Source organism: Chanos chanos, chromosome 5 (genome assembly GCF_902362185.1).
Source record: "Chanos chanos chromosome 5, fChaCha1.1, whole genome shotgun sequence".
In the NCBI taxonomy this organism is placed as follows: Eukaryota; Metazoa; Chordata; class Actinopteri; order Gonorynchiformes; family Chanidae; genus Chanos; species Chanos chanos.
Genome location: NC_044499.1, coordinates 52,518,319 through 52,587,075, shown reverse-complemented (window position 1 = coordinate 52,587,075; position 68,757 = coordinate 52,518,319). Strand labels below are relative to the sequence as shown.

The following is a 68,757-nucleotide window of genomic DNA, read 5'->3' as shown; positions in this document are numbered from 1 at the left end:
CGAAGAGAAAATTCCAGGCCACCACCGCCGGCCTGTTGAAGTATTCGTTGTAACAGTCTCGCGTGCAGACTTCGCTCGTGGCGTTGCAGCTGAAGTCGGAGTCGAGTTTAAACCAGGGCAGCTCGGCCACAAACAGGGTGACCAGGCGAATACACAGAAAGCCAAACCATAGCGTGCGCGCTTTGTAGGTGGTGGTGGAGTCCACTGCGGTGCGGAGGATTGGGATGAGACCGGTCACTATGGCAGCCATGGCTGTGTAGAGTGAACACCTGTGCCCTTTTGATGGTGAAATGTGTTAAGTTTGTTCGGATGGGTGTCCTGGAAGAACAGCAGCCATCAACCACAAGCACTATCATTAAAACAAACAGACTAATATGCTTGACGTTTCAGAACCAGAATCATAAACAGTCTTTTTTCGCCTTTCAGAGAGTGAATGTACAACTGTTGTGATGTAAAAGATTGGCTTAAACATCACAGTTCTTCCACACTGTGCCAGTAAACAAAGACATTCAGTACCGAATTGATATATTTCGTTGTGAATATTAAATTTCTTTACAGTAAGATGGAGGTGGGGAGAGTTACCTTGGAGGTTTCAGAGGTAATGACCAGTCCTGTGTGTTTCTGCTCTTAAGACTGAGCAGCTATTTCTGCTTCTCTGTCTCTTATACCGTTAAACTGCAAATGTCATCAGAAATCATACTGACAGTTAGACCAGCCTGCCGCGTTCTTCTTTTTCTTTTTTAACAAAGATTAAAACACAAGCCCTCTCCAAATCTACCATTTCAAAATTCACTGTCCATAACATTTCCCATTTAACTGTTTTCAACCACATTCTTAGTTTGACTACATGTCTCCATTCCTCTCCAATACGGTCAGAGAAAGATATTCAGGTGACGTATTCAGTCATACTGAAGCTTACTGAATGTATTTCATGTAATATTCTTTTTATCTGTTCCTGTTCTATGGCATCCAATGACAAACACAGTACATTCACAACAGACAGCCATAAATGAATGAACAGGTTCTCACTGAGCATGTGTGACTTTATTAACTGAAAAACTGTCAAACAACATTCTCACTTCCAACCTCTCAGCACTGTGAGAGCTGTCAGGACAGGCTCTGGGCATTTTCTGTATGATGAACGCGGCACATACGGTTTCACTGCAACGTGGCAGCAAGTCATGTACTTCACAGGGGATGTCACTGCTTTTGCGCTTTTTTTTCCCCGGGGGGTTGGGGAGGGGGGGTTGGCTTCCTCACAGTTAATGTCAAACTGTGGATTGAGAAATCATACTGGCTAAAAATTATGCCACACATAAGGGAATTTAGTCCAGTTTGAATTTAACCTTTTGCCACAAACAAGACAAAAAATGAAAAGAAAAGGAGATTCTGAATCATAGTTTTTCTGCAGTAGAAATTGTGTAAATTTGTTTCTCACAAACTGGCAAAAAAATGACAATAATCAGAGGCCATAACACAAAGCAAAATTAAATTACATTAAATATGTTTTCTTAAATATTCAAATATTTCTTGTGTCACAGTTTAAAAAACTAAAATGGTTGAACTGCTTCGTGATCATACAAGATATTGTAGTAAAAAGGTGAGGCGAACTGAACGTGAAGATACAAAAACGTGACAGCTGAAAGGTTTCGTTGGTTTGACATTTGACATATGGGCAGCCGTGTCCTCCTCTGCCAGGACTAGACTCACTCACATGCAGGGTCAGGCAGACACAGGTCAGAGGGGACTTCCACTGCTGTACACTACACGGTTACACTGCCAGTCCAAACACTCAAGGCCACTGTTTTAAAGCAGGAGGAGTTCAGAGTCCCTCCTCCTTGACGTCGTAACCATGGCTCTGCATGGCGGGAAACGCAGACACGGCCACAGGAACCATCAGAGAGATGCCGCTGTTCTCGTCCGTCGAGAGAGAAACCTCGTTGGGCGGGGAGGGGAGGGGCTCCGTGTGCGCTATGTCAGTCTCGGGAAGGGAAGGGGCGGGCTCGGCGTCGCGGTGAGTGCGTAAGTGCTTGCGAAGGTAGGCGGGAAACAGAAAAGACTTGCCACATATCCGGCAGCTGTGTGGCCAGCTGGTGGAGTGCGTGCGCTGATGTTTGCGAAGTCCCGTCTTGTTCTGAAAGCCCTTGCCGCAGCTGTCACAGATGTGGGGGCGCGGCTTAGGATGAATCTTCTCATGGGCCTTGAGGTCGGAGAGCTGGACGAACTCGGCGCGGCAGGTCACGCAGATGTGGAAGCCGATGGGCAGGGCTGTTACCGTGGACGCAGGCTGCGACGAGAAAGCGTGAAAGCTTTCGTGCGCCTGCACCTCCTCCCACGTAGCAAACGTGCAGTTGCAGTGGGCGCAGGAAAAGTCTGGGAGGGCAGCGCTGGGGAAGGTTTGGCCAGGCGCCGGGCGCTGCTCCAAAGGCCTTTCGGTCAAGTGCGTTTTCTCGTGTTTGCGCAAACTGGAGGCCACGACAAACGACTTTAAACACAGCTGGCATTTGAACGGACGCTCCCCCGAGTGCACCCTCCTGTGTTTGTTGAGACTGGAGCGCTCGGCGAACGACTTCCCGCACTCGGTGCAGGAGAAAGGTCGCACGCCGGTGTGCACAAGCATGTGCCTGCGCAGGTCCCAGGACGCCACAAACGCTTTGTCACAGTTCTGACATTTGTACGGCCTCTGCCCGGAGTGGACCCGCTGGTGCACCGCCAGATCCGCCGGCTGCCGGAACCTCTTGGTGCACTTGTCGCAGGGGTAGGGCTTAAAACCCAAATGTGCCCTCTGGTGTCGGCGGAAACTGGAGGGGTCCGAGAACATTTTGCCACACTGTGGGCAGAGGAAGGGCTTTTCGCCCGAGTGCGTGCGCAGGTGAGACTGATAGGAGGAGAGCTGAGTGAAGCCCTTGCCACACTGTTCACACTGATAGGGCTTGCTCTGGGAATGGATGCGCAGGTGACAGGCTAAGGAGGACGACCGGGAGAAGGCCTTACCGCAGTCGGAGCACAGGTAGGGCTTTTCTCCCGTGTGGGAACGCTCGTGGTTTTTCAGGTCTTTCAGCTCGGTGTACGTCTTCCCGCACTCCCCGCAGGAGTACGGCCGGTGGCCCTGGTGGTTACGCCGGTGCTTGCGGTACACGGACGGGTCGGCGAAGCTCTTTCCGCACTCCACGCAGAAGTAGGGCTTCTCCCCCGTGTGCGAGCGCTGGTGAACTTTGAGCTTGGACAACGTGGGGTAACTCTTTGAGCAGTGGGGGCAGGAGTGCGGCCTCTCCCCGCTGTGCTGGGTCATGTGTATCCGCAGACAGATAGCCTGCATGAAGGCTTTCCCACACTCGGAGCACACAAAGGGCTTCTCCCCTGTGTGGGAACGGCTGTGGTTCCGCAGCTCTGTCGGGGTCTTGTAGGCTTTATGACACTGGGAGCACTGGAAAGGGCGCTGTGCCATGTGGGAGCGCTGGTGCTTGGACAGCTGGGCACGGCTGGGGAAAGTCTTACTGCACTGAGCGCAGGTAAACTGCTGCTGTCTCTCTTTGCCGTGTGCCGACAGTTTGTGGCTGCGGAGAGAGGACGGGCTGCCAAAAGTCTCCTGACAGGCTGAACATTTAAAACAGTGCTGAGATTTGGCTGGTCGCCCTTTGCCTCTCCTCCTTGTTGGCTGTTCTGTAACCTGTTCTCCCTCTTTACTGGACTCGGTCTCAGCAGGTGGAGAAGTGCTGGGTTCTGCAGTGGGGGGACTGGCTGGCTGAGGTGAGGCCATCCTTACTCTAATGTTTCCACAAAACAAAACAAACAAACAAACAAAAAATAAATATACTGGTATCTTTTCTTTCTTAAGCTAAAAATGTTTATATCAGCAAAATTATGACACTCTTATGTTACTCGTACCTAAGTGTACAGAATAATAAAAATTCGTTAAACATTCTAACACTTGAAACTACAGTTAAACGCTGCGTGGAAGATAGCACAAAATGGCCGGCATTAGGACCTTAGGGACAATTACGCTAAACGCTCTTGTTGCCAAAGTAAGTTGGCATGTAAACAAATATCTAAACTAAACTGCGATTTGTATAATAGCTTATTGCTGTGCCACGAAACATGCTCAAGTTAAACGGGGAATAAAACGACAACTTATCAGACAAACAACGGGTGGTATAGCCTCACGCCACAGCTTTTTGCAAGCCAGAGCAACTCAAAATGGCTGGCTTTAGGACCGCTGAACAAGCTTGTGCAGTTGCACACTTGTGTGTCATTGTACGGTGTGCGAACAAGGTCTAGTGTACCGCCGGTAATGCAAATATTTACACGATCATAAAGAAGATTTCTTACCACGGGCGGAGAATTTGTGATGAAGGAAAAGTGTCTTACGCCTGAGCAATATACTCGAGCGGTAATCTCAAGCAACCCCCATCAGAGCTTCCTACAATGAAGACGGCGTTAGGACCATGACGAAATTGTCGATGCACGCCCGCATCTCTTTGAAAGTAGCGCAAACTATGTCAGTCATTAAACACAGAAATATGTTTTTTAAGTATGAACTTCCCAGTTCACACTGTTAATGGCAGAAGAACTCGAAATGAGAGAAAAGGGAGTGGAGGGAGGGATGGTGGGAGGAGAAATGATGACTGTCGGTTCCGTTGGAATTACTGCAGAGAATGGAGAGAATTTCTCCATTTGCATTCGAGTCCAAATATTAATGTCCCGGAATGTTGCACTATGGTATGGAACAAAGCGGTGCAGTGGTGTTTAGAGTTTTGCGATTTGACAAGTCTTAAAAGCCTCAAATATCTATAAAAGAGACATTTTCACATAAGTTTCAAAACAGGTGCGCAAAATTTGATGGGAAACAGGGACGAATTTCACCGGCGCACATTTCCTGTTTCCTAGCAACAAGAGCAGGAAGTGTGTGGAATGGGATGGAAAAGCGGGGACGCCCTGAGACAACAATAAAGACATCAAGTGGAATAGATATCCAAGTTGGATAAAATAAGTCTTAACTTAAAGTGTGCTATCGTAAGTACTACTTTATTTTGTCACCTAAACTGTACTGCATGCTGTTCATTTTATCTTTAGCATAAGGGCGTTAGCTACGAAGCTAGTAGTTGTTTCGAGCCGACATGCTAGTGTTAGCTGCTGTTGCTAACTACACCGCTCCCTTATCTAGCTATTGTACAAAATCGGCATGTTAAAACTGACACCGTTTTGTTTTATGACATGAAGATATATTCTAGACCAGACGATTTATATCAGTCAGGAATATCAACATCCAGTCACATTTATCTTAGCGTGTACGGTTATATATATAACCTATGTACTGCCTCACTAGCATGTTAGCTAGCTAATTGTTTGCTGTGTAAACAGTCCTCCATTGTGTTAGCCGTAGGCTAACCATCAGATCACGGAGAAACTTAGCCAAAGCGTCGAAAATGAGCCGGCCGGGTGTAGTTCTTCCCGGACCCAAATATTGCTTTAAATTGAGTTACTATTTCCTTGCAGCGAAGTGTCAGACGAATACTTATCGACGCCTTTTGTCTTAATGTACCGTTTCGCACAGTAGTTAGCTTGATTTTTTTTCTGCATACGAAGTGCTTTTGACTCCAAATGGAGTTGCTCAAACAGTCGGTTAAAAGTTTCGCGATTGAGCGAGTTCCTACATTTAACAGGAGTGTTCTTCGATGAGTCTGTTAGCCTGTATAAGGAGGTAATGAAAATAATCATTTATCTAATAGATCGACGTCTGACCATTAACATTCTTAATTATTCGCCCATATTTGATCAGTTAGTTGTACTCTATTCTTTGGATCCCCTGTAACGCATTTCACCGTTAGTCAATTTGCTAGCCTCCTTTATTGTCTTGGATATCGAGACGGTCGCGTGCTGATGTATTTGTAGTTGTTTATACGCTTTAGTGAATGAACAAAGGACAGTAAACTGAGATTTAATACTATTGTTATCTCTCCTGTTTTTCTCTCACAGCTTTCATTTAGTGCCTGTATGTGCATCACCCTGCCTCTCTGATTTCTTCTCAATGGAATTCAGCAGACTGTCAGATTGAATCGTCTCGTAAATGCTGCCTTCGCATTTGGACCTCAGAGACAAAGCCACTTTGTTGAAAGGAGCTCACCTTGGCACATAGGTGTTTTTCTCCTCCCCCATTCAAACTGGCTCGTAGTAGCATTGTTCAGCATACTGCTGTACCGTCATAGCGATGCAGGAGCCAGGACGGACTAAGGGTTTCTTATGCAAGCATTGTGGTATAGCGTGTGTAAGCATGCCCAGTCTTCTGGAGCACGTGGATAGCTATCATAAGTCTGAGGAAGATCGGAAGTTCAAATGTGGCGAGTGTGGACGGGGCTATAGGCACGCCGGCAGTCTGGCTAACCACAAGAAGACACACGAGGTTGGTTCATTTCAGTGTCAGATCTGTGCGAGGAACCTTTCCAACCTGCTCGCTTTGAAAAGTCATCTGCGTATCCACACGTCACAGAAAAAGTATTCCTGCGCGGAGTGCGGCAAGGCCTTTAGACTGGCCACCCAGCTGGCCACTCACCAGAAGGTTCACCGCAACAGGGAGTCACGAGGGAGGACCAATCAGAAAAGTGAAATAGAATATGAAATTAGTGATGATTACGTTGATGATGAGCTGCAGCATGTAGGTGAGCAGGATTTTGACGAGGTTCCAGATCTGCAGTCAGACATCGGATTGGACATTCCTCCAGAGAACAGCCTTAGCAATAGCACGATGCCCGAACATGTCTCCAGCCCCACCCCCGAGAGTGATGCGGCGGCCAGCGGTGAAGGTGGGGATCGCCCTTTTAAATGTGATCAGTGTGACAAGACATACAGGCACCACGGAAGCCTGATTAACCACAAAAAATCTCACCAGGTCGGCCTCTTTGAGTGTCCTCTCTGCTTCAAACACTTCAGCAACCTCGCTGCCCTCAACAGCCACCAACGAATCCACACCAAGCCCAGAGGTCGCTCGGGCACCGCCGCGCCAGAGACTGGCCACAATGATTGTAACCCAGAACATATGCCAGAGAATGGAGATATAAACACGTATTTCTGTCACCTTTGTCAGGTAGCATTTTCTAACGAGGACGACTTTCAGAATCACATCCTGTTGCATAACTCGTCCTCAGTGTCCTTTGAGCTCCCTGACAGCATACCAGAGGACCATAACTTCTCATATGACCACAGTGTTACTCAATCTCCAGAGTCCAATCCTTATCCCCCATCCAGTGACACTCCACCAATGCCTCCGTTATTGGACGAAGCTGAGCAATATGACCAAACAGAGAGGCCCACTGAAAATGGTCAGATATACATACCCCAGCCTATAGACGATCCCCCATGTGTACTGGATACTCAGGGAATGCCCAAGGCCCTGACCTCAGAGAATTTCAGTTCTGATTCCCAACCCTCAGAGCAGGTGAATGATGAAGTAAAGCAAGAGGAAACCTCAGATTCTTCAGACAGGCGTTTCAAATGTCACATTTGTGGTAAGAGTTACAGGCATGCAGGAAGCCTCATTAACCACAAGCGCTCTCATCAGACAGGCATCTTCCAGTGTTCGATCTGCCGCAAGAACTACCCACACCTGGCTGCCCTGCGCAGTCACCTGCGCATCCACAGGGGTCGACCTTCCACCTTAGCCCAGAGTGCAGAGGGCGACTGGCTTTCCCCAGAGCCTCTGACGCTCGAGAACCAGCAGGGTTGCTTCTCCTCTCAAGAGGACGATGAAAACAGCATGCTGGCCCATCCTCAGGACTTCGGAGGTCATGCACATTTGAATTCTGATGATAAACATGACAGTAGTCTGGAGGCCTCAGAGTTCGATGAGCAGTTTGACGTAACCTTCCCCCAGGACAGGGCCATGCACCTACCTCAGGATGAACCTTTTGTGGAGAGGCACATGTGTGCAGACTGTGGAAAAACGTTTAGCAACATTGCAGGAATCCGGTTGCATGTCTGTTCCCACAGGAATCCGCCCTATCAGGGTTTGACCAACGGTGCAGCCGGTGACTTGGACTTTCAGAATGTGAATCATCAGGACTTCTCGGGAGATTCAGGGGAGTGTATCGGTTTTGAGGGTCACAACGGTGGTGCCGCTGAGGCTTACTTAACGCAGAATGCCTTCCACGACAGTATACACAGTGAGGTGATGAGGGACGATGAAGGCAAAGTCCACGGTGAGGAGGAAGAGGAGGATGATGGAGAGATGTATCAGTGCTCTGTGTGTGGAAACCACTACACCAGTATGCGTGCTCTGAGGAGCCACCTCCGCGGTCACACTCAAACCCACAGCACACCCTCAACCTCCGGCCCTTCCTCTCTGTCCTCCCTCGAGGTTGACGGAGATGACAAACCAGGGGAGAGTTACCAAGGCGAAGGCAGTCTGGTCATCTGCAGCACATGTGGAGAGAGCTTCATAAAGAAACAGGACCTTCTGGCCCATCAGCTCCTGCACACTGACCCAGAGTTAGATCAGTCAGAACCGTATCCAGTGGACCACCAGAATGAACTCAAACCGAAAGAGGAGCTGGAGGAGGAGAGCATCATCTGTGGGAAATGTGGTGTAACCTGTACCAGCTTCCAACATCTCAACTCTCATTCGTGCCCAGGACAAAAAGGAGACGACCCAGTAAAGTCTGAAGACAAACCAGGGCTTGGATATTCGCTCAGGCAGGATTTTGAGTGTCGTAAAGAGACCCCTCGTGCCGGGGAGCGCCAGTATAAATGTGATCAGTGTGGGCGTTCATACAGGCATGCGGGCTCTCTGCTTAACCACAAGAAGTCCCATAAAACCGGCGTGTTTCGCTGCCTAGTTTGCCAGAAGAGGTTTTACAACTTGCTTGCCCTCAAGAACCACCAGAGGACACACTTTGATGTTAAGAAGTAAGCACCCACAAACTGTTTTCTGTCAGCAAAGTGTCGTCATGGTTACACAGTACAGTTACGAGTAATTCAGTCAAAAGGAGAGAGAGCATCGTAATTCTGGGGGTGTTGTGATTGGTTTTGAAGATGTTGCATAGAATTTGTTCCTTTACGTATTGTAAGGCCTTATTTAATAGATTCTACTTTTGAACAGGATGTTGAATTAAAATGATTTTAACAAATGATTTTTTTTTCATCAGAAAGTCCTAATCAGTTTCTCTTTTCTCCACTCCAGACACAGATGCACAGAATGTGGGAAAGCCTTCAAAATCCGTAAACAACTGTTGAACCACCAGAGGGTTCACCAAGAAAACCAGGCCAAGATCCAAGAACTGAACAATCAGATTCAGACCCTCATGCAGATGAATGGGAACGTCTCAGGAGGCGGAGTGCAGTCGTTCAGCGGGAACAGGAGGAAAACATTACGCCGCCGTAAGCAAAGGGAGACCCCTGCTAGCCACGAATCCAGCACAAAGACAGAAGGCAAGACTAGCGATCCAAATAACCCTCGCCCTTACGTCTGTGACCAGTGTGGGCGGAGCTACAGGCACGCAGGAAGCCTGGTCAACCACAAAAACTCACATAAGACAGGCGAGTACTACTGCGCTGTGTGCAATAATACCTATTCCAACCAGCTGGCGATGAAGAACCACCTCCGAATTCATTTTGCGGTGAAGAAGCATTGCTGTCAAGACTGTGGGAAGGCTTTCAGAGGAAAGCGACAGTTACTAAACCACAGCTGCTCCCGGCACAGGAAGAACGCTGTAACTGGAACGAGAGGCAGGGGGCGCAGGCGAGCAAAGGACCTGACATGCAAAGGTTGCAGGTTGGCGTTTCCCTCTGCTGACCTTCTAGCTGCACACAGTTGCGAGAAAGGAAACGTCTCTTTGCCAGAGTGTGACGACAACGGAGCGACAGACAGACCCTCACAGAAAGAGGAGCGACCGTTTAAGTGCAACATCTGTGGTCGCAGCTACCGTCACGCAGGGAGTCTGCTGAACCACAAGAACACACACAAGACCGGCCATTACAAATGCACCTTCTGTGCCAAACCCTTCTCCAATCCCATGGCATTACGAAACCACACCCGCATTCACACGCAAGAGAAAAAATACGTCTGCCCCACGTGTGGCAAAGCCTTCCGGCTCTCCAGCATTCTCCACAACCACCTGAAGATCCATGCCAGGGGTGTCTCCCACTTCAGCTGTCAGTCGTGTGGGAAAAGTTTCCAGGGCAGGTCAGGACTGAAGAGGCACCGCTGCTTCAGAAACAGCTCATCAGACTCAGCTGTCAGTCATGGAGAGGGAGGAGACAAGTGTTACACGTGAGTGCCTGGTTTAGGCCACATTGTTTACATAGCGTTTGTACCAGAATAACTGACATACTTATCTTTCTGACGATTTATTAGTTTCAAAACATGTCTTAAAACTAGAATCAGTGTTTGATTCTAATAAATGTTGGGTTTTTTCTTTTTTTTTACTCGCTATGGAAAGTCAGTATTCAGAAAGATTTTTGTTATTTATTTAATGTTTCTTGTCTCCCCACTCTGCAGGTGTGATCAGTGTGGTCGTTCCTATAGACACGCTGGCTCCCTTCTCAACCATAAGAAGACTCACTCTGCAGATCTTCTCCACTGCACTCTGTGCCTGAAAACCTTCTCCGACCCTGCGGCGCTGCAGGCCCACACTCAGATGGTGCGTCACTGCTGCCCGGACTGTGGCAAGACCTTCTGTGAGTTTGCACACATGCAGAGCCACATGGAGGTGCACAGTAAAGGACATCCCTACTTCTGTAACCTCTGTCAGCAGAGCTTTCCAAACATGGTCAGCTTCCAGCAGCACCAGGAGCTCCACCGTAACGTCCAGGCACAGCCCCATCACCACCAGATGGAAGAAGACCTGGGCTGGGGCTCGGAAATGGACCAGCACACGGACCTCCAGGGCCTGCCCAAGATGGCTCCAGCCTTCAGCCGGGTCCACAGCGGTTTCCCTGAGCCCCAGGAGCCTCAGGTGGGAAGCGATGTGTTTGAGAAAGAGGAGAAGAGCCACGTCTGTGAGCACTGCGGACGCACCTACAGGCACGCCGGCTCCCTGCTCAACCACAAAAACAGCCACAAGACGGGATCTTTCTTCTGCTCTGTCTGTCAGAAGGAGTTCACCAACCTGATGGCGCTGAAGAACCACCGGCGGATCCACACGGAGCCTAAACGTTACCAGTGCCTGGAGTGCGGCAAGGCTTTCCGTGTCTCGACACAGCTCATCTGCCACAGACGCATTCACACCAAAGAGAAGCCCTTCTCCTGCCTCCTGTGTGACAAGAGTTTCTCCAGCAAGTCCAACCTTAGGCACCACCAGAAGATGCACCAGAACTCACAGCAGACCTTTGAGTCGTCCTTCAGCATGGACGACAGCGCGTTTATGGACCTGAACGTGGACTCATTCCTCTGAGCGTGGACCTGAGGAAGCCTTAGTGAAATCTCGATGTTCTTAGAGAAGCTATCAGTGAGACTTTTTCCCCCACCCAAGGCCCAGTGCCAGCAATCATCAAACAATCAGGTTTTTCTGCCCTACTTGCCAAGGAGCTGTTCTGACCGCTGAACGATCTTGGCAGGTGTGGCCTCTTATACTGTTCTATTGTTCAGATGGTTTTCATTGGCGGACGTTTGAGTCTGGCATTGTCGAGATTCTACCTCTGGTAGGGACAGTGATACTGTAAACATTTGTAGAAGTGATGGTGCCTGTCAGAGACTGTTTTAGGTTTGATATTTTTTTTCTCTCTCTCTTTCTCTCAGAGTGCACAAAACTAAAGAATTGTATGGTACTATTCTAGCTCTCTGAGCGAGGGCTTGTCCTGCTGCCTCAGATTAGAGTCCGACCGATTTAGTGGTTGATTCCAGGCCTAAGTGAGCATCAGCAAACAGAGAACAAACAGGAGTGTTTGACTGTTTAGGACTGTGTGCTAGGTTAGTAATTCAGATGATGAGCAAACTCACATCATGCATCCTCACCCTCACACTCGTATGAAGTGCTTCCGTATTTTCAGGTCAGTGTAATGCTCGTTTTAGGTGGTTTGGTAGATATTTGCCACGTTACTGTCCCATCCAGTCAGGCTTCAGCTTTCATTGAGTTTCCTCTTCTTCATCGTAGATGAAGGTGGTGATGCTGTTAATGGGACGTGAGAGAATTCCCTCTGAGGCCTATTTACTAGAAAATATCAAAGATATTTATTTATTTAAAGACTATTTATAACCCAACATGAATATTTTAAACTGTATGTGTCATGGTAATCACTCTTTAAAATGTGGTTAGCAGTATGCATGTTTAAAGATGTACTGTTAATGCTAGGTATTCTAGATCATGGTTAAAATAATTTAACGCCTCTCTCTTTCTCTCTCTCTCTCTCTCGTTTTCAAAATGCTAGGCTATATTTAAAGTAAGACGTAGAATGATGGTAAGGTTATTTAATTATTTAATTTACTCAATACATATTTTAATGTACAGCACTGTTTTATTTTTTAGAAAAATAATTGTGCTAGTATGTTCAACAGAAAATAGGATTGCCAAGCACAAGGAAATACCAAGTTAAGACATAATGTAAAGGCAGGTGTAAATCCACGGGAATATCTGTTTTGGGAATGGACCTAACATCCATTGATCGGTCGGGCTCTATCACGTGGACACTTAGAGTTTCTCACATTTGCTCAGGTTTCACACCTCATAACAAGATAAAAAAAAAAAAAACTCATCCGACGCACAAAGAGTCGCGGAAAATCTCCCGTGCCTGTGAAGGATAAGGCGGCCGGCTGCTTTTCCATGTGCCATTTCATACCAGTCTTTCCCTGACTGGACCTCTCATAGCAACCGTCTCCATGTCACACCTGGATTCCACTGCGTAAAAAAAAAAGATTATTATTTAAGAATAGGAGTTGAAAATCCTTCATGTATTAATGGCTTAAGTACATTTCACGTAAAACTCCCCTTAAACTGACTTTTGAAACTTTAATTGAGAATCGCTCTCAGTATAATCAGTTGCATATATCGTGAACAAATACAAGATATTTATTTTTTTTTTTTCTTATGATCGATGTTTCTCTTTCTCAAGTAGGGGACCTAATAATAAGCAAATACTGTTTATTTGTAGTTGTCAATGCCCTCACTTCCTCGAATGAATAAACACGATGTAAAGATGCCTATGAGCCTGGCCTGTGTGTGTTTGAGTTACGAGCGCGTGTCTGCATCTGAGAGAAGCAGATAAGGGCACATTTTAAAAGATGCAAATTAGTAACTGGCAGAAATTTATTCTAGGTTTCACGGTCATTTTATCATGCAATGTTACTATCTCCTGTAGTGATGGGACATTTGTTTATGATAACATGTCCGCTAGGGACAACAGTGTACCCAAATGGAAAGCTGCTTCTGCTTCCAAAATACTCAGCTCACAGGTTATTTGTTCTAACTTCAGTTTTGAATTCCCCGGTTTGAAACGGACCAAATATTTTTGCTAAGATTTATTCATTGATTCATTCGTACGATGACACCATTAAATGCTTATAGAAGGCAGACAGGTATAGGCTTATAGGTTCAGGGTTAAGGGGTCTGACCAGCCAGTGTCTTCTTAAGAGTAATGGCTTAATCATAAGAAGAATTTCGTAAGAAATTTTCTTATTCTGGCTTCTTTAAACCTTACAGCAATATTTTATATCTGAAGCAAATATGCAAAGAATGTTCAATGACCTAAAATTAGTGAGATCAAATTAAAAGAAGGGTGGCACAGAGGGTCAGTGAGCAGCGCTGTCGCCTCACAGCAAGAAGGTCCCGGGTCCGATTCCCAGCATGGCAGCCAGGGTCCTTTCTGTGTGGAGTTTGCATGTTCTTCCCGTGTCTGCATGAGTTTCCTCCGGGAGCTCCAGTTTCCTCCCAAAGACACGTAAGTCAAGCGAATTGGAGATACTAAACTGTGAATATTTGTGTGTCTGCCCTGCAGCGGACTGGCTACCTGTCTCGGGTGTTTCCCCGCCTTTCACCCAATGAGCACTAAGAGAGGCTCATTAGCACCCCCCACGGCCCTTGTTAGGATAAGCAGCTTAGAAGATGAATGAATGAAATTAAAAGAACTCAAGTTACTGATATTTACAAGATTATCTGACTAGGATTAAAATACAGAAGAAGGTTACAGAATAAGGCATTTTCGGTTTACTCAAACCCAAAGTCTAAGGGTCGAATCTGCTTACTGATAAACAAACGAGTAATGAAGTATAATTACGGTAGGTGTTAGTGTAATGTCCCCAAATCGTCTAAGGCCAGGTGTTCTAACGATTTGTCCTATCTACCGAGCGGGCCTACTAATGGTTACGCAATTACATAATGTTCCTCGGGTTTAGCGGGCAACCCATCGATTCATCCGACTTGGCAGAAGGCTACTTGTCAGACGGTTAGTATTTAAGGTTTGTGTATCACCCTCCCTCTTGTGTATTAAGGGTCTCACAGTATGTTCCCACAGCTGCGAATTTCACACCGCTCTCATTGAGATTGAATGGGTGCGAAATTCGCACTGATGTTGCAAAATCGGTGCGAATTCGCAGAAACGTGAAATTGAGAGGGCAAATTTTCAACATTATGCAAATGAGAGCCACGCAAGAACCAATCAGTTCGGCGTGTGATGTGTTTGGTACATGACATCCTCTAGAGAGGCGGGAGTTACAAAAAAGTCTGACCAAGATGGCGGAGGCTAAATGCTACATGTAGTATGAAAACATGTATATGACTAAAAGAGGCATGAGCAACCACTTATGTCTGCATCAACAAGGGTTGTTGTTTACATGTTACATGAACTTAGTCGGGGTACAAAAAAACTTTCTCAACGGCTTTGGTCGGGGCAGACAGACAACTGTAGAGCTTCATTTAAGCACTCCAACATTTGTGCTAGGTGACTTGTTTGCTGTTTTCGCGACCACGCCCCCGTGCGAAATTCGCAAGGTGTGTCGGCGTGTGGAAACCTCGTGTAAGGCGCTATGGGTGAAGAGTGCTTATGTGCATTGGTTGCTGTCCTTCAAAGGACGAAAGAGAGGAGTGTGGAAGCTAAAAGAAAGTTTGATGTATTTAAGCCATATTGGGATATTTTGTTTCTTTGTTAGGCATATTTTCATATACTCATCTGGCCTTGTGAGGCCTAGACTGTGTTCTCTGCTGACCTAGGTTATACTGATTACTGAATTAAAACATCTTGTGTCTCTGATAAGGTATTTCAGCCTGTCGAAACACGCCACTTGTAGGTTTATGCTGGTAGAACTTTCTGATATGGTAATGCAGACTATCAGAACATTGTATAGTTATAACCTGGTAATTTTTTCTGATAAGGTTTAGACTGTCAAAATATGTTACTTAACGTTTACGTTGGCATTGATTACAGTGTGTTGACTGTCAAACTGGACTACAAATTTAAATGTCAGCATGTAAACTAGACTGTCGAAATACATAGAGTTTATGTGATGGATAAATTGTAAGTAGACAATGCCTAATATTAAATTTACTTGACTGTTTTCTGATAAGGTAAACAAGAATTACCGAACACAACCTTCTTGTGATAGTATCTCCCGACAGGGTAGCAAAGAACAATAGATATGACTATCAATCTATGCTACGGTAGCACATTTCGATAAGGTAGGACAAATCGTTACAACACTGGTAAGCGTTATCTCTCAGCGCCGGACAGCTGCTCTGGGCAGCAGGGTGTAACATGTATGTCGATGGTGACTATTTTATGTAAGATAAATTCCTGCTTGCCGACTGAAAGTGAATCGTATTTTAAAATGCTTATTTGAACGGCTACAAAAACTTCAACCTTGCTAACGGAATACCGCTCATGGAAGCGGTTGTTGCCGATACTCCAAGCCGGCTAATTTTCTTCGGGCTACTTAATATGCAGTTGTATCTGTCGATAGTTCAGGTTTTAAAATGACCCTGGCACCCTTCTCTGTGTACAATACTGTACACCTACTGCAAGCCGTCAAAGTTGGCTCTTGGCTTATAATACGAAATCAACGACATTAATCCAACGAAAGAAATGAGAAGTTGAGAAGTCAGACCCAGTGGACTGTTGAACTGAAAACTAGAGAGAAACGGCCAAGCTGTTGAAAACAGATGGGGGCATAGTTTGTACTATAGACACAGGATGTGATAAAACTGAAACTACAGATATAGTACGAGAGGATGAAAAGGCAGGTAACCAAGCAGTGCTTCATAAGTTTATTTATTCGTCTGTATTTTGCATTTACTGACAATCATACTTCGGGTAGTGAAATGCATGGGTAGAACATAGTCTACTGATATCAGATTTTCTCGTGTAAGGAACTAAACTGTTAACGGTTGGTCCGTGTTTACAGATATCAGTTTAACAACTTTGCAGAAATGAGGGTTTGTGAATTTCTTCTCAGCAGTGCGGGTATACATCAATATTTACAAGTTCAATTTGCTGCAGTACACTTAATTGTTCAGATAGTGAGGATAGATAGACCACACAGTACACGAAAAATAATGAGGCGTGTTTTTTAAATTGCTCTCCCGCATTCGTGACTAGAGTGGTAATAAGAGCCGCAGTTATAGGTGATCCATATAGTGGAGTCCTTCGTTTTAATTGTGATTGTGTGGCGCCGACGGCGTGTTTCTGTCAGTGAGGCGCCCCTCAAATTTGTGAAAGCAGTTTTTTTCAGCCAAAAAGGCTTGTTTTGGATGAGAAAATATTTCAGTTGTTTTTATATAGGCTTTAGACAGCGATGGGAAAGGTATGTGGGAATATACGGTTTACAGTAACAAACTACAAACGTGTGAGACAGATTATTGTTCTGTAATAATTTTTTATTACTTTAGTATGCACTGGCTGATCCATGGTCTTATGTCGAGTTAACAGAAGCGGTGGATCATTTAGATAACAGTCACAATCAAGGCATATGACTGGCCATATGACCTACATATTGCTTTAATACATATTGCTGAAGAGTGTGAACGAGTCTAGTCAGTCATTTTTCAATGTCAGCATACTCTCACAAATGAAATTAGAAACCAAACAAATAAACAAACAAACAAAAACTCATACATACGACATATACAGGACATCTAGAGGGAGGGTGAAATGTGATGTGTCTTTGTGGTCACCATCGTATCTTTTCATGATCATCTGTTCACAAACACAGTGTGAGTGTTAGACTGTGGTTAGGACAATGTGATAACTGCATTACTACTGCCCTCTCACTGGGCCTTAGCATTGCCTGACCATTAAAACAGCCAACCACACCGTTCACAGAAATTCTCCAGCTATTAGTTTAGATATTCAGTGTCTGCCACAAACTGTACTTTAACACTGTATAGGAAAAGTTTGTTTGTGCATGTGCATTCGCATTTGGACACATGTGTGTATGTTATTCCATAGTTTGTTGCAGAGGTTAAAGTTCATTCTCAGGCAATCCTGAACTCCTGCTGAATTTGCCTTGCCTTTTGCCTTTGCTTCTGATGAAGTGCGGCTGTCTGACTGGGCAAGAGGTGTATTCCTCACACAGCAAGGCTTCAGGATCTGAGTCAACCCTGTGTTTATAAGCAAACTGTAAGAACTTCCCATTAGGTGTAGGATGTTAAACAGATGTCAATAGCTGACTTATTAAGTGGGAATACCATTGTCCTGTGACGCTTCGTGTGTGTCTGTGTGTGTGTGTGCTGAACAGGTGGGAGGCACAGAGACTTGACATGGGGGGAGAAACACAGATGCCATGTGAAAATATGATGAAATGTAAGAGTCACAGTTCTTGACCTTTGTGGGCCTCTGACGAACAGGTCAAGTTCTGGCCCACAGAGATAAAACGAGGGACATTTTTAGTCTGATTTGGGTTTTCTTTGTTTGTTTGTTTGTTTGTTTGTTTGTTTTCAGGGTTTAGAGATGATCACTTGGCCACATTTTGTCCTCTCGGGCCATCAGCTTCCTCAGCAGCGTCAAGGGCCAAACCATCCTGGCCTAGTTTACATCTGTAAAAAACTTCATGTCTCTATGTACGACATAGACACACGTCTGGGCCAGTCAGCATCAAACATTCTTGTACAAAACACATTAAAACAGTGCATAGTATCCAGACTTATAAGAACTGATCAGCCACCTATACAATGAATACAAAGTACATTCAAATAGAACATGAGCTGGACCAGGACCAACCTAGAGGTACGTCAGTGTAAAACTAAATATTGTGTTAAATGGCGGTGCTCTGCCCAGTGACACTGTCCAGAGCAGATAAGTGTGCAGGTGTGAAGTTAAGACAGTGGGTTTTACTCACATTGTTAACCATGCACAAAATGCCCTGCAGCTGCTCTGGCACATGTTAAAGAGGTGCATACTGCTCCTACCAATGCTCTGTGCAAGGGTTCACAATTTGTTCTTTTTTCTTAAATATTACAAAATGAATTAGCGAAAGGCAAATATATCACTACACTAAAATATGCATATTTTATAAAAGCCTGTAGAGTAAAAAGGGCTACAGCTAATAAATATGTGAAATAAGACACTAATGCTCGGCTGTACAGAAGAGCATCACAAGTAGCACCTCAGGTTGTTCTGTGCCTCCTGCAGCGCCGATGAGAACATGCCTGGTCGAACGTGTCCCGTGTGCTGTATCATACATACACCCATCTACCTGTGTCATAAATTAAAAAAGTCCAATGCTACTCAGAGAATACTCTGTGGTGTGGAGTCCCTGCCAGCGGCCCAGGGACCAAACCAGCAGTGGAGTAACAGTTCACTCTGCCATGGCGTCTTCCTCCATGTCATAGGTCTTTCCTAAGAAACGAAACGAAGAACAGGTCACGTGCCTCTTCATCTCCACAACAAGTCATACCAAAGCTGCCACCACTATCACTGTTATAACTGTTATTAATGTTATCACTATTATTAGGCATTACCTGCCTCGGTGTTTACACGGGATAACGTGGTCCTGTCGTCTCCTCTATTGGCTCTGAGAAAAGAGTCAAATGAATCAGTTTGGTCAGAAAACCAACTCTAAAATTTGAATGGGAATGAAATCAAAGGCAGTTTCTATGCATACCAACTCATTAAGGCAAAAAATCCAACAGACGACTTGGCCTGATGTTTAAGTAACTAATTGATTCTTCCTGAGTCAAACTGATATCAAGGAATGCTTCTCACTGAGTCAGACTGATATAAAGGAATGCTTCTTACAGAGTCAAACTGATGTGAAGGATTGATTCGTACTGAGTCAGACTGATGTGAAGGACTGATTCCTACTGAGTCAAACTGATATAAAGGATTGATTCATAGAAGAGAGAATGCCCCTGTCTCAACTAACACATCTTTATTTGGGTCTTATGCTTTACTCTCAGGTTGGATCTACACTTGATTGGTTCTTATGCTTGTATCTGGGATATGATTTATATTTCTTTGGCTCTCACCACGTAAAGGCCTTCTCTTGGACCGACACTGATGCACCAACACTCCCACCAGCAGTGCCCCAAACACAACCACCGCTGCCAGGATGGAGAAACTCGTGATGGCCGCCACCCTCCAGGGTTCCTGTGGCTCGAGGGGTGGGCCTGATAAACACAGCACGGAGTTACATGAGGGACTCAAAGCAATCACTGAAAATCCTAAAAACCAATCAGGCCCTGATGAATGTATGAATAAGGACCATACATACTCATCTGCATGTCCATTAACATATTCATTTGCATATGATCCTTAAAGTGCATTACCAGAGACAGGAAGCTGTGAGGCATCAGCACAATAGTCTAACAGCCCATTGCTCTGGACATGTCAAACCACACAGAAGATGATTCCTTACTACTGATCATGGGCTCTTCCTGTAACTAAATTCATGCACCATGCCAGTCTGTGTCTATCAGTGAGAGGCAAGCTGAACGGTAAGGCTGGGTGTGTGCTGCTGGAGCAGTTAAAGGCATTGTCCCGTGTCTGCTCTGTCCTGTGAGGTGATTGGAACCTGATGCAATTATTAAAATATGCTAAGTATGTGCTAATCTGGTGTACAGTTGGACAGAGTCATGTGTGGTTAACAGCTGGTTGATTAGGCAATGCCACGGTTCAGGTGGTGTGGATGTAGTGGAGAGGGCAGTGGTTATTTTAATCAAATAATGTCATGACTCACATTTTTCACATGATGGAGTTTTTGGATACTGTTGGCATGTCGAGCAGGGCACACACGCTTCCAAGTCACCATTCCAAAATTCTGAGTTAGTGCATTCTGTGTTAAACGCAAGGAAAAAAGCCAATCAGTTCAAGCCATGTCAAACTCAACACAAACAACACCAGCTGTCATCAACCACAGTGAAGTCACTCAGGAACAAGGCTCCTTTTGGGGTTTTGTCAAATTGAAGAGCATTAAGATGTATGGAAGAATGTGTGTGTGTGTGTGTGTGTGTGTGTGTGTGTGTGTGTGTGACTGCACAGAACGGTGGGGGGAAATTCCACTGAGGTGCAATTGTGGTCCTTTAGTGGGTAAATAACATCACTCACAGCCTAAGTGCGCAAGCAGGCTCTCTGTGAACAGATAAACAAACGTAACTAGACAGTGAGGCAATCGCTATATGCGCTTATGGGAACTGTGCACTAGCAGAGGTGACTTCTGAAGAATCCTCTGGTTTTGCTTCAGACAAAGACCTTCCTGTGCAGCTCAGAGCTGGGTCTCTTCTCTCACAGACATGAGTGATGTGGAAGCTACATATGAGAGTGTGCGGTAACACCATGATCCCACACAGATTTGCAATATACCTTTGAAACAAAAGAGTGTGTGTGTGTGTGTGTCTGTGTCTGTGTCTGTGTGTGTGTGCAGACTGGGAGACACTATCTCTTCTACAACACGTTTAGTGTATGACATATGACATTTCTCAAAGGCACTGAAGACAGTTGAAGAGTGTAAGTCCTGATTCATGATCTCTGATAGAGAATAACAGAGATGAGGGGATTACTATATGGCTCCTTCATTTGACACACCAACATGCAGCTATTTGGCAGCTTAATAACTGTGTAACCTGAAGCAAACATCCAGATGACTCAACAGCAGAATATCACTGTGATGTTCACGTAGGACCAGCTCAACTTTTGGTTCACAGTGTTCAGCTGGCTGAGAGGAGCTACCAGGAGGAACCAGCTGAGATGTCGCTGAGAAAAAGCGAGACGTTGAAGTCACATCCTGCTGGCTGTCTTGACGTCATGCAGTCGCTAACACTGTGGTTGGTTAGGTGTGAATCAGGGCGAAGTTCAACGAAAACAACAGAACATCATTCCAGCGTATGTTTTCGAAGAAATGAGCTTCCTCAGTACCACACAACTCCAATTCGTGCTGTTTTCCCCTTTTCAGTGTTGTGAGAACAGCAGTTGCACCTGTTTTCCCCTTAACAGTGTGGCCCCTTTAGCCTTTAGTTAAGGAGTATATGAGGTGGTACAAGGGCTTGAGTGAGCTGGTGTCGGTGGCAGGGCTCCCATAATGCAGTATCCCAGGAGAAGGTTGCTGAGACGCGCTCAGTGTGCTCTACAGCAGGACCCTGAACCTGCCATCCTACGTAGATCAAAGCCCTCACTCCATGGTTCCTCCGGTAGCCCGAAAACTCACTTTCCGCAACCCAGAGCTGTTTGCGCTGTCCGAGTGGCAGGTTAATATGAGCGTAAATCATCGTTCTCTCTCTGTCACACACAGAGGAGCCATGTCCGTAACACCGGCCTTTCCGAAAATGAAGAAAAGACACATCCACATGCCAACACTGTCCTCTACAGGCGTGCTGAACTCACCAAGCAGAGGGTCGCACTGAAGTGACTCTCCACATACCTTAGTGCCTTTGCTTGTCATGCCATGTAGCCGTATAAGTGACATGTTTTTAGACCACACTGTGGGTAACCATTGCCGCCTCACCCTGTCATACATTAAAATATTACTAATCTATATTGTACTGTTAAATATTTTAACAAAGGAATTTCTGAGAGCCACACAGCTGTGGTTTATGACCAGTTCCATAGTGTTATCTGCTGGACACTCAGAGGTATATTTAATTAAATGAAAATGCCTCTTCTGGAACTGGAATCAGGAGGCTAAATGGGTCAGTGCAAACTGCTCTGTTAGAGTTTAACTTTGGTTTAGGACAATAAGGGTGACTTCTATTCACTGAACCATTTACTGCCTGGGGAGATGGAGAGGGTGGGCTCTGTGTCCCGGTTCGTTACTCTCAGGCCAGAATGCAATGCCAAAAACATTACAGACGCTAATACTCCACTGGCAATGCCAAACCCATTATAGTCGCTAATACTCCAATGGCTGTTTTTTAATCGGAACAAGTCAGCCTAGTGCTCTAGATAAGACCCTGTCTGATATTGGGCGACCCGGGTGGCAGGAGTGAATTCACACGATCGGAATGCGGAACCGGTGGGAACTGTGGCTGCAGGAGGAAGTGATTCCGTATGAAGCCCATCATCGCATTCAACCCATTGAAATTTCCATGCGTGTCCCCGCTCCTCCGTCGCGTCCCGATGTCAAAGTCAACTAAAATTCTCTACCCCAATTCTATGAATGGCCCCTTTACCGTCTGAGGACATTTACACGCCCATTTGCACGGACATCAGTATGTTATGAATCGCTGTGTCAAAAAATTAGAGGAATAAACTTAAGATAAACAGTATAGAACAAATACACAAAGTCTTACTTCTTTGCGCGTTTACTCCATTCAGATGCAATCCAGCCACGAATACAATCCAACACAGACCACGGAATATATGATCCATCGTGTTAAGGTAAAAATTCCTAGTTTCAAGGATGGGAAACTCGCGCTTGGCCTCTACTACAGCACGACTTGCATGTGAATGACTCACCCGAAGTTTCAGCCTTGATTTAATAGGCCCACACCCACGCACCGATTCAACTTCAATGAGTCATTTCCTATGTACTGTACTGAGATTCCCTGTAAGCTGCTCACGAAGTAGAAGGCTGTGTGTCGCGGCTATCAGGAAAACCTCTCAATGATCGTAAAAAAAAAAAGTGAAGTCAGTGCTAGCGGTTTCGTTTTTGACGCCGTTGTGTGACAAAACTTTTAGACACAAAAGCCCTCAGAACTGCCCCATTCGTTTGTACATGTAGTTTGCTTAGTGTAATATTAAACTTTTGGTGAGGAGTTTGACTGTAGTTATAACTAAGCAGGTATAAAGCTAATTTTAACCAACATCATTTTAAAAACCGTTGAATTACTGCAGTTTGAGCAAATGGAGATAGATCCAAACGTTCCACTAACTTCAACAATTCACACACTCAAGTCACCACACCCGACTGCGTAATTTTTGTACGTCTTCCAAGAGAGCAAACAAAAGTCCGGTGTTTGGCTGGGGGAAGGATATGGTAGAATGATTATAAGTGAGTCCAGAACGATTCGACTGTATGCAGACATGGGGAGGGAGCATTTATGACGTAGATTGCGTAATATTGTGGAAAACATTTACAAGAAAATTCCATGAGAAGAGGCAAGGGGCAGTTCCTCAGAAAGATGAACGTGTTTCAGCTGTGCTCGTCTTCACTATAAAGCCTTACCTCGCCTCCCCATCCCTCCCTCGCCTCTGGAGGTTTGATTTCAAGCCTTTCTGCCTCGTATTTGCATTTAGTTTTATCAGCACCTAACCAAACAGTATAGAAGTGAAGGTCTTTTGATTTCTGAAGAGGAAGAACGTTTGTGTTGGCTGACAAACTGGCCTGTCACACGTTAGTAAAATATTTCTGACCTTTCACTAAAAACAAGTAGGTGGAGTTTTTTTTTAAATTTCCCGTTTAACTGTGTGTACACCGTTAACGTGTGAAACTATGACCAAGATCAAAATGACATAGAAACACCTGAGACAAGAGTGCTCGTCTGTCGCGTTATATGTATACACAGCACGAAGCACATACCGTTTGGAAATCTCTGGTCCGGTCCATGTTCGAGGAGAAGGACAGTGATCGAACATGGGCTAGGTAAGCTGTCTGAAAGACGTGCCCCCGTTAGCAAACATAAAGATGTCCTTTGTCCACTGACTACACAGACCTCCACAAAATATTTTGCTAATTCTTTCCAAATTATTTGCATTATTCATTTTACACATTTTTATGGCCCAAATAATTAGCACGACTGTTGAACATCTTTTTCTGGCACATTCTACTCAAATCCGAAGGTGAAGCACCATGGACAAGGGCTGTAATGGGTTTTGGTGTTTAGGGTTGTAATGGTAAAGAGTTTTGGTGTTTATGTCTGTAATGGTAAAGGGTTTTGGTGTTTAGGGTTGTAATGGTAAAGGGTTTTGGTGTTTAGGGTTGTAATGGTAAAGAGTTTTGGTGTTTAGGGTTGTAATGGTAAAGGGTTTTGGTGTTTAGGCTTGTAATGGTAAAGAGTTTTGGTGTTTATGTCTGTAATGGTAAAGGGTTTTGGTGTTTATGTCTGTAATGGTAAAGGGTTTTGGTATTTAGGGTTGTAATGGTAAAGAGTTTTGGTGTTTATGTCTGTAATGGTAAAGGGTTTTGGTATTTAGGGTTGTAATGGTAAAGGGTTTTGGTGTTTAGGCTTGTAATGGTAAAGAGTTTTGGTGTTTATGTCTGTAATGGTAAAGAGTTTTTGTGTTTAGGCTTGTAATGGTAAAGAGTTTTGGTGTTTATGTCTGTAATGGTAAAGGGTTTTGGTGTTTAGGGTTGTAATGGTAAAGGGTTTTGGTGTTTATGGCTGTAATGGTAAAGAGTTTTGGTGTTTATGTCTGTAATGGTAAAGGTTTTTGGTGTTTATGTCTGTAATGGTAAAGGGTTTTGGTGTTTAGGGCTGTAATGGTAAAGGGTTTTGGTGTTTATGGCTGTAATGGTAAAGGGTTTTGGTGTTTATGGCTGTAATGGTAAAGGGTTTTGGTGTTTAGGGTTGTAATGGTAAAGAGTTTTGGTGTTTAGGGTTGTAATGGTAAAGAGTTTTGGTGTTTAGGGTTGTCTGTAATGGTAAAGGGTTTTGGTGTTTAGGGTTGTAATGGTAAAGAGTTTTGGTGTTTATGTCTGTAATGGTAAAGGGTTTTGGTGTTTATGGCTGTAATGGTAAAGGGTTTTGGTGTTTATGTCTGTAATGATAAAGGGTTTTGGTGTTTATGTCTGTAATGGTAAAGGGTTTTGGTGTTTATGTCTGTAATGGTAAAGAGTTTTGGTGTTTATGTCTGTAATGGTAAAGGGTTTTGGTGTTTAGGCTTGTAATGGTAAAGAGTTTTGGTGTTTATGTCTGTAATGGTAAAGGGTTTTGGTGTTTATGTCTGTAATGGTAAAGGGTTTTGGTATTTAGGGTTGTAATGGTAAAGAGTTTTGGTGTTTATGTCTGTAATGGTAAAGGGTTTTGGTATTTAGGGTTGTAATGGTAAAAAGTTTTGGTGTTTAGGCTTGTAATGGTAAAGAGTTTTGGTGTTTATGTCTGTAATGGTAAAGGGTTTTGGTGTTTAGGGTTGTAATGGTAAAGGGTTTTGGTGTTTATGGCTGTAATGGTAAAGAGTTTTGGTGTTTATGTCTGTAATGGTAAAGGTTTTTGGTGTTTATGTCTGTAATGGTAAAGGGTTTTGGTGTTTAGGGCTGTAATGGTAAAGGGTTTTGGTGTTTATGGCTGTAATGGTAAAGGGTTTTGGTGTTTATGGCTGTAATGGTAAAGGGTTTTGGTGTTTAGGGTTGTAATGGTAAAGAGTTTTGGTGTTTAGGGTTGTAATGGTAAAGAGTTTTGGTGTTTAGGGTTGTCTGTAATGGTAAAGGGTTTTGGTGTTTAGGGTTGTAATGGTAAAGAGTTTTGGTGTTTATGTCTGTAATGGTAAAGGGTTTTGGTGTTTATGGCTGTAATGGTAAAGGGTTTTGGTGTTTATGTCTGTAATGATAAAGGGTTTTGGTGTTTATGTCTGTAATGGTAAAGGGTTTTGGTGTTTATGTCTGTAATGGTAAAGAGTTTTGGTGTTTATGTCTGTAATGGTAAAGGGTTTTGGTGTTTAGGCTTGTAATGGTAAAGAGTTTTGGTGTTTATGTCTGTAATGGTAAAGGGTTTTGGTGTTTATGTCTGTAATGGTAAAGGGTTTTGGTATTTAGGGTTGTAATGATAAAGGGTTTTGGTGTTTATGTCTGTAATGGTAAAGGGTTTTGGTGTTTATGTCTGTAATGGTAAAGGGTTTTGGTGTTTAGGGTTGTAATGGTAAAGGGTTTTGGTGTTTAGGGTTGTAATGGTAAAGGGTTTTGGTGTTTAGGCTTGTAATGGTAAAGAGTTTTGGTGTTTATGGCTGTAATGGTAAAGGGTTTTGGTGTTTATGTCTGTAATGGTAAAGAGTTTTGGTATTTAGGGTTGTAATGGTAAAGGGTTTTGGTGTTTAGGGTTGTAATGGTAAAGAGTTTTGGTGTTTAGGGTTGTAATGGTAAAGAGTTTTGGTGTTTAGGGTTGTCTGTAATGGTAAAGAGTTTTGGTGTTTAGGCTTGTAATGGTAAAGAGTTTTGGTGTTTAGGCTCGTAATGGTAAAGGGTTTTGGTGTTTAGGGTTGTAATGGTAAAGAGTTTTGGTGTTTATGGCTGTAATGGTAAAGGGTTTTGGTGTTTATGGCTGTAATGATAAAGGGTTTTGGTGTTTAGGGTTGTAATGGTAAAGAGTTTTGGTGTTTATGTCTGTAATGGTAAAGGGTTTTGGTGTTTATGGCTGTAATGGTAAAGGGTTTTGGTGTTTATGTCTGTAATGATAAAGGGTTTTGGTGTTTATGTCTGTAATGGTAAAGGGTTTTGGTGTTTATGTCTGTAATGGTAAAGGGTTTTGGTGTTTAGGGTTGTAATGGTAAAGGGTTTTGGTGTTTAGGGTTGTAATGGTAAAGGGTTTTGGTGTTTATGTCTGTAATGATAAAGGGTTTTGGTGTTTATGTCTGTAATGGTAAAGGGTTTTGGTGTTTAGGGTTGTAATGGTAAAGAGTTTTGGTGTTTATGTAAAAGGTATAGAATTCACAGTGAGGCAAGCTGTGGTGTAACTGACCACTCTCCTGTCTTTCCACAGTCAGAACTGACAACAATCAGTGCTAATGTTTAAATGAAGACAGTAGACGATGAAATTAAATCAGGCATCTCTCTTTCTGTTTTTTTCCCCCGCTAATAAAGAGCTGTTAACAGTTCAGTTCGTGTTCCAGCACCCAGTCTCCACAGTGAAACTGCACTGAAGGGAAATCTGTTGATCACACTGTCGTCGGAGTTTGAAGGAGATAAATCTTACACTTTATCAAACCAACCATTCTTATCAGTCAGCACACAACAGATGTGTCTGTAAAAATCACTAGGCTTCTAGCTTCTCTAACAGATTTTCATCATCACTGCCGAGCGGCCAGGTGATCTGGATCTGCTTCATAATTACAACGTCTGTGCTTCTCAAATGGACATCATCCTCTCTGGATTTCAGCAGCCATGAAGCTGCGGTGGGGACCAGTACTGGGAAACCCAACAGTGACAGCCAACTGAACAAAATCCAAGACATGAAGAGAATGCAGAAAACAACTTAAAAATTAACTTAGGGATATTTAACAAAGAGAAGATTGGAAACTTAAAAAAAAAAACATAGAATGCAAGTACACTTCAGCTCTAAACAAGTACTGTTTGTGTGTGTGTGTGTGGGTGTGGGTGTGGGTGTGTGTGCATGTGTGTGTGGGCATGTGCGTGTATTGGCTAGAGCTACAATCACATCACTCCAGTCTGCATACTCTTTCCTGTCTGTTTGGTCTTTAGCATAACTGTCACAAACTGACAGAAAATCCAGCCTCTTCCTGGACTCAACAGCGGGACACGTAATGCCTCCTGTCCCACAGTTCTGTTCTCCACTTCTACACCCTGCTTCTCCTCTTTTTTCATTCTTGCGTTCAGATTCTGTCCATCCTGCTGGCCGTGCTTGGCCAGTGCTTTAGGTAATATAGATGCGGTGAAAGTCATTGGCACCGAAAGCGGCGTTGCACTTGGGACATTTTCTCTGACGCGTGTCGTAACGAGTCTTCAGACACTCGTAGCAGAACACATGGAAACACTTGGTGAGTACAGTCTCCTTGTCACGCATGTTACAGCAGGGGCAGCGCAGTTTGGCCTGAGACACACACACACACACACATATTAGTCCACTGATTTACACACTAACATTCCCACTCAGATAGTCACTACACATTCTATAGTTCATACCAGAGCAGCCACATCTGCTAATCTCATCCACAATCTGTTAATCTCATCCATAATCTTTTTTTTTATCTGATCATATTTTCCACCCTTAAGTATAACTCCAAAAGAACAAAAAAAAAAGGTGTGGATGGAACAGATTAAAATCACTAAGTTCATTTATTTACACGCATACACACTCAGTGTGTGACAGGATCATTCTCTCATTTTACCTTGTACTGGTTAATCTCCTCCTGCAGAATCTCATCAGCGTCTGTGTACATTTCAACTTTCTTCTGTTTCTCCAGCTTTCGGCGCAGTCTGGACAGATCCTCCTGCAACACAGTCACTCAGTTCAATAAACACTATATAAACATAGTGTGACTATAAATAAACCTATGCAACAGACTCTCACTGTCCATGTTTTATTCAATTGTCTAAAATATTATTTTTCTGAAATGTCATAAATGGTAATCATTTAATATTCATAAAGAGGTGGTTTTGGATGTGTGTGTGTGTGTACCTGGGCTCGTTTGAGGTTTCCACTCTCTCTCTCACGGGCGGTGCGGTTATCCAGGACAGAGGCCTGGATCTCCCTCAGCTTGGCCTGCGAGTGCTCCAACTGCACCTTCAGGTCCTCAGCCAGCTGTGCTGCCTCCACAGCCTGGCACACAGACAGACAGAGACACAGAGAGAGAGAGAGAGGGAGAGAGACAGAGAGAGAGACAGAGACACAGAGAGAGAGACAGAGACACAGAGAGAGAGAGAGAGAGACAGAGACAGAGAGAGAGTCAGAGACACAGAGAGAGAGAGAGAGAGAGACAGAGACACAGAGAGAGAGAGAGAGAGACAGAGACAGAGAGAGAGAGAGAGAGACAGAGACAGAGAGGGAGAGGGAGAGACAGAGACACAGAGAGACAGAGACACAGTGAGAAACCGAGAGAGAGAGGGAGAGATGGACTGAGGATTGAGGAGACTCTATGGTAAAGCTTCTCCATGGTAACCCAGTGATATCAGTTAGACTGAGACTCTATGGTAAAGCTCCTCCATGGTAACCCAGTGATATCAGTTAGACTGAGACTCTGTGGTAAAGCTTCTCCATGGTAACCCAGTGATATCAGTTAGACTGAGACTCTATGGTAAAGCTTCTCCATGGTAACCCAGTGATATCAGTTAGACTGAGACTCTATGGTAAAGCTTCTCCATGGTAACCCAGTGATATCAGTTAGACTGAGACTCTATGGTAAAGCTCCTCCATGGTAACCCAGTGATATCAGTTAGACTGAGACTCTATGGTAAAGCTCCTCCATGGTAACCCAGTGATATCAGTTAGACTGAGACTCTGTGGTAAAGCTTCTCCATAGTAACCCAGTGATATCAGTTAGACTGAGACTATATGGTAAAGCTTCTCCATGGTAACCCAGTGATATCAGTTAGACTGAGACTCTATGGTAAAGCTTCTCCATGGTAACCCAGTGATATCAGTTAGACTGAGACTCTATGGTAAAGCTCCTCCATGGTAACCCAGTGATATCAGTTAGACTGAGACTCTATGGTAAAGCTCCTCCATGGTAACCCTATCAGTTTGCCAGAGGAGGAGCAGAGGAGACCCTCTCTAACCTTTCTCTTATGGAGTTCCAGCGCCTGAGTGCGGACGGCCAGCTCCTTCTCCAGCGCGGCCAGTGTGGTCTGCAGGATTCCCTCCTTCTCCTCCAGCTTCTGCACCACCAGCAGCTGAGCATCCACCTGCACCCACCACATCACCATATATACACTCCTATTATACACCATAGCTATACACCCTCCCACTGTACACACACACTGCACACGACCCACCACACACCTACACATTTACACTGCAGTCAGTAAAGCTGAAGAGACACGCTCTTCACAAAGGTGGAATCTTCTAGAATCATTACCAAGAACTAAAAACAAAACAACAAGTACACTTCACTCTATGCGGCATCTCTTTCATCAAAATTTCTATTTGATTTTATTATCGGCTATATATTTTAATATTTTTCATTTTGCTTGTTACACAATAAATACAAGTGTGTGTGTGTGTGTGTGTGTGCGCACATGCATGTACATGTGCATGTGAACGTGTGTGCACACGTGTGGCTTGGTCTGCGCATGTGTGTCTGTACATGTACATGCGTGTGATCCTTTTTAATCTAACAGCATGTTTCTTCTCCTTACCTGTGTTTTGAAGGTGAGCACCTGGTCAGCCAGCTCCTCTTTCTCCTCCCTGAGGAGTTTGTAGATCTGATTGGATTTAATTCTCTCACTCATCAGTTTGAAGTTGGCGTCGTCTTTCTCTCGAAGCTGCTGCATCAGCCGACTGTTCTGCTCCTGCATGTCCTCAAAGGCCTGTCCTGTCACATCCATCTCACTCAGCAACGACTCCTCCTCCTGCACGCAGACACACGCACACATACACGCACACATACACGCACACGCATGCACACATACGCGCACACGCACACACACACACACACACACGCACACACACACGCACACACACACGCACACACACACGCACACGCATGCACACATACGCGCACACGCACACACACACACACACACGCACACATACACGCACACGCACACACACACACGCACACGCACACACACACGCACACGCACACACACACACACACACACACACGCACACATACACGCACACGCACACACACACGCACGCACACACACACGCACACACACACACACACATATGAAGACATCTCCACCGAAACACCGCCTCAACCACACCTGTCTTCAATCTGCTTTTCTTCACATCACCACTAATAGAGAAAATAGTCACTGTATAAATAAACACATAATTACTAATCAAATCAATCTGCCTTTCTTCACATCACCACTAATAGAGAAAATAGTCACTGTATAAATAAACAAATAATTACTAATCAAATCAATCTGCCTTTCCTCACATCACCACTAATAGAGAAAATAGTCACTGTATAAAGAAACAAATAATTACTAATCAAATCAATCTGCCTTTCCTCACATCACCACTAATAGAGAAAATAGTCACTGTATAAATAAACAAATAATTACTAATCAAATCAACAAATATTAGCATACAAATAAACCAGTGGTGAGCAGTGATGGCTAGGTTTAATACTGATGTATAGAGCTGGAGTTAGTATTGATGTACGCAAATAGGATTAGTGTTGATGTATAGAGCTGGGATTAGCGTTGATGTACAGAGCTGGGATTAGTGTTGATGTACAGAGCTGGGATTAGTGTTGATGTATAGAGCTGGGATTAGTGTTGATGTACAGAGCTGGGATTAGTGTTGATGTGTAGAGCTGGGGTTAGTGTTGATGTATAGAGCTGGGATTAGTGTTGATGTATAGAGCTGGGATTAGTGTTGATGTATAGAGCTGGGATTAGTGTTGATGTATAGAGCGGTGTGAGAGCAGGTTGTGATGACTCGTACCTGTTTGGTGGCAGTGAGTTTCTTCTGTAAATGGTCAATGGTCTCCTCAGCCACACGGATCTTCCTCAGAGCGTCTTCATCCGCCAGTTTCTTACTCTCCTTCCTCTCCCTCTCCTCCAGCTCTCGAACCCGCTGCCTCAGCTCATCCACCTATCACAGCACACAGCCATTAGGAACACCACCCATGTCCACAACCATCAGGAACACCACCCCTGGCCACAGCCATTAGGAACACCACCCATGTCCATATCTTAGGTACTGCATAGGCCGCTAAACTACCGATGATGAATATACATCTCTCTCTCTCTCTCTCACACACACAGACACATCTATGCTTTAAACTGATCTGAGAACAGGTGGTGGCTGAAGGCTTAATGGTGCCACTGGTGCCCTTAACATTCAGGCAGGAAAAAAAAAAACATTCCCAAACTGAGGCGACTCTGTAGAGGAAACCTTCCATGTCTGATTAGCCGCAGTGGGAAAGACAGGGGCAACACAAACCCTACTGAGCACTGATCTTTCAAGAGCATTGGTGACTAAAGGATAAGATCATCACACAATAAAAAAAAAAATCCACATCATCAAAAAGACAAATGATTAAATCAATGTGCTGTGTAACCACCTCATGATATTTAAGCACAGAGACACACAGAGGAACAGACACACAGAGACACAGACCTCAGCTTTAGACTTCCTCTCTGCTGCCATCAGCTGCACCTTATCTCTCTGCTCTTTGGGGGCTGACTTATACATGTCCAACAGCAGCTTCATCTCCTTCTGAGACTCCTGGGCTTTCCTGTCAGGCATCAACAGACAGCCATGAAAAAGAGAGAGAGAGCGAGTGAGTGTGTGTGTGAGTTTCACTCTGGATAAAGACATTTTCGAAAAGAACACATGTAAATAAGGAGCCTTCAGCTAAGCCAGGTTGAATTATCTAAATCCCAAATTTGCCTAATTTTTAAGCAAACTTCTCACACTTGATCTCTTTGGTAGAGATGTCCCGATACCACTTTTTCACTTCCGATACCGATGCCAATACCACAGATGTGGCGCGCCTGACAGCAGCGCAAACTCACAGTGTCATGTAGTAGGCTATACAGTCCCCAGGCTCACAGTGTCCCAGATAACAGTATTTTAATGCTTCAGGAAAGATTACTCACTGCCAGGTCAGCAAAGATTTGTTGTAGATAAAGCTTAGTATCATGTCTTTTCCATGAGCTTACACCTTGGATTTACTGATAGTGATTAATCTTTTCTGAAGCAAGGCTCTATTCGTGGCGCGTCATGCAAAATAAACTTAAGACACATTATTATACTAACGAAAACAAAAAGTATCCCTTTCATTCTAAAGATCTGCCTTAAATTAACCCCATACCGATATTCAAAATTAAACACACATACATGACTTTTTTTTTCCCATTTAATAATAAAAACGTCACTTTGACGCAGTAATCCGCTGATGAACTTCGCCATGCTTTTAGTGTTAAATAGGTTGTTGGCGTCAGGGACACCCCTCGAAACATCTGCACTGCACATTTTGCATTTGACTGTTGTATTTTTTTCCTCTTCAAGGTTGAAATACTTCCACACCGCTGACGTGACTATTCTACAGAGAGCTATCATGCTCATGTGACTAATTGACTACTACTGTTGTCACCACGTGACACTGCGCATATCGGATCATAGATTTTTCTCCCCTCCGATATCCGATCCAGTCTTCTGGGCCAGTATCGGCCCGATACCGATGCCTCGGATCGGATTAGGACCGCCCTACTCTTCGGCAAAGGGAATACCTTGAGGGTAGCATTTAATCCAGACTTTCAGACAGCCCTCTGACTAGCAAGAAGACTTCAGTCACTGAGGAAAGTCTCCTAATCTCTGATCTACAGAAGCAGAGCAAGGGCGGGGCTGAGATAGTCCTGCTCACAGAGACAAATCCTGAAGTGTTTTGTTTCTAAGCTTCAATTGCCATGATTCACACAGCTCTCTCCATTTCCAACTAATCACTAGACAGTTAATTAATAAATCAGCGTGAGTCAGTGCAGAGCAGCACAGGAAAACAACGTGCGAGGCAGAGTCAGAACAATTCACTGAAAACATGCAATTGTGACTTTATATGTGTTGTACCGTTTGTTTAGTCTGTCTCCTCTCGCTTGGACGCAGACCAACACATTCCTGCAGCCTAGGCCGGGGCTTTGTCAGGGGAGCATTAAGGAAGGTCCTCAATGCTGGACTCACTTTACAGAGTGCCTTAAGCTCAGACAACCACAGAACAGCAACCTTAGCTCCAGAGTTTCTTTAAACTCATAAGCTGCCTGTTCTTGACGCTGTCCCTGCACTCTCATATACGGAGTGACAGACATCCCTACAGCGTTACAGACATCTCCACAGCGTTACAGACATCTCCACAGCGTTACAGACATCCCTACAGCGTTACAGACATCTCCACAGCGTTACAGACATCCCTACAGCGTTACAGACATCCCTACAGCGTTACAGACATCCCTACAGCGTTACAGACATCTCCACAGCGTTACAGACATCCCTACAGCGTTACAGACATCCCTACAGCGTTACAGACATCTCCACAGCGTTACAGACATCCCTACAGCGTTACAGACATCTCCACAGCGTTACAGACATCTCCACAGCGTTACAGACATCCCTACAGCGTTACAGACATCCCTACAGCGTTACAGACATCCCTACAGCGTTACAGACATCTCCACAGCGTAACAGACATCCCTACAGCGTAACAGACATCCCTACAGCGTAACAGACATCTCCACAGCGTAACAGACATCCCTACAGCGTAACAGACATCCCTACAGCGTAACAGACATCTCCACAGCGTAACAGACATCCCTACAGCTTTCAGAATGGAGAGTGTTCATTGTGCATATGTTTGAATGAACATTTTTCAGTGCGGATCGTGTATATGTGTGAATGAACAGTTTTCAGTGCGGATTGTGTACATGTGTGAATGAACAGTTTTCAGTGCGGATTGTGTACATGTGTGATTGAACAGTTTCAGTGCGGATTGTGTACATGTGTGAATGAACAGTTTTCAGTGCGGATTGTGTACATGTGTGAATGAACAGTTTCAGTGCGGATTGTGTACATGTGTGAATGAACAGTTTCAGTGCGGATTGTGTACATGTGTGAATGAACAGTTTTCAGTGCGGATTGTGTACATGTGTGAATGAACAGTTTCAGTGCGGATTGTGTACATGTGTGAATGAACAGTTTCAGTGCGGATTGTGTACATGTGTGAATGAACAGTTTCAGTGCGGATTGTGTACATGTGTGATTGAACAGTTTTAGTGCGGATTGTGTACATGTGTGATTGAACAGTTTTCAGTGCGGATTGTGTATATGCGTGAATGAACAGTTTCAGTGCGGATTGTGTATATGCGTGAATGAACAGTTTCAGTGCGGATTGTGTATATGCGTGAATGAACAGTTTCAGTGCGGATTGTGTATATGCGTGAATGAACAGTTTTCAGTGCGGATTGTGTACATGTGTGAATGAACAGTTTCAGTGCGGATTGTGTACATGTGTGAATGAACAGTTTCAGTGCGGATTGTGTACATGTGTGATTGAACAGTTTTCAGTGCGGATTGTGTACATGTGTGAATGAACAGTTTCAGTGCGGATTGTGTATATGCGTGAATGAACAGTTTCAGTGCGGATTGTGTACATGTGTGAATGAACAGTTTTCAGTGCGGATTGTGTACATGTGTGAATGAACAGTTTCAGTGCGGATTGTGTACATGTGTGAATGAACAGTTTCAGTGCGGATTGTGTACATGTGTGAATGAACAGTTTTCAGTGCGGATTGTGTACATGTGTGAATGAACAGTTTCAGTGCGGATTGTGTACATGTGTGAATGAACAGTTTCAGTGCGGATTGTGTACATGTGTGAATGAACAGTTTCAGTGCGGATTGTGTACATGTGTGATTGAACAGTTTTCAGTGCGGATTGTGTACATGTGTGAATGAACAGTTTCAGTGCGGATTGTGTATATGTGTGAATGAACAGTTTTCAGTGCGGATTGTGTACATGTGTGATTGAACAGTTTTCAGTGCGGATTGTGTACATGTGTGAATGAACAGTTTCAGTGCGGATTGTGTATATGCGTGAATGAACAGTGCCTCATACTTCAACTCTGCTCTGAGCATTTTCAGCGTGTCAGAATCCTTCCTCTTCAGCTCTTCGCTACGTTGTCTCTCTCTCTCTCGTTCTCTCTCTCGTTCTCTCTCAGCCTCCCTCTCTCGCTCTCTGGCTCGCTGTCTTTCCAGCTCCCTCCTCCTCTCCTCTTCCTCTTCCTGGTCTTCCTCCTCTTCTTTCTTCACCTCCAGTCCTCCGTCGCTCACACTCTCCTCCAACATCAAGGGCCCAGCGTCACCGCTCTGGCATCGCAGCTGAGAAAAGCACATCGTTTAACCGTGATGAAGCAGCTGCCGTGTAGTCTCATGAAAAAGCAGTAGTTGATGTGTAACAGAGGGAGTAAACAGTCAACAACATGTAAACTGCACTGACATAGCAGCTGATAAGATCTCTGGTAAAGAATTTCTAAAACGGTAAATTTGCTGACTGTTCCGATTGAAAAAATACCACAAACTTTCAGACCTTTTCAACTCGAACTTACATGAGGTGAATGATCTGTTCTGTCATGAACAGTGACACAAGAGGTTCAATTTTCTTTTCTTCGAATGACGGATGTCTCAGTCATCGTGCATAAAGCAAGAGTAAAGCTAAAGGCAAGAGTGGGTGACAAACCTTGTTGATTTCCATCTGTGTTTCACGCAGTTTTCTCTTGTATCGCTGCACGTCCCCCTTGAGCTGATGGTTGTGGTTCTGAAGGCTGCTGATCAAATGCCGCATTTCTCTGTTTATTGGGCCTGCAGTGGGTCAGAGAACCATACAGGTGCCCATCAGACACCATCAGACATTTCACTGAAACGCAGCGTCCGTCTGATGTTGAACCTGTGCCAAAATGCTCAATAACTCGCTAATCAGATACACCCCTCCCGCGCACTTCCTGTCTGCTTCCGTGGTTACAGTAAAACAAATCTAGCAACGGGATCTCACAGCATAGAAATCTAAATCTCACATCTACACACTGTCTCCAAACAAAATGCTGAGACGAACGGAAGACTGTTACCCGCTTGTTCATTGGCAGCCAGGTTTTGCTCAAACTCAATACGTAGCATCTCGTATTCTTTCCGCACTTGGGCCAAGGTGTCCTCCAGCTGGATGAGCTCTGTGCGTAGTTTCTTCTGCTGGGACAGCTCATCGCTCTGCACAGGCAGAAAAAAATTATTCTCCATTCATCTCTGCCACCGCCACCACGGTGACTTCACTTTCGTCCTAAATGAACCACGTAAGCAGTTTCTAATCGCATCATCCGCTGCAGCACAGCAGACTCGGCATGCAGACGGCCCGATCTCACCTCCATGTGTTCGATCTGGCGCAGGTGGGCGTTCTTGGCGGTCAGCAGCAGGGCTCTGGCCTCGTCCAGCTGAGTCTTCACGCTCAGAGACTCGTTGTACAGCAGGGAGAACTGGGACTGGAGGCACTTGTATTCTGGTGTCTCCTTCACCACTTCCTCTGGAACGTTCCGCAGATCCATCTGCCGTACGGATGCACAGACATGTTACATGAAGCATTTGCTGTTTTAACACAACCAAAAGGTATCTCACGGCAGCTGAAATAAAACAGAGCAAATCGAGTGGAAGAAAGGTGATGTTTCCCAGTCTATCCACCCTCAGCATCACCGGCTCACACCCAACACAACCAGCCAAAAGTCATCTAGAGTATGATGATGATGATGATGATGATGATGTGTGCTGGAGTCTGGTTTAACTTTAGCTGCGGTGGGCAGGGAGGTCCAGGAGAATGGACTGGAAAGATTTGGAGAATTCCAACTTCTCCGTTACCTTCAGCTTCTCGCTCTCTCTCACCGCCTCCTGGAGCTCCTGCTGCACCTTCTCCAGCTCCGCCATACGACTGTTGGCCAGCTCCTGGTTCTGTTCCAGCTCCGCGTTCAGCTGCTCAAACTGGGAATGAGCAAAAACCAAGAACAAGTTGATACTGGGTGTAGGCGTATGTCAGACTGCCTGCCGAGTTTGAATGTGAAGCCATAATGGCCGGTGTACACGGCCAGTCCTCACCTTCTGTATGTTCAGCGTGATCTGTCCTCCTGGCAGGCCTCCGGAGCGCCCCGTGGCGTGGTACCCTGAATTTAACTAATACAAACCAACACTGAGCTGATTACCACAAAACTTCCAACAGGGTAGTGTAGTTATAAACATGAAATGCCCAGTTCTCTCAATTTTCTCAGTCAAGGAACGTAATACAGCTGACAGTCATTACATCATGAGTTTAATGGAATTTGAGACAGTTTTTACCCGCACTCCCTTTTCATGAATGTAGAACTTATAGCTCAACTGGCAACAATCAGGAACAGACAGAAGTAAAAAAAGAATGAAAAAAAAAGGAATGACCTGTATAGTCCTATGTGCAGTGGATCTATCACAGTTTTAACCTGCAACAATGTTTCTTAGAACTGTCCCTGACAAATACATGACCAAGAGAAAACAAAGAGAAAGATCAAACAAAGAAGACGCCGGGCTGACCTGCTCTAAAGCCTCAGCAAGGTGCTTGTTGAGCTTCTGTTCCCTCTTACGGATCTTCTCAATGTCCCACTGCAAGTCCTCCACCGCCGTCTCCATCTCAGACACCTTGGTCTCAGAGCTGGTCACCTTGTCAACCAGCTCATTATACTGCAAAGAGCACAAACCTTCAGATCAAACCCCACCTGCACGCTGACAAACACATCTCTGACTAACTCAGCAAAGCTCAGTCAAAGCACAACCAGGACAGGACTGTCCCCTACCTCCAGAGACATTTTGTGGTGTCTTCCCTGCAGCGAGGTGGCCAAGTCCTGGAGACGGTTATTCTCATCCAGCAGCGTGTGGTTTAAGGCCGCAATCTCTCTCTCACGGTCATCCTCACACACTGACAGGGAAAAGAAAAATGAACTTCACTTTCCTGGACACCAACACGTCTCCACCATCACAATACACATCTCCACCATCACACAACACATCTCCACCATCACACTACACGTCTCCACCATCACACTACACGTCTCCACCATCACACTACACGTCTCCACCATCACACATCACGTCTCCACCATCACACATCACGTCTCCACCATCACACATCACGTCTCCACCATCACACAACACATCTCCACCATCACACTACACGTCTCCACCATCACACAACACATCTCCACCATCACACTACACAACACATCTCCACCATCACACAACACAACACATCTCCACCATCACACTACACATCTCCACCATCACACTACACATCTCCACCATCACACAACACATCTCCACCATCACACAACACATCTCCACCATCACACTACACATCTCCACCATCACACTACACATCTCCACCATCACACAACACATCTCCACCATCACACAACACAACACATCGCCACCATCACACTACACAACACATCTCCACCATCACACTACACATCTCCACCATCACACATCTCCACCATCACACATCACATCTCCACCATCACACATCTCCACCATCACACATCACATCTCCACCATCACACATCACATCTCCACCATCACACAACACATCTCCACCATCACACTACACATCTCCACCATCACACAACACAACACATCTCCACCATCACACAACACAACACATCTCCACCATCACACAACACAACACATCTCCACCATCACACAACACATCTCCACCATCACACAACACAACACATCTCCACCATCACACTACACGTCTCCACCATCACACATCACATCTCCACCATCACATTACACATCTCCACCATCACACTACACAACACATCTCCACCATCACACATCACATCTCCACCATCACACAACACAACACATCTCCACCATCACACAACACATCTCCACCATCACACTACACAACACATCTCCACCATCACACTACACATCTCCACCATCACACTACACATCTCCACCATGTCACTAAACCAGAAGAGTAATTAATGCCCTAGAGCTGAGCCTGTCATTACACACAGCCAGCACTACCACAACATGGCTTCACCATGACACGCAGGAACAACAAACGCCCATGTGTGTTTTAAAGCATGGGCCATGAAAAAAATACCCGATTTTACAGTGTAATGACGTAGAAACAAATTCGCACACAGAGTGAATCAATCTGCATGTAAGAACCAGATCATCCAAACTGCAGCCAAAGTCATCGTTTGAAATGGAGCGGTTTACCTGAACAACCAGTTCATCGGTTCACCACTGTGTACGAGTTTATACTTCGGAGCAGTTTTCTGTGTGGTGACTGTATTGGCAGATACACACCTGCAGCCTGAACGCGGGCACACAGGTCCTGGATGCAGGTGTGCAGGCGGTCAAAGATGCAGACCATGCATGCGACGGCTCCCTTGCTGAACTGCATGCGATCCTGCAGCTGCAGGCTGAGCTCCTCCTCGCTGCTGTTCTCCAGAGTGGACAGGAAAGACTTGGCACTGTCACTCAGCGGAGGAGGAGGGGGCGGAGCTACAGCAAAAGAAAAGACCAAAAGTATAACAGTTAATCCGCTGTGCAGTGCAAATGTAAGGCTTACAACAAATGACAGTTTTTTTTTCTTGTTTTTTTTTAAATGTTGGCAAATAATTTCCGCATGATGAAGGAAAGAGAACAAGCAGTCCAGATCTCAATTAGAGTAATTCAGTGAGGCGTTTACAGCACTGTCATGTGATTTGGTTTAAGACTGTTTGTGCACAGGAGTGTGAGACCATAACTGTCTTTGTGGAGTTTACCAGGGACCGTTTCCAGTGGTGGCTGCTCTGCAGAGAGTTCCTCCTCAAGCTTCTCCACCGCATCAGGCTGCGTCTGCTGCTCCTCTTCCTCAGGGGCAGGAGGCTGGGGAATACAGTCCTCCCCCTCAGCTGGGGCGGGCACAGGAGGAGAGGTCAGGACAGGGTCAGGAGCAGGTTCGGGGGCAGGGGTCGGCGCTGGAGAGGCCCTGGTGGGTTGAGGTGCAGGGGGCTCCACTGGCTCCACTCTCTGCAGCAGCTTGTGAACGTTTTCTTCAAGCTGCACGACAGACATATTTCAGTGACACTTAAACCAATGTCTCTAACCTGCAGGCTAGAGGAACACACGTCTACTGGTCTGACATTACTACTGCTGTAACCACTGCATCCGACTGTACAAATACAAACGTTAAACAGGAGACCAAGTCTGTCTTAAAGACAAGGGGTCAGAGTTCATTTAACCACTGTTTGCAAGTAAGAAACACCAGCTCAGACTTAACATATGTACATGGCAAAATAAAATAAATGAAAAGACTGCTGGAAAAAGACCGCATCAGACAGCAGTCAGCGAGAAGAGCAGGAAGTGTGGTGTGTATGCGGTGTAGGGACACAGGATACTGGGTTGAGTACCTGTGTCCAGTAGCGGTTCACTATAAGCAGAGTGGTGTCGTCAGTGGCCTGACGCTTCTCCAGCTTCTCAATCTTCTCTCTGAGCTCATCCTCCAGTGCCTGCCTCTGCTCCAAACGCTCACACAGTTTCTTATTCTTAAACTGAATCACCTTCATGTCCATCTCCTCCTGCAAAAAGGGGGGAAATAATCTAGCCTTGAGTCTGTTTTGGAAAACGATTCACACCCCCCCATCATGTGATACTGACAACCACAGGGTGACTTACAGTGGAAGACACTCCACCGATGCGAATGGGCTCAATGAGAGTGGTGGTCGTTTTCTCCTCTTTTTTGGACTTCTTCTCTGGTGGCCCTGGGGGACTGTCCCCACCAGAGGCGCGCTTCCCTCCTCCTGTGCCAGACATGGTCTGTGTTGAAAGAGATACAGGAAGACTGTCAGACAGAGGAGATGTTTAAAGCTGATGAGCTCTGGAAAAATGACCGTCAGGACAGAGGCGCTACTAAATGACTTTAAAATGTGGTTACAAATGTCATTAAGTGTTAAACAGTTTCACCACGCTGTCTGCTAACAAGATAACCCGACTGATAATAAACTTCTCTTTCTCGTATGCTGGGCTTACAACCCCCAGTTTGTAGCCAGCTACCTTGAGGAACTTCCAGACAGTGTTTTAACATTACAGGCGATAAGCTATATTTGTTACATCTGTTCCGATTAGTACCTTCTCCGTCCCAATGGGAGAGCTAACTAATGCTAATTCGCTACGATAGCCATCATTTCATCAATATATAATTTCTACGATCCAAAACCACCATTCTCTAGACCAGCCATATGTTATTGTTGCTATGCTAACATAAAGAATATAAAAAGCTAAAATAACCGGTTTTCAACCCTGCAGTGATTAAATTATTCGATGCTAACTTGCTAGTTGAGGATGGTTGATGCTAGCTTGCACTGCCAGTATTAGCTTTAGTTGGGACAGATAGCTGGTTATTTCAGTCATAATTTTAACTGCTTAGAGTCTAAGTTTGCTACTACTCGTAACAGCTATCTCTGTGTGTACTGCAGCAAAAGCTTCTTTAGTTCATGGCTAAATTAATATTTATCTATTCATTTCTGTGTACACAGGTACAAACCTGCACAAGCCGCAAAAACTATCACCAAATGAAGCCAACAAGCGGAAGTGACAGACACAAACTTCCTGCATGGCTTGCTGGCTAAATATTTCAAAATAATAGTCGATCGTTTTTTCTTCTACGTCGTTCCATTTCAACTCGTACATATTTGCGTATATTTTATATACATTCTTCCAAAACATTCAAAAGACAAAAGACTATCCAAAATAATAGATTTTATTTACTATTTTGAAGCCCCGAAGCACTTTAAGACCTCACAAAGTCTGGTGTTAGCAATACAGTGTTTTACTCGTTTGCCAGTTATCTGGATAACATTCAGGATATGCCGGGCTTCCCAGAGGAAACTTATTAGCGTCGCTAGGATACAGTGCAACACAAACATACCATGAAGTAATCCACTTTTGCTTTTGGCTAACCTTTTGTCTCAGGGAATAAAAATTTGCATGACAACTGCAGGGTGTAGGAAGAAGTTTCTTCGCACTGGTATCGCTTGTTTTGAAAGAGGACTATAATGTCGAAAATAGTGGTAAGAATGCAAGTATAAAACACAGCTTTCTGCCCATGAGCTGTTTAAAGAATATTTATTCACTTCTTATAAAGTAAGACACGGTTGAAAACGTCCTTTATCTGTCATAATTTATCAGTGTTGTCACGTTTATTTCGTAGGAGCCTCATCCATTAAAAGCCAAGGTGTTATTATGGTAAGTCCCCTGTGTGTATGATACAGAACCGAAGGCCAAATCCACCGTGACTAGTCCAAGAAGTAAAGCTTCGGGTGTTTTCTCCACTTACAGGGCAGACGTAAGCTACAGAGACATGGAAGAAATTGACAAAATTGAGTCTGACGCCACACCAGAGCTGGAAAGGTTTCTATCCTCATAATTTATTTTAACGATGATGTTAAAACCACGAGGAGGGTTTTGATTTAGTTCGTGACGCACGTCCATGGGCACACCCCCCCCCCCCTCCTCCACCACAGCCACCACCATCACCTGTGTTTTATAATTACAACAGAAGGGCGATGGGCTGTGTAAGCTCAAACTATTAAAGATGTTTGTATTTGTAACATATGTAATAAGTCACCAGAAGGCCATTACAATGTAGAATGTGCGTACAGTGTAAACAGACCAGAGACACTGTGTTCGCCATTGCCCTTTTTAGGTAAATAAATGAACCTGATATGAAGAGACATGGTAGGCTATTTTCTGCCACTTAAAGCGTTTGTTTTTCACAGGATCCTCTGTCGTGCTCTGGGTGTCGAGGCTGCTGAACCCAGAAGAGGGATTCTGGTCGACTTGTATTTGAACATCCTGTTGTTCTGCAGAGAGATGAAATACAACAAAGAGCAGACATCTGTTCTCCTCTCCATCGTCAAGAATGTACATCAGACCAACGCTGGTGATTCACCATAACACTGTTATGAACACCAGCCTTGTTTGGTTCAAGTTCTGCTTTATGTCTGTTTATAAACAGACATCGACTAATTTCACAAACTGTTCGACACGGATGTGAATGGCCAACACTGACATATTTATTTGCAAAAGTATATTCATAATTTTTATTATCTTGATTTTTCACCTCAGAAACGTCCTTTAACAACATGGATGACTGTTGGACTTACCTGACACATCTCCTGCTATGTCACTCAGTCACAGTACGTTGGCTTCAAGGTCTCCAAAGACAATATTATTTTCAAAAGGAAAGAAGTGCAAGATTGACTGTTTCTTTGTCAAATATGTTTTATATTTAAACTGTTATAACATATTTTCCATCTAATCTTCTACTGATGTTCTCCCCTCTAAAACCAGAGACCACCTTTTAGCATCAGCCTCTTCAGCTCAGAACAAGTCACCCAGTTTACAAAGTATTTCATCAACACTTACATGCGACACTACGTCCTGTACAAGTACATATTTACACCTCAGGTGATCAAAAGTTCATTCCTATTCTGAGATTTCCAGACTGCCTCTCGTTCATGCTGTAAGCCACTGAACACTAATGTGGCTGTTAATTTATTTGGATCCTCTCTTCTCTAAGGTCTGCCTAGACCTGTCTCTGTCCTACTGCGGGCTCCCACAGCACACGGCTCCTGACCAGGAGGCCTTTTCTGGTACTGCTGCTGAACACTGACAATTCAGACAATTCAACTTATCTGCAGTACCTGCGGAGCAGCTGAGGTGTGGTGCTCACTGTGGGTGTGTTGTGTCTGTAGAATGTGTGTCAGATGGACTGCGTGGGCCAGAAAGAGAGTGTGTGACAGAGAGAGAGTGTGAACAGCCGTGCGTCTCTATAGAGCCACTGAAGACAGGGGCTGAAGCCACAGAAGCAGGTACCCTGAACACTGGAGCGGAGCAGAGCTAAAAGAACCTGTTACATTTCTTATAGGAGTATATAACACAATCCCATAATGGTATTCATATAACACTATAACACTCATGTAATAGTATTCCTGCTACTGTTAGGAATGTGTGCATTAGAAGCATTTTTAATGTCTAGATACAAGTTATACTGACCCATCAGAAATAGTTTCAACATGTTTAGAAAAAATTATCTTATCTCCCTCAGCACGTCCGTCCTCTAAGGCAGAGCTGAGGACAATAGTTCAACAGGAAGTGAAAGAGGAAGTGATGCGTTTGACTGCCCAGCTCCAACAGCGTTTGCAGGAAAGTGCAGAACAGCTGAACAGCGCGCTGGTGTCACTGGAGACGAATCTCAAAAGTAAAAAGTGAGAGAAAAGCACCCCCATCTGGCTCCATGTGCACATTTTCTGTTTTCACTCTTCAGCCAGTCAAAGAAAATGATGCCTCTCAAGTTACTTCAGCCTTTTTTCTGTATATGCCTGTTGTCGTGTGCTCGTGAAAAAACTGTATGTGCTGTGTGTTATGTCCTGATCAAACAGCATGAATATCACATTAGCTGTAAAGGAGATAGCAGAGCAGGGTACCAAAATATAATCCCAACACACTGGCAGAGGTTAGGTAAAATAAGTTTCTTTAATATTAATTATATATTTTATTTTCAAATCAGTACAGTACCTTTCAAAGTGTGGACACAACAGTAAGAGAGGCATTGCCTTAACACAGGCTTTAATGTGATCCTCAGTCTCCAAAGAACAAGAATGTCACCATTTCTGTCTGTTAGGGTTCAAGCTGACGAGAGAGTATTTATCCACGGCAAACATGCAAAAATCACCTGATTCTGGAACTTGCAGAAAACAATCACACACACACACACACGACTGGTTTTCGAACAGACAGCGTGATAAAACATAACAAAACATATGTTGTAGATTTAGCTCAGAGAACATGAGCATTCTGTTTTGTTTTACTGCATTTACTGTGGTCATGAGGTTTCTATGGTAACCCCATCTCTGTGGTGTAATAGACAGTTCTCTTACTTTAGGACACTTAAGGTGTTAAAACGTTAGGGTTAAAGCCACTCTTTATTGGACAGGACTGGAATGGATGTAGTATAAGCTTTACACTGGGTGCTATCCAGTCACAATCAACATCTCTGTTAAGGTAGAAATTACAAATCCATTCTAATTGGAATCTTAGAGAAAGACCTCTAAGAGACAGAGAGACAGGGGGTACAGAAGCACCACTGACAGGATTAGATATTGAAAAACGTTGTAGGTTCACAAATGCTGTTTTTTGTTTTGTTTTTAATCCTGTTAGATTATAAAATATTTAGCCCTGTTGAGGAATCCATGGTTTCCACAACACAAATGTCAACATGGATTAAACACTCATTTAGCAAATGCAGCCAGATTAGTAAAATCAGAGAAAGAAAATCTATTGAAATGTGGAACAAATTAATCTGACATTTTCCTTCTTGCTTTAAACTGTGCGATCATTATGATGAATAAATAATGGAATTATGCTCGTCTCACGTTGGACTGACTCTGGTCCCTGAATTACTCAGACCAGTAACACAACCCATGTTTCATAAAACGAAAAGCAAAACAGAGTGCTCCACTAAAACTCTTAATGTTTCACAAACAAAATGTTCCCAAAGTGGGGGGGGGGGGGGGGGGGGGGGGGGGGGGGCAATATTACAACTCTTAATTGTCAAACTCTTCCAGACCCAGAAGAAAAACTTTCGTGGTGTTTTGGAAGAGGGCCGCTCGGTTCTGCTGTTCCCCTTTCTTCACCCAGTGTCCGTATATCCGGAAAGCGCAGCCGTCAATCAGCTTACGCACACCGCGCAACGAGTAAGGGTCCCTGGCCAGGAGCTCACGGGTCAAGGGTCGTGCCCTGTGGTACCGGCACTGTATGCGAATACAGCCCAGCACGGTCCAGATCATGACCTGCGCATATAACAGACCATCCCGATACTCAGACTTCAGCCAGGACACACACACGTAAACACTCACACTGAATGAGACACGCACTCTCTGGTCGTGCAGTACAGCACCTTACCCCACTAAGACCTCTCATTTACAATGACTCTGTACCAGCATCCTTTAATATTTCTGTTTCTCTCCTGTGTGTTATGTTTAAATGTCTTCTGTTTTTCACATTGGTAAAAACTATGGTTTCAGTGAAAGCTTAGATTTATTCTAATGGCAAACTGCAATTCTTCATCAACTGAATACACCAAAGCTGGTACTCAAAGTCTTCAGGACTAAAATAGTCACTCACTCTGAAGGTCTTTCTGGGGCTGAAGAGGCGAACCTTCTCCCTCTGGTACTGGCAGAAGAAGGGATGAGCCAAGGCCTGTTCAGCCGTCAGACGCTTCGCCGGCTCCAGCTCCAACAGCCCGCAAATCTGGAACACACACACAGGCTTTTAGTGTTACTAAACCAGTTACACCAGTGACACTGAAACCTCTCTGTCAGGAGATGGGGTGTGAAAAAAAGTGTAAGACAATCAGAGAGAAGAAGGATTATGTTCACAAACTATTTCACGATTTAAACACTGCATCACAGGATTCCTCAGGTCTGGAGTCTGGCCCTCCAGGACTAGACTGGAAATCTGTATTAGAATGATCCAATAAGAAAACATTTAAAAAACCCAGACTGGAAGCAAAGAGACTGACCAGGTCTTTCACGGTGCTGGACCTGTCGTCCCACTCTGGAGAACTGAACTGGTACCGACCCTCCATAATCATGCGGAGCATCAGGAGCTGTTTGCGATGCCAGAAGGGTGGAGATCCAGCTAACAGGGTAAACAGAATCACGCCACACGCCCACCTAAACCACAGACAGGAGGGCAGAGAGTCAGAGGATGGAAAAAAAAAATCACCTCTCACTGTCCAACTCCACGACACCATGACAACGTGGGGACAAAATATGAAGTGTGTGTCTGACGTCACTGTTTTTTTCAGTTTAAAACAAGAAATCTAAGTCTCTGCATCACTGTAGCTGTGCCCCAATTTCTACTCCCCTTAACACCACTACTCCCCTTAACACTTCCTTAACACCTCTATTCCCCTTAACACCTCTACTCCCCTTAACACTTCCTTAACACCTCTATTCCCCTTAACACTTCTACTCCCCTTAACACTTCCTTAACACCTCTACTCCCATTAACACCACTACTCCCCTATTCCCCTTAACACTTCTACTCCCCTTAACACCTCCATTCCCCTTAACACTTCTACTCCCTGTAACACTTCCTTAACACCTCTACTCCCCTTAACACCACTACTCCCCTTAACACTTCCTTACCACTTTTACTCTCCTTAACACTTCCTTACCACTTCTACTCCCCTTAACACCTCTACTCCCCTTAACACTTCCTTAACATTTCTACTCCCCTTAACACCTCTACTCCCCTTAACACTTCCTTAACACCTCTACTCCCCTTAACACCACTACTCCCCTTAACACCTCCTTACCACTTCTACTCCCCTTAACACTTCCTTACCACTTCTGCTCCCCTTAACATTTCAGTGAATCATGTCTGTGCAGTGAAACATTTCTATTCAGCAAGACATTTCTGTTCAGTGAATCATCTCTGTTCAGTGAATCATCTCTGTTCAGTGAAACATGTCTGCTCAGTGAATCATCTCTGTGCAGTGAAACATTTCTGTGCAGTTTTGTGCAGTGATCTGAGGACTCACAGGTCCACCTCTCTCCCATATCCCTCGTGCGTCTCGTCCATGGAACATTTGAGAATCTCCGGTGCTAGGTAACCTGGAGTTCCACACAGCTCTGCAGAGAGCAAACAAAACAACTCACACTGTGGTCTTAGTCGGTACAAAGAGATTAAAGAAAAGAAGTGCATTTCTTTAGCAGCCTGCCTGATCATGGGGCGAATACCCAAAATCCTAAAAAGCATCTCTCACCCCTCAGCTTCTCTCCAGGCTCCAGCTGGACGGAGAAACCGAAGTCGGAGAGTTTGATGTGGCCCTGGTCGTCCAGCAGGATGTTCTCTGGTTTCAGGTCCCGGTGAACGATGCTGAGAGAATGGAGATACTGGACGGCTTCCAGCAGCGCTCGCATTATACTCCTAAAAAACCGAGAATTTTAACAAAGGATCCGTTTTATCATGGTATTGTTCTCTACTTCGTTACAGACCAGCTAGAGAGTGTGTGTGTGTGTGAGTAAGAGAGAGAGACAGAGAGAGAGAGTGTGTGTGTGTGTGCACGCAGTCAGACAGTTCAGAGCTTAAACTGTGCAGAATGAATCACCTGGTCTCCTTCTCGCCAAGAGTGACTTTCTCCGTTAAATAATCAAAAAGTTCTCCTCTTCTCATGCTGAGGGGAACACAGAGAACGAGTCAACATCAACTCAACCACCACACAGTTCATCTACATCAGGCACGTTTACTAGCTGAAAATGGCAAGACATTGTAAATATGAATCTGCTCTGATTAAAACCACTATGCGTCTGATCCCCCCATTATTGAACAAAAAACCCCCAGAATTCTCAGGGATTCATAAAACTGCAGAAAATGATAATGCCAAATACCGCCTACATTTTTTCAGGATATGTTATGTATAATGCAAACCATAGGCCTATATGTTTATACGTTGCTTACAAGGTTAAGTTTAATATCTTACAATTTACAATTTAGTTATTTGGCAGACGCTTTTTACCAAAGCGACTTACAATTGGTGCATCAGTCGGATTTCTAATACCTTCAACAGAGATCATAATAAGATAGAGCGTCAAATTGCCCCTTCGCATTGCGCCCCTGGAATACTTTTACAAACAGAAATACAAGACAAAGGTTTGTTTTTTTTTTGTTTTGGTTTTTTTTTTTGTTTGTTTGTTTTGTTTTTTTGGTTTTTTTTTTTTTTTTTTTTTTTTTTACAGCCTTACAACATTACAAATTTAAAAACACAGAGAGAGAGAGGGAGAGAGGGAGAGAGAGAGAGAGAGAGAGAGAGAGAGAGGGAGAGACAGAGACAGAGAGAGAGAGAGAGAGAGAGAGCGAGAGAGAGAGAGAGGCAGAGACAGAGAGAGAGAGAGAGAGAGAGAATGAGGATCAGCTCATACTCACAGATCAAATACTAAAAATATGAAGGTTGTAGACTCGTAAGAATCAACGAGTGTGACTGTAACAGGGACAGACAGAGAACAGCGATCACTATCCAGACACGCGGTTAAACACCTTCCTCATACACGCTCCAGAGCAAATCAAAGAGATCTATGGTTTTCAGGGTTCACACTTACTGATAGACGGGTGTCCCTTCACCATATTGAGGACCTGGATCTCTTTTAAAGTGGAGCTTTTCACTTCCTCTAACTGTTGTTCTGTCATCTTCTCTGCGGTTATTTCTATGATCTTCACCGCGAGCTCTTGACCTGTCTGTTTGTGAACACATCGGCGCACCACGCTACTTACGCCTCTGCACGACAACAGATAAAAACAGATAAAAAACAAAGTAAATCTTAAATTCCTGTGTGCAAAATGTAGGTTATCAATTATGAGAACTTCCCATAGTGCGAGATGACGTGACAAATTTCAGTCGACGTACCATTTAAAACGATCTGGGAATAGTAATATTCATTTCTGTTTTATATTTAAACAGTAACTTACCTGCCAATAACTTCTTTGGGATCATACTTTTGATAGAACTCCTTAGCCCCTACCCAATCGGGTAGCTCATCTCCCACTTCTATGTCACGCGTCATTATGACAGCCTGGAGGTGTTTAAAAAAAAAATGTGTAAGACAACATTTTTTGTCATTTCTGTCACACAATGCATCGCTCAAATCAAATTAACCCTACAATTTACAAACAAACAAAGCGAATGTGTTTCAAGGACAAACCGGGTCTTCGTTGCCCAACCCCAGTTTATCGTCACTATGTGACCCTACCTGTGCAACTCGCATTAAAAGCGGAAAAAATGAACCTGTGACATAAACACTACATGCGACAATGCAATATGTCAACAAGACGCATTCGGCCGCTCAGAGACATCTGTGATCCACAGTTTAACAAACACCTTCAATTATACGTCTCATTCCGCAACACCCTTCTTCCTGAGAAGCGCTGAAAATACTCACATGAATTCCGAACAGTCAAAGAGACAACACGCTCATGTATTCTCGCAATACAATCAGGTCTGGGCGTGAACATGAATCTTGAACATAATAAAAAGCGCGGACATATCTGCAGATTTCGCAAATGTTCGAGAATTTCTCCAAAATATAAATGTCAGACTTCTTCCTCGTTACCCTGTTACTGACCGCACTAAACCAAACGTCGCATATACTGCCATCAAGAGGTCGGAGTTGGAAATGAAATGAGAAGCGTCAGCCTTTCATGTGTTTTATAGAAAATAATTTACAGACATAAACATAGACTAATATACAGCTGGGACACTGCAAAAGCTGTTTCGTCGTTTAGCAAGTGTCCTCAATCTATTAACCCTGCAGAAAAAGGGATCTTCGATTACGGATGGATCAACGCTTGCGCCGTGGGGGGCAGAATTGCTGAATTACTCTGTGTCTTGTGTAATCTTAAATTCTGCACTTCAGCGCTGTAGAACCACATAGCTTTACGGTAATACGGATTACAAATTGAGCTTTTCTACTGAATACGGGCTGTCTGGCTTCATGAGCGTCTTTCTGTCCACTGAGGTAAGGTTTATCTCCCTCCTTCTCCCTCTCTACGCCTCCTTTTCTTGCTCAGGAAGGCTACATGTAGGGTATAGTTTTTGTTAAACCAGATGTCTTTTCAGTACCGCAGTTAATGCTATCATAGCTGAGATTTTGTGGATTAAACACGAATCTCCGTCTCCTTGTTGTTGTGCAAACCACAATGGAAGAAAAGGGGTATGTTTGATTTATTTGGAAGGATGCCATTCTGCGTCTTCTGTGCATGCTCACCAAAATCACATGTTACGCAGATGTAGAAGGAGTTTTGTTAAATCTGAAGACGTTCTGTTTCGATAGTATTTAACACTGATATTACAGAATGCGCTAGTCAAGCATTTGCTCTAAAGAGCGAATTTGCATGTATACATATGTTATACATATACATATCTTAGCGCGAGCAGGCCACCTTGAGCGCTTGGTCCAGATGTGCAAATGTTTTCAACAGCTGCACGCAGTGGGAGGGCTTTGTTCCTCCGTTTGTTTTGGATTTTTTTCTTTTTCTTTTCTTTTTTTGGGGGGGGTTCAGTGATGAACGTGATTGGAATTTGACGTCTACGGACGTATTCTGTCATTTTACAACTAATCATATCTCTAGAATTTTTGGTCAGGTCGACTCTCTGGGGGAGATGAGCCAGGCATCGGATCCTCCTGCCGATGCTCCTGTTGTGGCGGAAGGTTCGGGACAGTTTTGTTTTCAGCTTCTTTCTGTATACTCGTTAAGTCCTACAGTGCAGCTGTAATGTAGGGTTTCTGTATACTCGTTAAGTCCTACAGTGCAGCTGTAATGTAGGGTTTCTGTATACTCGTTAAGTCCTACAGTGCAGCTGTAATGTAGGGTTTCTGTATACTCGTTAAGTCCTACAGTGCAGCTGTAATGTAGGGTTTCTGTATACTCGTTAAGTCCTACAGTGCAGCTGTAATGTAGGGTTTCTGTATACTCGTTAAGTCCTACAGTGTAGCTGTAATGTAGGGTTTCTGTATACTCGTTAAGTCCTACAGTGCAGCTGTAATGTAGGGTTTTTGTATACTCGTTAAGTCCTACAGTGCAGCTGTAATGTAGGGTTTTTGTATACTCGTTAAGTCCTACAGTGCAGCTGTAATGTAGGGTTTCTGTATACTCGTTAAGTCCTACAGTGCAGCTGTAATGTAGGGTTTCTGTATACTCGTTAAGTCCTACAGTGCAGCTGTAATGTAGGGTTTCTGTATACTCGTTAAGTCCTACAGTGTAGCTGTAATGTAGGGTTTCTGTATACTCGTTAAGTTCTACAGTGTAGCTGTAATGTAGGGTTTCTGTATACTCGTTAAGTCCTACAGTGTAGCTGTAATGTAGGGTTTCTGTATACTCGTTAAGTCCTACAGTGCAGCTGTAATGTAGGGTTTCTGTATACTCGTTAAGTCCTACAGTGCAGCTGTAATGTAAGGTTTCTGTATACTCGTTAAGTCCTACAGTGTAGCTGTAATGTAGGGTTTCTGTATACTCGTTAAGTCCTACAGTGCAGCTGTAATGTAGGGTTTCTGTATACTCGTTAAGTCCTACAGTGTAGCTGTAATGTAGGGTTTCTGTATACTCGTTAAGTTCTACAGTGTAGCTGTAATGTAGGGTTTCTGTATACTCGTTAAGTCCTACAGTGCAGCTGTAATGTAGCTATAAGGTTTGAGATCAAGCCATTTCCTTTATTTATACCTGTTTGTGTGTTGCTGAAGTACTGAAAACCGTGTGTCTCCCTGTGACAGCTGCACCTCCTCAAACTGAGATCAAGCAGACAACAGAAGGGAAAAAAGAGGAGAAGAGAAACGCTGAGGAGGTACTGGAGGAAGAGGAAGAGGAGTATGTTGTAGAGAAAGTTTTGGATCGACGTCTGGTGAAAGGAAAGTTTGAATATCTTCTTAAGTGGAAAGGATTCTCAGAGTACGTCCATACTTTTACAAACTCACCGTTTGCTTGTACCTGACAGAAAAAAAACTGCTTGAGTATAGTATACTGAGGCATGTGTTCCACAAACAGGGCAGTCTTATAAAGCGTGCATGTGATGTATTTGCAGTGAGGACAACACATGGGAACCGGAGGATAACCTCGACTGCCCGGATCTTATCGCAGAATTTCTGCAATCTCAGAAGAAGGCAAATGAATCAGGGAAGAGACAGGCTGAGCCTGATACCGATGGCGCCGGGGAGGAGAGCCGACCCAAAAGGAGAAAAGATGAGGTTATATAGCAAAAGTTGGTCAGCCTTATCTTTCGTATAACATTTTCCACATAAAGCATCTTAGTCTCTTAGCCTTATTAAGACACATTGAGACTGTTCCTCTGTTTTAACTTTATTAACACACACAGTGACTGTTCCTCTGTTTTAACCTTATTAAAACACACGGAGACAGTTGTTCTGTTTTAACCTTATTAACACACACAGTGACTGTTCCTCTGTTTTAACCCTATTAACACACACAATGACTGTTCCTCTGTATTAACCTTATTAACACACACGGAGACTGTTCCTCTGTTTTAACCTTATTAACACACATGGAGACAGTTCTTCTGTATTAACCTTATTAACACACATGGAGACAGTTGTTCTGTTTTAACCTTATTAACACACACAGTGACTGTTCCTCTGTTTTAACCTTATTAACACACACAGAGACTGTTCCTATGTTTTAACCTTATTAACACATACGGAGACTGCTCTTCTGTTTTAACCTTATTAAATCACACAGTGACTGTTCTTCTGTTTTAAGCTTATTAACACACACAGTGACTATTCTTCTGTTTTAACCTTATTAACACACACAGTGACTGTGTTATATCTACTGTTCTTTTATTTTAGTCAGAGAAACTGAGGGGCTTTGCTCGAGGTCTAGATCCGGAGAGAATCATTGGAGCCACAGATTCGAGTGGAGAACTTATGTTCCTTATGAAATGGTGAGTGTAAAATTTCCCTGTGCTGACCTGTGGACCAGTGTATGCCCCCACACTGTGTTAGAAAACACGTCTGATTACAGTGTCTTATAGCTCCAGCTCAGGGCCTACACGCGTGATTCTCAGGCCTGAACCAGGTGCAGTCAGTGCTAGTGTAGCCGGCCCGGTCAGTCTGCTACTCAGAGCTGCTGACTGAACTAAGACACCTGACGAAAGGTTATTAGTCACGTGGCCCGTGACAGAGTTTAGAATTCAAGTATGAAACATCTGGAAATATCTGAAAGACCATTCTGCTCCTCACACAGTGATAAATGACTGACTTTAGACGTTTAGATTTCAGATTCAATTTCCCACGGCTGGACTTCTGAGTTCTCCCATTTCTTCATGTCCAGGAGGAACTCTGATGAGGCCGACCTCGTCCCTGCTAAGGAAGCGAACGTGAGATGTCCGCAGGTCGTCATCTCTTTCTACGAGGAGAGACTCACCTGGCACTCATACCCCACAGAGGAGGAGGAGAAGAAAGACGATAAAAACTAGAAAAAAAGAAGGGAACACAGGGGGATGTGTGATAGTTCGTTTCATAGATGCTTCAGTTCTCTAACACTGGAGCTTTGTCACATGGTGATTGTTTCTGTATGGAGTTAAGATCTGGATCACTGATCGACAGTATAATCAACCCGCAGCCCATGCCACCACTACTCAAATCCCATGTATTAGACATCCCAGAGTTAGAGCAACGATGCTGATCTAGGATCAGTGTACGTCTTTCAAAATCCTAAAGAATACAGTTATACGGATCTGGGTGAGTCAGTGTTACATCAGCACTCTGAGATTCCGAGTTGACCCCCAATGACCTTCGTCAGAACCATACTCTGAGGAGAGTTGTTTCATTTAAATGAGAGTTTCGTTTTGACTGCTGTAAATGAAATGAGCCCTTTCTGTCTTCATCACAGTTTAATTACAGCTTTACCACTGACGTCCCTTATCCACTCTGCTTTAGATATCACAGATGAGCAAAGAAACTGATCCGTTTTAAATGCCCACAGTAAAGGCAAGTCTGGGGTTGTGTGGAAGTGAACTGAACGACAGAGAAGCTGACTGCGCTGTATTTGGGTGTGCGAGAGACAGCAGCCCTTTTAAAAGATTTCTCATACATTGACAGGCGGATAAATGGAGAAGACACAGTGGGTTGTGCCATGAGAACGGATCGTGATGGCAGCGCGTGTGCGCATGCTGTCTGTGAGGGGTTTGGAGGGTGGCACAGTTCTGCTTTACCGTGTGGCGTGTAGCAGAACTGGACACGGCCCCGAGGCGGGGAGAGAAGAGCAGGTTGTGGATAAGTTCGGGGAAGATTAAAGGATACGTCTACCGACTGAGGTCCACACACTGAGTTGATTCATTCAGATGTCAAAGTTAAAGGGGAAATTCACTCTGTTTTGAACACCAAACCGTTGCTAACCCTTAACCTTTATAACCTTAAGCTAGTATATCAGACACATACTCGAATGTTGTGCATTTTCTGCTAGGATGGGAATTTTAATACGATGCACATGATGGTTATACCAGCAGCGCAGCCGTCCAGTTTACACACCAGTGTACCATCACCATGGAAACCGCTCACAGACAGAGGTCTGCAGGATTTAAGGTCCACTGCAGGATAAGACTGTCTCTGTTAGACAGTGGGAGTAGCAGTGACTCCTTTCCCAGCCAGGGTACATACTGGTCCAGTGCTGTTTGTAATGTGAGAGAGAGAGAGACAGAGGTGGTGTGGAAGCAGTTTGACTGATAGAAGGTACTGGAGACATGGGGTGAGATGGGGGAAGACAGACTAGTGTGTGTGCGTGTGTCTGAGATATCTACATGTTAAGGTTTGTGAGAGCAGAATGTAGTACATGTTTATAGACGTAGTCACATTCTTTCAGGAGCATAAAACCCATCACCACTGTGGGAAACTGTTAGCAGCGGTAGCCGAAAGAAAGAAACAAAGTCCTGTTGCTCTCCCGTGCAGGACTGTCCACAGGGTGTGGAAGACTATGGACAGTGTTCTCAAGGGGCAAAGCAGCTCATGTCACTCTGTAAGATAGCACAGGAAGCAATAAGATGGCACAGGAAGCAGTAAGATAACACAGGAAGCTATTCTCAGCTGTGGAAGGTTGTGCACTGACATATATGAGCCAGAATTCTAATGTCAACAATGAAAAAACATCTGTCTAGCTGCCTAACACAGCATAAAAATCAAGCTGACAGTTCAGCTGTAAGAGGCAGCTGTCAAAGTGGGCCCACGGATCAGTGAGAGAAAATTTCCCCTTTAAGATTGATAACAGACGTAACTGGTGCATAGGCTGGGAGAATACAGCCCATCCTCAGAAGCAGGACTGGGCAGAGAGACAGGACCAGGCCCAGGGCAGAACTCTCCTCTCCTTTAGGGCTTCACTGCTCCAATATTAAGAGTCTGGACAGTCGTGCGCTCCCAAAACACACGAGCTCACAGCAGCTGCCAGCTCTGTTAGCACGATTACACTGGCCACACAAGGGGACAGCACTTTAGCACTCTCCGCTGTCAATCATGTTAGTCGGTCTCTGTACCATTCAGTTTGACTCAACCAAGAGCGAGAAAGACAGGCTGGCTTTTTTTAGCACACTGGTCCATCCATGCTACTGCCCACGTAGAGAAACAGACATGCGAGTCACATTTAGACATTACGCACTAAAGGAGAATAAAGAGAAAATACACACTTTTCCTCAGCTGAGAGGACATAGAAGAGGAAAAACACAATGACTGCTGTTTAAATTCAGACATGTTCTGCTCTGGCGGTGTTTCGGTTGTTGTGATTTGTAAATATCTTGGTTTTTTACCATCTCTCAGTGAGAATGCAGCTCCCCCTGGTCTGACGGCAGCAGAGACCTGAAGCTTGTACTGGTGGATAAATGATGCATTTCCTGTTGCATGAGACTATAGTAGTGGCCAGTTCCTGAAGACTGATTTTTGAAAAATAAAGCGAAGGACTTTCAGTAGAGTGTCATCTCAGTTTTGTGGTCTTTCACTAAGACAGACCTCTGCAGGCCTGTTGAGCTGGATGTGGAGAACTTGGTCCTACAAACACAGTCCAGATGAGGGGCTCATTTTCACATTCTTTGAGTTTATTGGTAACTGTTGCATTGGCCAATTTTTTCATCACCATCCATTTACGACCCATTCCTTTTTTATTAATTAGAGATGGAAAAGCAAAATTATATCACTGTTGAAAATAAAAACATTTTATTAATCGATAAAAGAACAATCCCAGATTGCCAGCAAATGTTTCACAGGAAACAGGAGAACAACCTATACAACCAGACTGGGCACAGGCGTGTGAGAGCCAGAGAGCAAAGCTCCGTAATGCAAATACTGAGCAATTCAAAGGAAAAGGACAGAAAGTTCTTACGTCTGACACAAGAACATAAAAATATTTACAGAACAAACATGACAGTAACAAAAACAAGGTGCTTCATGACAAATAACAACAACATAAAAACAGAACATTTCAGTTTGTAGCTTCTCGTGATTCAACCCTACAAGACTAACACGTTGAGACAGATTTCGTTTTCTAATTCATTTCTTTCCAAAATCAGACGACTGTCGTTTTCACATTAACATTGTTTCCTGGACACTTCAGTTGAGAGCCAACAGAACAAAAGCTGTTTTTTCTTGCATATTTATCGTTTTTCTTTGTCCTAAAACTTGACACTGTATGAGATGTGTTTGGACTCCGGTCGTGTCAGAGCAGAAAGGATGGAGTGGTTACGGACTCCAGAGAAGGAGAGAACGAAGAGGTTGAAAGCAGGTTAGACATTCACATTAGCGCTCTGTTCATAGCTTTCTACTGTTTTATTTCTACAACATCTTCCCACTCTTTTTTTTTTTTTTTAAACCTTTTTGTTTTTTTTGTTTTTTTTATTTATTTATCTGTTTTTTTAACGCAGTCCCTCTTTGCTAAAGCGAGGCCCGTCTGAGTGAGTCTGCGTCCCTCTCAGGTTAAGGCTGTCTACAGGAGCCTGCTCAGGCACTCGACCTCAGTCATCTGAAAATAGTGTTTTATGTGAGTGAAGGGAAAATGCAACCCTAAAACATGAGACCTGCGTCTGTCAGAAAACCCTAAAACATGAGACCTGCATCTGTCAGAAAACCCTAAAACATGGGACGTGCGTCTGTCAGAAAACCCTAAAACATGAGACCTGCATCTGTCAGAAAACCCTAAAACATGAGACGTGCTTCTGTTGGAAAAGGCGAGTCATGAGATCGTCCACTCATTCTCTTGACATCAGGTTAAATGAATATGAGACAGATCACACGCTTCTATCCTAAAAGAAAAACTGTTCAAGTTGTGATTTCTCTGTTTTACTGAATGAATATCTTGTCCAGTGTCCACATCATAATGAAATGGTTGGAGGACATCCTTACACAGAAAAACGTTTATTTTTGCCTCCAGAAATAACCACTGCAACAGAAAGAGAAACTGTGACATACTGTCACCTTCAGTCACCACAGTAACAAAGAGCCCATCCCATAATAGCAATGGGTCAGAAAAGGAAAAAAGTGACTTGCAGGCTTAAGCGGTGCAGTTTGTCCAGGACCCTCTGCGAGCCGTTCGTCAGAGAAAGTCCAGTACGACTTCCTCTGGTTCACGCGCGGCGAGAGAGAGAGAGAGCTGTAAAAACCATTACACCTTGGCACAACCGTCAGAGGACGCCGGTCTGAGCCAGGCCTACAGACAAGAGCTTACTGTACAGGTTTCCGTGCGTGGAAGGGTAAGTGAAGGAGCCAAGCCGCACCGGGCCTGCACCCGTTCCCGTGGAGGAGGAAGGCTTTGCTGAAGACAGATCACTGACACCCGGGCTATGGAAACATGATGCGCTGAAGGTGAAGAGAGTGTTAGTAATGCAGTGTGTGTCCTTCTCGTGTGGGCCTGTTTAAATCTCTCCGTCAGACCGCCGCGCCTTTCTGTTCCAGCGCAGACAGAGCCGAGCTGCCACACAGACTCCGGCTGAGATCCATGCCTTACCGTCACGTGGTTTACACAGGGCAACGACCTTTGTCAACGTACATTTTGTTTTGGGGATACAGAGAACACCACCATCCAACCTTTGGTTAGTACTGGCGATGCTGATTGGCTAATGGTGTCTCTGTGGGCGTTTGTTTGCCTTTGGCTTTGCAACCTTCACAACTCTCCATGACAACATTTCATTCTTACCATCATCAAACACAGCCAGCCACCCCCCCCGCTCCCCCCCCCCCCCCCCCCCCCCGGACCCAACCCCCGACCTCACCTCTACTGATATTCTACCGGTGGGCTGTGCACAGACAGCAAACTGGACAGGCCTCTTCCAAATTCTCACAACCCCGCCCCCCCCCCCCCCCCCCCCCCCCCCGAATGGGCACACACCTGTGTCTCACATAGTCCTTCACTGACTTACATTCTTCTTCTGAGACCTTGTTTAGACTTGAAGATCAATCCCTTTGACCATCCACACAACAAAAAAGGCCATCAGTGTCCACAGCGGCTGTGAGCAACTGGACAAGGAAAAGTTTTTTTCTTTTTTCCCCTCTGCGATTTCCACTTTTTCACATGGAATAAGTCCAACCGATCCTTTATTTCGCTTGTTCATTTTTCCCGCCCAAAAAAAACCCAATGAAAAACCAGTACTAAGGACAAAGCACTGCTGCATCACAGTTCTTTTCTGGAAAAAAAAAACAAAAAACCATCAGAACCGAAAAAGGAAAGAGGGTAGAAAATAAAGAACTAAATGAAGAAACAGTGATCAACAGCACTTCCTCTTCTCCTCAGGATCTTCTCAAAGGAAAAAAAAAAGGGACATTTTTTTTTTCTTGCCTCTTAAGCAAAATCTGTTTTGTGTGTGTTTGTGTGTTTGCGTCTTCGCCGAAGAAAGAAAAGGTGATGCCCCCTCATTTCTTTTTGTCCTTCTGTTTTTTGTCGGGTTTGCGGCTCTGCTCCGCGCTCGCGCTGCGAGGCATGACCAGGACGCTGCCGTCGGCGCCGTACTGCAGGGAGTACTCGCTGGGCGGGAACGGGCGGCCTTCCTCGTCCCGCAGCTGGGAAAACACCTCCTGGTAAAGGCTCTGCACTTTCTGCTTCATCTGCTTGATGGAGCGCAGGAACTCCATCTTCTCCTTCAGCAGCCGGGCTTTGTCGCGCCGGAGGTCCTGAACGCCTTGCTCAAGGTTGAGGATGGTGTCCAGCTTGCGTTTGCGGCAGTTCTGGGCGGCCATTTTGTTCTTGCCGCGCCGGCGTATGTCCCGGATCAGCGCCAGCTGGGCCTCGCTGAGGTGGTGTTTGGCCAGGAGCTCGTTGAACTCCTCCACGGGCAGGTTGATGATCTTGTCGTTGGAGAACGGGATCTTCATGGCCCGCGCCCGACGCTCGTCCCTGCTCGACTGCTTGTCCAGGAAGTCGCACGGCGGCTGGAGCTTCGTGTGCTGCGGCTGCTTGTCCCGCCCCTTTTTGCCGCAGGTCCCGGGCAGCTGGGGCGGTTCCGGGTACGGCGAGGCAGACCCCAGCGGAAGGTTGTAGGTGTGGTTGTGGTTGACGTTGTCGAGCTGAGGGAGGCCGTGAAACTGGGAGGGGTCTTGAAAGCTCATGCGACACAGCTTGCTGTATTCGGGCTGATAACCCCCGACGGCACCCTCCTCGACCTCTGCGGCCGCAACCTCGGAGTCGGTGCTGTAGCCGACGGCTCCTTCCTCGGAGAAGTTGGCGGAGGTGGAGGAGGAGGACGCGGCCGAGGAGCAGGACGTCTCTGAGTTGCTGGGAGACGCGGGGCTGCGGCTGGAGTCCAGAGAGAGGCCCGAGTCAGAGTCCAGTTCATCTTCCAGCTGGGAGGCCTGGGCCTGGCTGAAGCCCTCCTCCATGGCCAGGTCCAGCAGGCTTATCTCATCCAGCATGGATTCTTCCAGAAGACTGGTGAAGGGGTCGGACAGCACCGGGGTGGAGGTGAGGTTGTTGGTGCCGTTGAGAAGCGGTGGGAGGAGCAGTCCTGTCAGGTTAGTGACCCCGAACGTGGAGTTGATGTTGGAGGAGTTGCTGGAGGAGAGCCTGAGGAGTGCCGGCCTTTGGCCTCCAGAGGCATCCAGGTCGGCGTTGAAGAGCGTGGGGAAGTCCTGGCTGCAGCTGGGGAGGGACGCCTGGTGGAGGCTGACGTCTTGGTTGATGAGGGTCGAGCGGGGGAGGCCGAATGTCTCCATCGTTCCAGGTTCCGTGTCGGCGACGGCGCTGTGGACGCTGTCTGAGTTACTGTCTGCGAGAGGGTTCTCCGCCGTGTTGTTCACCTCCATGTCCTTCACAAGAATATGGAACAGAACAGAACCACAAAAAATTAAAACAGTAACGTGTCTCTCACAAGAGCCACGGACACACACAAAAAATTAAAACCCAGTGACATTTAAAAACCTTACAAATCCTGAGCCATAACGCAGAACTGTCAGTACGAGAGCGATGAGGTTGTACGTGAGTTAACACGGACACACCTGTAGCTCCATTATAGCCATTATGTCCTGCCACTGCTGCTCCAGGTCCAGGGGAGGGGGTGACTGGGGCAGAAGGGCAGGTAGGGGGAGCCCCTGTGACGTAGACGGCGCCTCTTCAGTGGGAATTATTCTCAACTGAGAGCTGGCATCTGGAGTTTGGAACTAATTTGATTCAGGGAAGTGATGGGGGGGGGGGGGGGGGGGTACAAAAAATAAACAGTTAAGCAGAAGAACATCACGACTGTCAGCACAAATAACTCTAGTCTTTCACAAAAAAAAACAAAACCCTGTTAACATCGGTGAAAACCTGCTACTCTCACTTTTCAGCTATTTTACATTCTGTAGCGACCAAACCAACAAAAGCAACATTTTGAGAGCAATATTTAATAGGAGACTTATGGTAAAAGAAACACAGATCCTCTGAGACTCAGGTGTAAGACTGACATTCCCAGTTCCACTAAGTGTTATCCAGCATGTGTTTAAATACCACCTGGGGCTTGGCAAAAGCACTAAGAAACTCTCTCATTTATAGTCTGATCCAGTTGTGTCATTTACACTCTGATCCAGTTTTCTGAATGAAGTTATCAGACAGGCCGCCCTGACCCTGCCTTTACCTCAGACTCCTCTCCGAACGGGAAGGTGGCTTCCAAGAGCCTCAAGCATTCCTGGAGGGACAGTGAGGTCTGGGCACCGAGGCCGGGCAGCTAAACGAGCAAATAATTACAGAGGTCACTGGTTTGGCTGTGTCAGGTCGTGCATATTCAATGCCTGTAAACAACCTGCTCTTCACTCAGGCTACTTCGTACACGGCTGCTTTCATTCAAATAACGAGACAGAAATTTGTACAGAGAGATGTGCACAGTCAGCTCTTCAGCACTGATGTTGGAGACTGGCTTCCCGCGGCGGCCGTGGCTTACCTGTCCAGGTATGGTTTCCCCGGTCTCTCCGTCGACGGGACTCACTGTCTGCCCGTCCTGCAGGTTGAGCCCGTTCCTCCAGCTCTCCTCTTCTTCCCCAGTCTGGTTCTCATCGTTGAGTTTGTCTGTGTCGCTCTCCTTCTGTCTGCCGCTGTAGCTGAACACCTCCCGTCCCGCGCCGAGGTCAATATCCTGCCGCCACAGGATGTCGATCAGGTCGATGTCCTGGAAAAAACACAGCCCACGTATTAAACACCCAACCATGAAAACAGTCTTTCCCATAGAATATTTGGAATAAGAGATGTTAATTGCCAGCGTCAGACAATCAAGACGTTAACATGGGTTTGGTTTCAGTTTATGAAACTTTCAAGTTCAGCATCAAGTAAACATATGCAAACCATCATACTAACACTAGAGTAACACAAAACTTGTAAAAGGTGAAGCAGGTACATTTAGGGTCTTTAGAAAACAATGAGCTATTCACAAATGAACAGGCTGTTAAACTCTCATGGCTGAATAAAGGCCCCAGTGAAGCGCTGACCTTGCTGAGGGAGATCAGACACAGAGGGACATCAGACAGAGAGAGACATAAGACACAGAGAGACATCAGAGACAGGGGGACATAAGACACAGAGAAACATCAGAGACAGGGGGACATAAGACACAGAGGGACATCAGACACAGACATAGGGGGACATCAGACACAGAGAGACATCAGACACAGAGGGACATCAGACACAGAGAGACAGCAGACATAGGGGAACATAAGACACAGAGGGACATCAGACACAGGGGGACATCAGACACAGGGGGACAGCAGACATAGGGGGACATAAGACACAGAGAGACATCACACACAGAGAGACATCAGACACAGGGAGACATAAGACACAGAGAGACATCAGACACAGAGAGACATCAGACACTTACAGACATAAGACACAGAGGGACACTTTAGACATAGGGGGACATCAGAGACAGAGAGACATCAGAGAGAGAGGGACATCAGACACAGAGAGACATAAGACACAGAGAGACATCAGAGAGAGAGGGACATCAGACACAGAGAGACATAAGACACAGAGAGACATAAGACACAGAGAGACATAAGACACAGACTGTCGGACACAGAGGGAGAACTGGGAGAGACTCTCTGACTTTGAAATAAGGATTTAACAGGCAGAACACCACACTACCCTTGTGGTAAAGTAACGTGACAATCATGAGAACAGATGGCCTTCTACAGCAGGGCGGGCCTCACCACAACTGCCCAGTGTTTCCACTGTTTTTCTCGCCTGTGAGTTCCATGTCTCTACTGGAGCTCATATGTTCTTCTCTACATCTCCTGTCCCTTTCCCTGGCTTTGTTTCAGCGCACGCATAACAATCGAACACAAGTCTCACAGACGCTCTGGTCCAAAGTAGATGCTCTGGTCCAGCGGTGGACACTTGATAGGCACGCTAGTCCGACTCAGACCTCTACTCTTGCACTTGGTTTCCGACTTGGCATTGTGGGAAATGAAATACGTAAAGAACACTACGGTTGTTACCCCGCAGGACCAAACAGTAGCTGAGCAGGTTCCTTATAGGGTTTATAGGTAAGGTCACAGTGAGAAGCCTCATGGTGTGTGTTGGCTTACCTCTTTGGTAAGGTCATCACTGCCCTCCGTGTCCCCGGGGTCCTGGCCGTCCTCAGGGGCCACTGCTCCCAGGTTGTCCTGTCCGCTTGAGCTGTAGGTGGGTTCAGAGGTCCCGCTGGTGCCCCTCATGGCCGAGCTCTCAGGGTTGTTCAGGTCCTCCAGGTTCCCCCCATTGTCCAAGGCAATGCTGGGGCTGGACTGGCTGCTGGCGGACACCACAGTCTCAGGGTCCCGGTGCACTAGCCAGGCGTTCAGCTGGGTGCTGGGTACGCGCAGGTGATCCAGGGAGCGCACCTGATTCAGCAGCCGGCGGGTGGCGAAGAAGTGGTCGAGGTCCACGCTTTTGGGATGGATTCCATAGCCGTCCAGGGTGTTGCGGAGGTTGTGGAACTGGGTCTGGGTGTAGGCCGAGCTGGGGCCCAGGATGATCTCACGCAGTGGGGGGAGCTGGTTGCTTAGATAAGTGTCCACGTCCACCCGCACCCCAATGAGACTCAGGAGGATAGTGAACTGAATCAGGCCCTCTGTGAAGTACTTTTTCAAGAAAAGCATTTCTTTGCAAAGGACCAAAAAAAATGAAAGTTAAAAAAAAAATAACAAAAAAATAAAAAAAAAACCAAAGTGAATACAGGAGTCAGTGAAAAAGCAGAGATGAACTTCTTTTATTGAAATATAGGGGGGGAAACGTTGAAAATCAGCAAAAAGAAATTCTGTGGGAAAATGTTTGTCTTTTCTTATGCAGTCATGAGCCTCCTCACAGGGGAAAAAAAAGAAAAAGAGAAGAAAACGAACGTGTCCTCAGTCCTCAGATTGCGATGGTTTACTGTTCAGCCCAGTGGTTTCTCTGGTCCCTCCAGATGGGAGAGTTCATCCACGCCTGTGCAGAGAAGGAAACACACCATGGGTCTGGGCAGATCTTACATCAGCTGAGAGGGTGGCGTCTTGTTGTATGTGTAACAATAGTACAATAAACCCTCTGCATAAGAATTCCACACAGCAAGGACAACAACACATTCCTATACATATGCATGTGTGTATGTATGTGAGCAGACAATGATCAAAATACAGCAAAAGCACAAAGGCTTTGTGATGTACCGCAACAAAGCAGAGAGTCAAGTCTATCACGAGACCCAGTTTCATCACAAGACCCACCTTGAAGCCTGACTTTGGGGTACAAAGTAACCAACCGAGATGCACTCACCAGAGACACGAGCTTAAATTACAGCACACACTGTTTTAAATGCTGTCAAGAAGGCTATGAACGATCTGAGAATAAAACCTTTATCTATTATTTTTCCCTCCCAGTACTCAAGTGCATTTGCTTACGAAATAACATTACAGTGAACCGCCTCCCTCCTACAGGATCAGCCCATGGTTTACCAGAAATAAGACTATGAAAATTCTAGCGTCAACATATTTATACATCAATGACAAGAAAGGCTCGCTTCAATGTGATAATACCGTCAGTGGCTCCATTCGCGTGTCATTCTGCAATCCCAACACACAATTTACTTGCCCGGACAACTAGGAAGTACTGATATTTCTCACTTCCGCTAAAGGTCCCAGGAACCCCGTTAGCAACAAGTGGCGCAACCTTGATTGACAAGCTGAATGGCCATTCATACGCTTAGGATCTGACTGAAACTCTGGTTTCTCACAGATTTCAGCCAATGGGGGTGCGAAGGTAGGAGGATGTTATGGGGGCTTTACCGGGATGTATAATCAGTAAACGAACTTCAACCACATAAACAACATTTATGAATTTAACACATCGCTAAAAAAGTACACAACACTTTATCAAGTGTAGACTGTAAGTTGCATATAAGCAGACCTTCTAAAATAAGTTTAATCCTGAAGACGCGCAATCCTTTTTTAAGCGCTAGCTATGCTAGCGAATAAGCTAATAGTCTGTTTCAACGAGTCTATTTCATACTTACGCGCGAGGAGTTTAATGTTAAATAACGCCGAATGCCTTGGTGATCGTCACCTGTATTAGTAGTCTGTCAGTCCCTGCAGATTTTAAATATTTTCCTTAGCTTCTCCTAATGTAATTATAGCTCTCTCGCTTTGAATGGCCCACCATGACTTGCAAAATTTCCTCCCAGCCAACAACTTGCCAGACTGAGGGGCACACGTTTTGCCCGGTGCGCATGCGTAGAATATTCTAGGGCGCAGGTTTGGTGAGATCATTAATCAGGGAAAATCCCACAGTTTGATTTCATAAATCTAAAGTAGATAAATATATATATTCAGTGTGGGAAAAACAGTGAGCGTTAAATAACCACAAGTTCAAATAATACTTTTGTGACCGAAAAAACACGCTGACAGATAAGGAAAAGATATGAATGTTATGCATTGGTGGAAACGGCAACACTACACAGTTTATTATGTAGAGTTTTTCGATTAACAGTAAGTTACAGACGCAGCCTAAGACATGTTCATAAACATGTGTAAAATACACGAGATATCTCAGAACTGCATTCGCAACTCGAGTGTTCGTATGCTGAACTTTTTTGCTGCTCAAAATGAATTGTTCCACTGAGTTCAAAACGTATTGTTTATGTGAAGTGATTAAACACGACAGACCCTCTACGCACTTATTTTCTACTGAAATTAAAAGAAACGAAAAACAAAAAATTAAATTAAACTTAAATTTAAAACGATTAAAGAGATAATATTTTTAAAACGTAAGCAATGTTACTTACTTAGTCGTGTTAAGGAGTGTAGCTATATCTGAAGTGTGACAGCAACTCACAGTGGTTTTACTGTACATTGTTGACACTCTCAGAGTGGTCAGTGTGTCAAAGAGATGTGCACATGCGCCCTTAAGGCACAAAAGTGCTAAAAGGCTGCATGTCCACGTCAACGGTGAGCACCCTGGGCGACGTCTGTGAGTATTGTCCGATAATGCGATTGTCCACTTATTTGATTTGACACTGACTGTCTACCCGGTCTTTTATTTATTTATTTATTTATTTACAGCACGATTTAGTTCGTAGTCAGAATGCTTTCATTCACTATAAGTTTTTATACTCATGTTGAAATTTTCAAATCTAAAAGGGAGAAAGTTTCTTACAATTAAAGAATGTATATCTGGATTTTATCAACGGTTCTCAAGCACAGTAACATGGTAACAGCTGAATGCCAGATCCTTTCAAACTAGCTGAACTACTTTACGAATTAAAGAAGAAACAAAGAAGAAAGAAGGGAACGAGAAGATTGAAAATGATTAAAAATTAATGTGCTCTTACTGAAATTAACTTACGCAGGAACACTGTAATCTTAAATTGGACACTGTTCTGTTTTTCTCCCCAGTCAGCTGACGCTTGTACCATCCGTAACAGGGACACTCAGTCCTGACAGTCTGTTAATTTTTTACCGTTACGCCTTGTGTTTAAGGTTTTTACCGTTACACCTTGTGTTCAAGGTTTTTACCACTACACCTTGTGTTTAAGGTGTCTCAGAGAAATTCAACAGGCTGGGGAGACCATGTCAGCCATGTGACTAAATGTGGACCACGGTCTGAGTTCTGTCTTACACTTTGACTCTGGGTCCAGGCGGTCAGTGCATCATAGAACTGTGGCTGGGGACCCGTCCATCTGCCTCAGCTGATAACTGACAGACAGCTGCCAAACATATAATGGCATGTTGTAACTATATCCTGTTTTTTAAGCCGTTTTCTCTCTTTCCTATTTGCTGCAGTCAGAGTTCACACTGCAATGTGCACAGGAGCATGTTTGTATTGTTATAACTATTCGTCTAAGTTGTGTACTATCAGTTGGAAATTCATTGACTGATTTAGCATTATTTAAAAGTCATGAAAAGAAATACTGATAGCCCTTTTGTGTCCTGCTGTAAATGACAGTAAAAAAAAAGCTTACTTGTGCTGAATAACAGGTAAAGGATGCTAGTCCAATTTTTTTTTACACAACAGGAACTTCCTAAATATTTATGTCCTTACAGTAGTCTTGTTGCACTCTGTTTTACATAATTCTGTAATTATATCTTTTTTATTTTTCCTCATAAAGCTTCTAAAGCATGACTACTGTGAGTTCTCAATGTTGGTCTGAAGTGACCTTCAGGTCATGTGTCTGAGTGTGAGTGGATGCATAAACCACACATTACACGCATGGTATGGTGACTCAACCCACTCAGCAAGAAACAGTCATGACATGTGGTAATTAAATATTACAGATAAATAATTTGTAATACATTCATATTTTTATGCTTAATTTCATGGTCAGCTGGTATGAATGTTTTCTTTAAATCGTCTGACAAGACTGAGTATTTTAAAAGATTTTATTTATCTGAACAAAAAGATTCAAGTGTCATACTATAGCCTTACCACTAGAGGGCCTATAAATGTGTATTTCTTGAGAGGGTGGGAGAGATATTTTATGACATAAATTCTTAAAAATATTGATCAGTTTTACGGGGAGCTTAAAACAGCACTGAACATCAGTCTTTTAAGGGGCAGATTTATCATGA

General features: G+C 44.6%; 8 protein-coding genes and 1 long non-coding RNA gene across 11 annotated transcripts in view; 3 read left to right on the top strand and 6 right to left on the bottom strand.

Annotated features, from left to right (window-relative positions):
- Positions 1-250, bottom strand: part of gjz1 (gap junction protein zeta 1) — a 714-nt gene extending 464 nt beyond the window's left edge. Inside the window, exon 1 of the mRNA XM_030775168.1 lies at positions 1-250. This exon is cut by the window's left edge and continues 464 nt beyond it. Within this exon, the coding sequence (XP_030631028.1) occupies positions 1-250 (250 nt within the window).
- Positions 251-1,640: 1,390 nt separating this feature from the next.
- On the bottom strand, positions 1,641-4,407 carry znf668 (zinc finger protein 668). Its single transcript, XM_030774552.1, has 2 exons — positions 4,330-4,407; positions 1,641-3,767 (listed from the first exon to the last, which is right to left on the bottom strand). Exon 2 carries the CDS (start codon positions 3,758-3,760, stop codon positions 1,823-1,825), a length of 1,938 nt encoding a protein of 645 aa, XP_030630412.1. The 5' UTR covers positions 3,761-3,767; positions 4,330-4,407; the 3' UTR covers positions 1,641-1,822.
- A 1,801-nt stretch (positions 4,408-6,208) lies between these two features.
- znf646 (zinc finger protein 646) lies at positions 6,209-11,661 on the top strand. Its single transcript, XM_030774551.1, has 3 exons — positions 6,209-8,898; positions 9,173-10,261; positions 10,490-11,661. The coding sequence occupies exons 1-3, from the start codon at positions 6,209-6,211 to the stop codon at positions 11,382-11,384; spliced, it is 4,674 nt and encodes a 1,557-aa protein (XP_030630411.1). The 3' UTR covers positions 11,385-11,661.
- A 7,023-nt stretch (positions 11,662-18,684) lies between these two features.
- Positions 18,685-19,437, bottom strand: LOC115811082 (uncharacterized). The gene is made up of 3 exons (XR_004025275.1): positions 19,380-19,437; positions 18,873-18,925; positions 18,685-18,750 (listed from the first exon to the last, which is right to left on the bottom strand). It is a non-coding gene; the product is annotated as an uncharacterized LOC115811082 (long non-coding RNA).
- A 7,609-nt stretch (positions 19,438-27,046) lies between these two features.
- Positions 27,047-41,491, bottom strand: rnf40 (ring finger protein 40). The gene is made up of 19 exons (XM_030774215.1): positions 41,354-41,491; positions 41,089-41,256; positions 40,462-40,738; positions 40,001-40,198; positions 38,476-38,597; positions 38,216-38,362; positions 37,751-37,825; positions 37,517-37,636; positions 37,030-37,209; positions 36,742-36,877; positions 36,357-36,478; positions 35,736-35,998; positions 32,250-32,367; positions 31,572-31,721; positions 30,308-30,520; positions 29,729-29,854; positions 28,632-28,772; positions 28,342-28,443; positions 27,047-28,043 (listed from the first exon to the last, which is right to left on the bottom strand). The coding sequence occupies exons 1-19, from the start codon at positions 41,489-41,491 to the stop codon at positions 27,867-27,869; spliced, it is 2,973 nt and encodes a 990-aa protein (XP_030630075.1). The 3' UTR covers positions 27,047-27,866.
- A 1,402-nt stretch (positions 41,492-42,893) lies between these two features.
- On the top strand, positions 42,894-44,950 carry cfap119 (cilia and flagella associated protein 119). Its single transcript, XM_030776054.1, has 9 exons — positions 42,894-42,922; positions 43,016-43,087; positions 43,456-43,619; positions 43,805-43,875; positions 44,030-44,146; positions 44,259-44,331; positions 44,434-44,472; positions 44,539-44,550; positions 44,718-44,950. The coding sequence occupies exons 2-9, from the start codon at positions 43,038-43,040 to the stop codon at positions 44,948-44,950; spliced, it is 759 nt and encodes a 252-aa protein (XP_030631914.1). The 5' UTR covers positions 42,894-42,922; positions 43,016-43,037.
- Positions 44,951-46,275: 1,325 nt separating this feature from the next.
- Positions 46,276-50,814, bottom strand: phkg2 (phosphorylase kinase, gamma 2 (testis)). Its single transcript, XM_030774345.1, has 10 exons — positions 50,683-50,814; positions 50,213-50,316; positions 49,846-50,021; positions 49,673-49,727; positions 48,858-48,923; positions 48,513-48,676; positions 48,288-48,378; positions 47,262-47,415; positions 46,865-46,990; positions 46,276-46,530 (listed from the first exon to the last, which is right to left on the bottom strand). Exons 2-10 carry the CDS (start codon positions 50,305-50,307, stop codon positions 46,285-46,287), a joined length of 1,173 nt encoding a protein of 390 aa, XP_030630205.1. The 5' UTR covers positions 50,308-50,316; positions 50,683-50,814; the 3' UTR covers positions 46,276-46,284.
- A 1,086-nt stretch (positions 50,815-51,900) lies between these two features.
- cbx1b (chromobox homolog 1b (HP1 beta homolog Drosophila)) lies at positions 51,901-54,728 on the top strand. The gene is made up of 5 exons (XM_030775253.1): positions 51,901-51,951; positions 53,011-53,185; positions 53,319-53,481; positions 54,100-54,194; positions 54,584-54,728. Exons 1-5 carry the CDS (start codon positions 51,903-51,905, stop codon positions 54,726-54,728), a joined length of 627 nt encoding a protein of 208 aa, XP_030631113.1. The 5' UTR covers positions 51,901-51,902.
- A 5,377-nt stretch (positions 54,729-60,105) lies between these two features.
- Positions 60,106-67,050, bottom strand: nfe2l1b (nfe2 like bZIP transcription factor 1b). 3 transcript variants are annotated; one of them, XM_030774327.1, is made up of 6 exons: positions 66,975-67,050; positions 64,270-65,146; positions 62,631-62,855; positions 62,328-62,417; positions 61,714-61,875; positions 60,106-61,524 (listed from the first exon to the last, which is right to left on the bottom strand). In XM_030774327.1, the coding sequence occupies exons 2-6, from the start codon at positions 64,819-64,821 to the stop codon at positions 60,136-60,138; spliced, it is 2,418 nt and encodes an 805-aa protein (XP_030630187.1). In that variant the 5' UTR covers positions 64,822-65,146; positions 66,975-67,050; the 3' UTR covers positions 60,106-60,135. The 3 variants fall into 3 exon arrangements, with proteins under 3 accessions (XP_030630187.1, XP_030630188.1, XP_030630189.1); XM_030774328.1 differs by lacking the exon at positions 66,975-67,050 and adding an exon at positions 66,207-66,348; XM_030774329.1 differs by lacking the exon at positions 62,328-62,417.
- Positions 67,051-68,757: the final 1,707 nt, after the last annotated feature.

Bases quoted from the DNA above. Each gene is read 5' to 3' on its own strand.
- nfe2l1b (XM_030774327.1), bottom strand. From the start codon at position 64,821: ATGCTTTTCTTGAAAAAGTACTTCACAGAGGGCCTGATTCAGTTCACT. The intron at 62,856-64,269 runs GTAAGCCAACAC...TGTTTTTTCCAG, and splicing joins GTGATGACCTTACCAAAGAG to GACATCGACCTGATCGACAT. The intron at 62,418-62,630 runs GTAAGCCACGGC...TTGCTCGTTTAG, and splicing joins GGGAAACCATACCTGGACAG to CTGCCCGGCCTCGGTGCCCA.
- cfap119 (XM_030776054.1), top strand. From the start codon at position 43,038: ATGGAAGAAATTGACAAAATTGAGTCTGACGCCACACCAGAGCTGGAA. The intron at 43,088-43,455 runs GTTTCTATCCTC...TGTTTTTCACAG, and splicing joins GCCACACCAGAGCTGGAAAG to GATCCTCTGTCGTGCTCTGG. The intron at 44,332-44,433 runs GTACTGCTGCTG...TTGTGTCTGTAG, and splicing joins TGACCAGGAGGCCTTTTCTG to AATGTGTGTCAGATGGACTG.
- phkg2 (XM_030774345.1), bottom strand. From the start codon at position 50,307: ATGACGCGTGACATAGAAGTGGGAGATGAGCTACCCGATTGGGTAGGG. The intron at 50,022-50,212 runs GTAAGTTACTGT...GTTGTCGTGCAG, and splicing joins CCCAAAGAAGTTATTGGCAG to AGGCGTAAGTAGCGTGGTGC. The intron at 46,991-47,261 runs GTCAGTCTCTTT...TGTGTGTTCCAG, and splicing joins CCAGCACCGTGAAAGACCTG to ATTTGCGGGCTGTTGGAGCT.
- znf646 (XM_030774551.1), top strand. From the start codon at position 6,209: ATGCAGGAGCCAGGACGGACTAAGGGTTTCTTATGCAAGCATTGTGGT. The intron at 8,899-9,172 runs GTAAGCACCCAC...TCTCCACTCCAG, and splicing joins ACACACTTTGATGTTAAGAA to ACACAGATGCACAGAATGTG. The intron at 10,262-10,489 runs GTGAGTGCCTGG...CCCACTCTGCAG, and splicing joins GGAGGAGACAAGTGTTACAC to GTGTGATCAGTGTGGTCGTT.
- rnf40 (XM_030774215.1), bottom strand. From the start codon at position 41,491: ATGTCTGGCACAGGAGGAGGGAAGCGCGCCTCTGGTGGGGACAGTCCC. The intron at 38,363-38,475 runs GTAGGGGACAGT...TGCTCTTTGCAG, and splicing joins ACCACAAAATGTCTCTGGAG to TATAATGAGCTGGTTGACAA. The intron at 28,044-28,341 runs GTAAAATGAGAG...TGTGTGTCTCAG, and splicing joins AGGAGATTAACCAGTACAAG to GCCAAACTGCGCTGCCCCTG.
- cbx1b (XM_030775253.1), top strand. From the start codon at position 51,903: ATGAGCCAGGCATCGGATCCTCCTGCCGATGCTCCTGTTGTGGCGGAA. The intron at 51,952-53,010 runs GTTCGGGACAGT...TCCCTGTGACAG, and splicing joins TGCTCCTGTTGTGGCGGAAG to CTGCACCTCCTCAAACTGAG. The intron at 53,482-54,099 runs GTTATATAGCAA...CTTTTATTTTAG, and splicing joins CCAAAAGGAGAAAAGATGAG to TCAGAGAAACTGAGGGGCTT.
- znf668 (XM_030774552.1), bottom strand. From the start codon at position 3,760: ATGGCCTCACCTCAGCCAGCCAGTCCCCCCACTGCAGAACCCAGCACT.